At 37.5% G+C, this 72,089-nt stretch overlaps 1 protein-coding gene across 2 annotated transcripts; it reads right to left on the bottom strand.

The window, feature by feature from the left end:
• Positions 1-28,888: 28,888 nt before the first annotated feature.
• LOC149262426 (uncharacterized) lies at positions 28,889-51,917 on the bottom strand. Of its 2 annotated transcripts, XM_089424529.1 has the most exons (4): positions 51,543-51,916; positions 50,830-51,003; positions 29,547-30,884; positions 28,889-29,225 (listed from the first exon to the last, which is right to left on the bottom strand). In XM_089424529.1, exon 3 carries the CDS (start codon positions 30,869-30,871, stop codon positions 29,615-29,617), a length of 1,257 nt encoding a protein of 418 aa, XP_089280655.1. In that variant the 5' UTR covers positions 30,872-30,884; positions 50,830-51,003; positions 51,543-51,916; the 3' UTR covers positions 28,889-29,225; positions 29,547-29,614. The 2 variants fall into 2 exon arrangements, with proteins under 2 accessions (XP_089280655.1, XP_089280662.1); XM_089424536.1 differs by lacking the exon at positions 50,830-51,003 and having other exon boundaries at positions 51,543-51,917.
• Between the last annotated feature and the right edge of the window lie 20,172 nt (positions 51,918-72,089).

Genomic DNA, 72,089 nt, shown 5'->3' with positions numbered 1-72,089 from the left:
TTAGGTTATCTTGGCTATATTGTGACCCCGTAGACTCCTATATATAGAAAGGAGGTTTTGTCATTTGAATCATCCAAGAATTGTTCATTTGTGTAATGCAAAGGAGGTTTCCTCCTCAAAGAGTCTTATTCCTAAGGCGTTGATCTATCTTTTCTATCTTTTTGTGAGCTGGTTTCATAACATTTGGTATCAGAGCTTTGGATTCTAGGGTTTCGCTGCTCCAAATAGGTCATCGTGGAATTTTCGCTATAGATTTTTTTCTAGGACATTTCAGAAGATAAAAAAAAACATTTGAGAAGAAATCTTTCTGAAGCTCGGTTCCAAATTTCATAGCTTGTCTCACTTTATTTTCGGAGATATGATCTGAGGAAGTTAGGGTTTTTGCAAGCTCCAGAATTTCATCTAAAACAGGTCATCGTGGAAGTTTCACTATAACTTGTTCACTACAAAGTTTCAGAAGCTAAGAAAAAAACCCATTTGAGAAGAAAGCGGTCTAAATCTCGGGTCCAAATTCAGATCTTGTCTCACTATATTTCTGGAGATATAATCTGAGACATTTAGGGTTTCTGAAGGCTCCCGAATTACATCCTAAACAGGTGACCTTGGGAAAATCGTCATAACTTTCTTTCTAAGCATCAAATTGAAATTTCATAAGAAGTTTCAAAACGAGGACGGACTGTAGTTTTCTATGTATCAGTTTGAGGTACTAAGGTTGAAACAGTGACACGTGGCACGTCGTACAAGTTCGCTCTACTGAACTAGTCTATAATCAGGTCACCGTGGGAGATTTGGCATAACTCTTCCTTGGAGAATCCAATTTTGATCAGACTTGTGGCACTGGAAAGAGGACGTAGAGGGATAATGCAGGTCACGATTTCAGAACTGGGAGATCCAAAATTACAGAGGTACATCAAATTCAATATCGAGCTCCTACAAAGAAAAAAAAAGTGTATTTTTTTTAAATTTTTGCATAAGCTTGGTTTGAAAAATTAGTTTGAAGCAATTCAAGGGGCATAGTGAAGCATTATTATTCGTAATTAATGCCCCGAAGAAAAAAAATGGAAACACCTAGTACGCAACCTAAAAGCTCTGGCATGACTCATGAAGAAGAGGAAGAAATGCAACATGATATATCAATATTACGAAACCAAGTGCAACAAATTTCACTCGCACAAAAGGTAACAGAAAATAAGATGGATGGTTTAAAGAAAGACGTAGAATATAAGATGGATGGTTTAAAGAAAGGTGTAGAAGCTAAGATGAATGACTTGGAAGCTAAGATGGGCGGCGTGGAGGCTAAGATGGACGGCGTGGAAGCTAAGATGAATGGCATGGAAACTAAGATGGATGATTTAAAGAAAGGCATGGAAGTTTTGTAGACAAATTTGAAGACAAATTTGACAAAGTTTCTACAAGGAATACTTACTAATGGAGAAAAGGTAATAAAGGAAACTCAGGATGAGAACAAAATAAATGTTAATCATGATTTCATAGACTCTAATGTTGGATCGAAGAACAGCCATGTTCCAAATATCGATATGAGGAAGTTTGATGGCAAGGATCCCGGAACATGGATACTACAGATGGAGCAATTTTTCGATCTCCATAATGTGCAAAACACACAAAAGGTACGCATTGCAACTTTATATTTGGAACTAAATCAGTTTGTATGGTATCGATGGCTTTGCTCTTGTAAACAAATTGTCACTTGGGCTATTTTTACGGATGAAATGATAGCACATTATGAGGATACAAAAAGAAACACTTTTTTTAGCCAATTGATAAATCTCAAACAAAAGGGTTCAATGATGGAGCACACTGAGGACTTCCAAAAATTGAATATAAGGGTAAAAGATATTCCAGATGAGCATAGGATTATGTGTTCATATGGACTTTAAAAGATAACATCCAACATGAGGTTTTCCTTTGGGAACCAGATTCATTGGAGAAGGCATTCAGGTTGGCAAGAAAAATGGAAAGCAAAATTATGGCAACAAGGAAGCCTACCACTCACAATCATAAAGATGGAAGTGTTACTTCCCCTAGCCATCCACAACCTACAAGGTTGACATCACAACAATTGGAAGAAAAAAGAGCAAAAGGGATTTCTTACAGTTGTGATATAAAATACACTAAAGGTCATAAGTGTGCCGAGAAAAAATTATTTTACATAGATTGTGAAGAGGAGGAAGAAAAGGAACAAGAAACGTCAAAAGAAGAGGATATACATCAAGAACAAACCCTAGAAAAAGAAGAAATGAATCCGACCATATCTTGTAATGCATTGGCTGGAATTACCACTCCTCAAAATATCAAGATAGAAGGGCATATCAAGAAGAAAAAGGTAATAGTGTTGATTGATTCAGGGAGTACCCATAATTTTATTCATTGTAAGATAACCAAGGAATTAAATTTCTTCCTATATCTAGCACCAGAGTGTCAAGTGATGGTTGCAAGTGGAGGAACCATAAATTGCTCAGGAAAGTGCCATAATATAAGGCTATCCATGAAATGGAACTTGGTTATCGGGAGCGAGCGGGAGCTGTGCGGCGGCGATACTAGGGTTTCTCGGCTCTGGTAGCTGCCTGTGCCTGCGGCGGCAGGCCTTCTGCTGGTGGGGGTTCTGGTTGCCCTTCCGGCTGCCATCGACTGGTTTACGTGCTGCCAGTCATCGGATGTGGACGGGACTTTCCTCAGCGCTTTGAGCTTCGCGGCGGCGGCGTTTTCCTCTTGATCCTCGGAGGCCCTCTGCGCACCATCGACCTTCCGCCTTGGGGTTTCAGTTAGGGGCTTTGGCCTTTGGTTTTGTGCTGCGTTGCTGTGCAGGGACAAGGGTTTTGGGCTTCTGACTTTCTTCATGGGGGCGAGGTGGCTGCCCTAGCCGCCTCTGCCCCCGGAACCGACCCGCCTCAGCTCGTTACGGGACCTGTTGGCCTCCCTTGCTGATGCTGGTTTCTTTTTTGGTCCTCTGCTAGTTTACCAATGCAGCTATGGAGAGTGTTGAGGGATCTGAGGTGTGGAGTCTGTCTCTGCATCGATTCGTGCCGCTTTTCTATGGCTGTTGCTGGCTAGCTTCTTTTCTGGCTCCTCTGGTTTTATGGGTGGTTTTCTTCCACTGGCTTCGGGGTTTTTTGGTGGAGAGTTGAGGGGATGGGGGTGCTTCCATTTCGTGCCTCTCCCCTCTGACCTTTGGCAGCCATTTTGTATTATTACTGCTTTTCCACAGGAGCTTTCGTTTTTATTTCTGTTATTTATCAGCTTGTAAGGGTAGGCGTATACTCCTGTTGGGGTTTACATACCCTGTTTCTGGATGCCCTGTCTGAGGGCTTTATCTGCATACTTCCCTGAAGTATTGGTTTTTGTAAGTGGTTTACCCACACTACAGCATATGCGTTTCAACATCTACAACATGTAATTTTCTGAAATTAATGGAAATTACGCGCTCTATTTCTTCGGAAAAAAAATATAAGGCTATCCATGGGAGAATATGTGTTGAATAGCCCAATGCTTTCCATTCCAATGGGTGGTGTTGATGATGTACTAGAAGTCCAATGGCTACAATCCTTGGGTACAATAGCTTTTAATTTTCAATAACTTTTCATGAAATTCTCTTTAGAAGGAAAGGAAGTTGAATTAATGGGTATTGCAGGGAAATCGGGAAAGATAATCAGCTCTAACGGAATGACAAAGCTTATAAAGAAAGAACAACGAGGCATAATTGCACAATTATGTTCACTAGAGGTTCCCACATCGAAATCATCCATTTCTCTAGATCTCCAAAAAGTCTTGGACAATCATTCCAAGGTATTTGAGACTCCCAAGGGCCTCCCACCTATTCGTGATCATGATCATGCTATTAATTTAATTCCAAGAAGTGTTCCTCCAAACATCAGGCCTTACAGATATCCCTATGTCCAAAAGAGTGAAATTGAACGTATGGTTGCAGAAATGCTAGAGGCTAGTATAATTCAACCTAGTCAAAGTTCTTTCTCTGCTCCAGTAGTATTAGTTTACAATAAGGATGGATCATGGCGCATGTGTCCAGATTATAGGGAGCTCAACAAGCTCACTATTAAAGATAAATTTCCCATTCTTGTCATTGATGAATTATTGGATGAATTGCATGGATCAATTTACTTCACCAAGTTGGATCTTCGTTCAGGATATCATCAAATCAGAATGAAGACTGAAGACATTCCAAAAACAGCGTTTAGAACTCATGAGGGTCATTATGAATTTTTGGTCATGCCTTTTGGCCTTACTAATGCACCTTCTACATTTCAAGGTTTGATGAATTCCATTTTCAAACCCTTAGAAAATTTTTGTTAGTATTTTTTGATGATATACTAATCTACAGCAATTCTTGGAAGGATCATGTCCAACATGTTGACATGGTGCTCAAACTATTGGAGGAGAAACAACTATATGCAAAAATCTCCAAATGTTTCTTTGGAGTACAAGAGGTGGAATATCCAGGTCATATTGTATCTCACGAAGGTGTTAAGGTAGACCCTAGCAAAATTAAAACCATTAAGGAATGGAAAATCCCCACATCCATAAAGCATCTACGAGGGTTTCTCGGGTTGACAGGGTATTATCGCAAGTTTGTTAATATTTATGGGAGAATAGCAGCACTTCTAACAACATTATTGAATAAAGATGCATTTTCATGGACTCCAAAAGCATCGAAGGCCTTTGAACATCTTAAAGAGGCAATGTACCAAGCACCAGTCTTAGCTACACCAGACTTCACAAAAACCTTTTTTGTGGAATGTGATGCCTCAAGAAATGGACTTGGTGTTGTTTTAATGCAAGAAGAAATACCTATTTCTTTCGAAAGTCATCCAATCAAAGGAAAGTATTTACACAAAGCTATTTATGAGAAGGAAATGTTGGCAATACTACATGCACTTAATAATGGCGACCCTACCTAATGGGAAGACACTTCAAGGTAAAAACAGATCATGATAGTCTTAAATACTTTTTAGAACAAAGATTATCTTCAGAAGAGCAGCAAAAATGGATCACAAAGATGTTGGGTTATGACTTTGAAATAATCTACAAAAAAGGGAAGCAAAATGTTGTCGCAAATGCACTCTCAAGAAAGGATGAGGATGTGGAAGCATTTCTTTGTGCCATTTCTATTATCCAACCAGATTGGATAAACAAAGCAAGGGATGAATGGAAGAATGACGAGGAAGTGTGGGAACTCATTCAAAAGATACAACAAGATCCCAGTACATCTGATACATTTATCTAGAAAAATGATTCGTTATGGTACAAGGATCGGTTATACCTATGTAAGAATTCCCAACTCAAACAAAATATTCTTAGGGAATTGCACACCTCTCCCTTGGAAGGGCACTCGGGATTTCTAAAAACCTACCACAGGGTTAAGAAGGATTTTTTTTGGATGGCCTTAAATCAGATATTCAAAATTTTTGGCGGAATGTTTGGTTTGCCAACAAAATAAAGTTGAAACAATTAAGACTCCAGGACTATTACAACCTTTATCCATTCCAAGCCAACGTTGGGAGGAGTTTTCAATGGATTTTATCACAGGTTTACCCAAGTCCGAAGGAAGGAGTGTTATCATGGTGGTAGTGGTAAGACTTACCAAGTATGCACACTTTTGTGCATTATCTCATCCATTTAAAGCGAGTACAATTTCTATTGCATTTATGGAAACAATTCATAATCTACATGGAAATCCAAAGATTATTGTAAGTGACAAAGATCCCATTTTCACTGGAAATTTTTTGACAGAATTATTTTTTGTCTTGGTACTCAGTTAGCTCATAGCTCATCTTATCATCCTCAATCTGATGGGAAAAATAAGATAGTAAACAAATGTTTGGAAGGATATCTTCGTTGCTTTGTATCTGATAAACAGACACAATGGGTCAAATGGTTGCCTCTGGCTGAATGGTGGTATAACACTTCCTTCCATACTGCAACAAAAATGACCCCATTTATGGCACGTTATGGATATCATCCACCATCCATCACATCGTATTTAAGAGAAAATTCTAAGGTTCAAGCAGTGGAAGATCACATCGAGCATCAGCAAGAAGTTGTCCAACTCTTAAAGGATAACCTCACCTTGGCATAGAATAGAATGAAACAGCAGGCAGATCAACATCGCAGTGAAAGAAGTTTTGAGGTAAGTGATTGGGTATTCCTACACCTACAGCCATATAAACAAATGTCCCTCAAGCAAGCTAAGAAGGATAACAAATTATCACCAAAGTATTATGGTTTGTACAAGGTGTTGCAAAAGATAGGTACTATAGCATGCAAATTGGAGCTTCTTGCAGCTTCTCGAGTGCACCCAGTTTTCTATGTTTCATGCTTAAAGAAGGTTATAGGTGACAAGCTTCCAGTTCAGACAATATTACCAAAACTTGATGAGGAAGGAAAAATCATATTGGAACCTAAAGCAGTCAAAGAAACAAGAACTCGACAGCTACGGAATCGATCAATTTCAGAGTATCTCATCAAGTGGAAGAACTTACTTGTTGAATATTCCACATGGGAGGATGAGAATTTTATACAGAAGCATCCAGAACTACTCAAGCATTGAGGACAACACTTTTTTGAAGGAAATGGGCATGTTAGGTCCCTATAATATTAGTGATCCCCCATTACTATTGCCGTTGTATCCCTTATTGTTATTATTGTGCCCCTATTGTCCCCATATTGTCATTATTGTGCCCCATAGAATCCCTCTATTTTTATTTTTGTGCCTTTATATTATTATTGTTAGGTCGGCTTGGTTATATTGTGACCCCGTAGACTCCCATATATAGAAAGGAGGTTTTGTCATTTGAATCATCCAAGAATTGTTCATTTGTGTAATGTAAAGGAGGTTGCCCCCTCGAAGAGGCTTATTCCTAAGGCGTTGATCTATATTTTCTATCTTTTTGTGAGCTGGTTTCATAACAGAAATCTAGTCAATTATGAAGAATGATGTATGGGAATATGTTCCTAGACCAAGTGACAAATCAATATTCGCTTCAAATTGGATATATAAAATAAAGCATGTTATAGACAGGAGTATTGATAAATAAAAAGCAAGCTTTGTAGAAGGGGCTTCTCACATAAAGAAGGTATTGATTACAAAGAAACATTACTCCTACAGCTAGATATATAACAATCAGATCCCTTATCTCTTTGGTTGCTACAATGGGATGGAACATCCATCGAATGGATGTTAAGACCACTTTTCTGAATGGGACTATTGAGGAAGAGGTTTACATTGAATAGCCTCAAGGGTTTGAAATAAATCAAAGGGAGAATCATGTTTACAGACTGAAGAAAGCTCTATATGGCTTAAAGCAAGCACCCAGATCTTGGTATGCAAGAATGGGGGCATATATATTGAGCTTTGGTTTTTCCAAGACTTTTGCATATCCTAACCTCTACATCAAGATGGTCCAAGATGAACCGGTCATCATACTATTTTAAGTGGATGATCTACTTGTTACAAGTGTTGAACATCGAATTCATGGATACAAGAAGCAGTTAGAATCTGAGTTTGATATGAAGGATCTAAGGATTATGCATTATTACATGGGACTAGAATTTTGGCAGAATCCAAGTGAAATATATCTTGGTCAAGGAAAATATGTGATCAATATTATACAGAGATTTGGCTTGATGGACAGAAAGTCTATGACGACTCCTATGATTACCAATCTGAAGAAATGGAGTTTAGATTCTACTCCTGCGGATCCTACTTGCTACATACAGTTGATTGGGTCCTTGATGCATCTAGTAAATACTAGACCTGCCATTTGTTTTGCAGTAAATGTCCTTAGCCAGTTCCAGATGGAGCCAAAACCTGATCATTAGATTGTATCCAAACATATCACTGCCTTTGGTATAATGGTAATGAGATCCAACTCATGGGATATAATTCTAATTGGGGTGGCAGTGAGACAAATGGAAGAAGCACAAAAAGTGGATGCTTCAACTTAGAATCTTCCATGGTCTCAGGGATGAACAAAAATCAGGATACAGTTGCTTTAATTAGTGTTGAAGCTGAGTATGTTGCTACAAGTGAAGTTTGTCGGGAATTTGTTTGCCTCAGGAAGTTATTATCATATTTAATTGAAGGACCAGTTAGCCCTATTCGCATACATTGTGACAATGAAAGTTTCATAAGATTGACAGAAGACCCAGTGTTTCATACTAGGAAGAAGCATACAAATAATAAGTACCACTACATCAGAAGCGTGGTAAGAGATGGGGTCGTGGAGTTGCATTGTTTAAATACAAATGAACATGTACCATGTGTTCTCACTAAAGCATTACCAAACAAGAAGCTTGAGTATTTGAGAGACAAGCTTGGTTTGGTAGATATCTATTTCCTTATTGAGAGGGTGTGATGTTGGATAGTTCTTCTCCTTATATTTCATGCACTAGACCAAGACTAAAAGTTGTAAGTCTTAGTGAAGGCCATAAGGAAAGAATGCAGTCCGTAGGATTGGATAAGCATATAAGAATGGAATTTCTTATGGATTGAAGAATCCGAGAAAGAATTTGTACACTGATACTCTTTAAGGATGAGGTAGGGAAACCAAGATAAGAGTAGTCGAAGAGGACCGATATTCTTTGAGGATTCAAGATTGGAAATCCAAGATAAGAAAAGTGCTAAAAGGACATCCCGGTGAATGTCCAGATGGAGTGCCTTAGAGGTATTATGGCATCTCACGTAAATCCTTCAAGCATAATGCTCTTGAATGAAGTTGAGCTTGTATAATTAAGGCCTTCAATGACAGTGCTAGTTATGATATAGATGCTTGACAGATGACTTATCAATCTGACTCTTCTCATGAGAATGCTTCAAGATTGAGATTCTTTGTACTTTATGATGGGATTATGAATACCTCCCTAGTTAAGAGGGAGTGTTGGAAACTGTAACTAGGTTTGGTCTTCATAATGACCTTTGTAATCATGACATTGTATATTTTGTACAAAGAAAGAAAAGAAGTTTTAATTTATTCAAAGCATGTGTTTCATGCTCAAGTCTACTTCAAAATCATGTTCATCATTCTTCTACGTCTTTCTAGAACAAAGAATAATTTATGTCATGTATTATAGTCCCATTTGGACTCTTTGTAACAAAAGAAAATATTTATTTTGAGTCAATAAAATCCATTAATTACTCAAAGACCAAGTCGGCCTAGGAAAGATAAAGTCGGCCTAAAGGAGGGTTATTCGACACCGCAAGAAGGTTATAAATAGAAGGAGCTCTACTCATTTGAAGAACTAAGTCATCTCAAGTTAGATCTGGAATAGTGAAGAAGGAGAAAGAACTAGAAGGTGAAGGAAGGAAGAAGAATTCGAATTCTTTTGGGTTTCTATCTTTTTTTGTGCTCGTGTGTTAAGATCATAGGGTTTATGTGTAGCTGTCAGTTGCAGGACACCGAAATTGCATGGCTGAAATTTTGAAGTGTAGCTGCAAGGCCGAAATTCTAGAGTGAAGTTGCACAAGGTCGAAGTTTTGACGCTGACTTGAAGAAGATCTTGCTGGAGGGATGACTTGGTGCTTGGGAGGATTTTGAGCTTTGGTATTTGGCTCTTGGAAGTCTTATTGTAAGAAGAATTTATAAGAAGAGAATCTTTCTTTTTGGTTTTTCCCCTTGGAGGGGTTTTCCCCTAGCTTGGAGCTTATATCTTGGGTACTTCATCCCATTGTGATCTTCATTGTTTGGTAATTGCCTGGTGAAAAAGATATAATAAATAATAAGAAGACAACAAATATCACAAGTAATTATCAAGATAAGGAAAATCATCTATAATCTACAACTCTCTTGATTTTCCAACATGGTATCAGAGCTAAGGTGCAAGAAGGAGACTGAAGATCACATCATAGTTGACACTATGGAGAGGGTTATGGAGAATGGTTTCAAGTTTATTGGTAATCTCGTTATATCTATCAAGGGTTTCATATTTCATATCATCTCCAAGCTAGCAAAAGAAGTGAAGGATGGAAGTTTACTTTTTGTTTTGTCTAGTACTTTTAAGGGCGAGAATGTATGGGTTACTGAGAGTGGTGGTTTCAGACATATGACAGATGAATACAGTCAACTCTAGACTTTGTCAACAAGAACCTCCTCTCATTCGATCGAACTTGGAGACAAGAAGAGTTATCCAATGAAAGGGATTGGATATAATTCCTTGGAGCTAGAGTCTGATGGAGGTATTCACCTCAAAAATATTATATATGTTCCAGGCTTGAAGAAAAGATTCCTTTCTATTTCTTGTCTAGAGGATAAAGGTGACTGAATTGTTTTTGTTGATGGAAAGGTTTTCAATTGGGGAAAGGACTCTAGTATTGATAATGCTAGGGTAGTTAGGACTCACCAGGGAACATTATATAGACTTTTTACACCTATATATCAAGTCCTAGTTCACTTAGATGTGAGCCCTTTTGAACTATGGCATAGAAGGTATGGACACCTTCATCGCATAATTTTTCCATCTTTATATCAAATGGTCAATGCCATCCCTGAATTGAAGGAAGAACATGAAGGGACATACAAGGGTTGTGCTCTAAGAAAGAATGTGAAAAATCCATTTGCAAAAAGTGATACCATGTCTATAGAAGTTTTAGATCTCATACACTCAGATGTATGTGGTCCTATGGCAATAAAATCTCTTGGTGGGCATCAATATTATGTGACCTTCATTGATGATTTCTCAAGGAAGCATAGTTATATATCCTCAAAAACAAAAATGAGGTATTCGAGAAGCTTCAATAATTTAATGATGAAGTAGAGAATCTAACAGAAAGAAATATCAAGACTCTGAGGTCTGACAATGGTGGAGAATATACCTCCAAAGAACTTATAACATTTTTCAAGGAAATGGGGATTAAGAGGGAGTTAATCATTCCTTATAATCCTGAACAGAATGGCGTGGTTGAAAGGAAGAATTGGACAGTTGAAGAATGGGTCAGGGCCATGTTTTATGATCAAGATCTCCCTCGATTATTATGGGGAGAAGAATCTATAACAACTATTGCTTGCAGAATCGAAGTCCTCACAACATTATCGACAACATGACACCAGAAGAAGCAGTTACAGGAAATAAGTTATGTGTAGATCATCTTTGAATATTTGGATGTCATGTTTATATGCATATTCCAAAGGACAAAAGAAAGAAGTTGGATACTACCAGTCTTAAGGGCATCTTTGTTAGGTATAGTGCTTCATCTAAAGCATATAGAATCTACATTAAAGAGGATCGTCGTATTGAATTCGGGATGTCATCTTTGATTAAAATGTGGCTTACAAGAAATCAAAAGATGTTTCAGTTGATTTAGATGAAGAAGATGTACACATTTTTTATGGTATCTCTAGGGACAACAATGATCAAGATTCTACATAAAATCAAGAGATGTTGAAGGACCTAGTGAACCTAATCAACAAGTTGATGTTCCTAAAATCCATAAGAGACTTGCTTGGTTAGGGCAACTCTACAAGAAGCAGGACATACAACAAAAGGAACAATGTGAGAAAGTTAAAGACCTAAGAGGTTTTCTGGATATGTAGCATATATCACGAATCTCATTGAAGTTGAACCATCCTCCTATGAAGATGCAGCTAAACATTAAGAGTGGAAGAATGTAATGCAAGAAGAATACCAGACAATTATGAAGAATGATATCTGGGAAATTGTTCCTACACGAAGTGACAAATCAATAGTCACTTCAAAATAGATATATAAAATAAAGCATGTTGTAGATGGGTGCATTGATAGAAATATTTGTAACAAGGAGCTTCTCACAAAAAGAAGGTATTAATTACGAAGAAACCTTTGCTCCTATGACTAGATATACAACAATCATATCTTTTATCTGTTTCGCTGCTACAATGGAATGGAACATGCATCAAATGGATGTTAAGACAGGTTTTCTGAAGGGGTTTATTGATGAAAAGGTTTACATTGAACAGACTCAAGTGTTTGAAATCAATCATAGGGAGACTCATGTTTGCAGACTGAAGAAAACTCTATATGGCTTAAAGCAAGCACCTAGAGATCGGTATGCAAGAATGGATGCATATATGTTGAGACTTGATTTTGCAAAGGGTTTTGTAGATCCTAACCTCTACATCAAGATGGTCCAGGATGAACCAATCATCATACTATTATATCTGGATGATCTACTCGTTACAGGTGTAGAACATCGAATTCAAGAATGTAAGAAGCAATTAGTAGTTGAGTTGTAAATGAAGGATCTGGGGATTATTCATTATTACTTGGGACTAGAAGTTTGGTAGAAGCCAGGTGAAATATATCTTCATCAAGGAAAATATATGATCAAGATTATACAAAAAATTTGGCATGATTGACAACAAGTATATGACGACTCCTATGATTACCAATTTGAAGAAATTGAGGAGTTTAGATTCTAGTCCGATGGATCCTACTAGCTACATACAAATGATTGGGTCCTTGATGTATGTGGTAAATACTAGACCTCGCATTTGTTTTGCAATAAATGTCCTTAGTCAATTTCAGATGGAGCCAAAACATGATGTTTGGATTGTAGCCAAACATATCCTAATACATTTGCATGGAACCTTACATCACTGCATTCGGTATAATGATAATGAGATCCAACTCATGGGATATACATATTTTAATTGGGGTTTCAGTGAGACAGATGGAAGAAGCACAACAGGTGGATGCTTCAACATAGGATCTTCCATGGTATCATGGATGACCCGAAAGAAGGATATAGTTGTTTTAAGTAGTGTTGAAGTTGAGTATGTTGGTTGCAAGTGAAGTCTGTCGGGAAGTTGTTTGGCTCAGGAAGCTATTATCATATTTATTTGAAGAACCACTTAGCCCTACTCGCATACATTGTGACAATGGAAGCTACATAAGAATGACAGAAGACATGGTGTTTCATGCTAGGACAAAGTGTATAAATAAAAAGTACCACTACATCAAAATAATGGTATGAGATGGGGTCAAGGACCTGCACTATTTACCTATCGCTGAAAAGGTAGCAGATATTCTGACTAAAGCATTACCAAACAAGAAACTTGAGTATTTGAGATACAAGCTTGGTTTGGTAGACATATCTTCCCTTGTTGAGAGGGAGTGATGTTGGATAATTCTTCTCCTTATGTGTCATGCACTAGACCAAGACTAACAGTCGTAAATCTTAGTGAAGACCATAAGGAAAGAATGGAGTCCATATATTTGGATAAGAATCTAAGATTGTAACTTATTATCGATTGAAGAATCCAGGCATGAAGTTGTAGACCAATACTCTTTGAGAATGAGGTTGGGCATCCAAGTTAAGAGCACTCGAAGATGACCAATATTCATTGAGTACTCAAGATTGGAAATCAAAGATAAGAATAGACCTAAAAGGACATACCCGATGAAATTTTTCATGGGATAGGTGCCTTAGAGGTAGTGTAGCAACTCACCTAAACCCTTTTAGTGTAATGCTCTTGAATGAAGTTTAGCTTGTCTAGTTAAGACCTTCAATGACAGTGTTGGTTATGATATACATACTTGACAGATGGCTTAACAATCTGACTCTTCTTATGAGAATGCTTCAAGATTGAGATTCCTTGTGCTTTATGATGGGATTATGAATACCTCCCTACTTAAGAGGGAGTTTTGGAAATTGCAACTAGGTTCAGTCTTCATAATGAGCTTTGTAATCATGACATTGTATATTTTGTGCAAAGAAAGAAAAGAAATTTTATTTTACTCAAAGCATGTGTTTCATGCTTAAGTCTAGGTCAAAAGCATGTTCTCTGTGCTTCTAGGTCTTTCTAGGAAAAAGAAGAATTTGTGTCATGTATTATAGTCCCATTTGGACTCTTTGAAACAAAAGAAAATATTTATTTCAAGTCAAGAAAAGCCATTTATTCCTCTAAGACCAAGTCGGCCAAGGCATGATGAAGTTGGCCTATAGGAGGGCTATTCGACACCTCAAGAAGGCTATAAATAGGAGCTCGACTCATTTGAAGCACTCACTCATCACAAGGTCGATCCACCATAGTGAAGAAGGAGAAAGAGCTAGAAGGATGAAGGGAGATTAAGTCAAAATATTTTGGGTTTATATCTTTTTATGTCCACACGTGTGAATCTGCTATAGTTTCTGTGTAGCTTCCAGTTGCAGGAGGTCGAAATTGTAAGGCCGAAATTCTAGATCGAAATCGTAGAAGGTCGAAGTTTTGAAGTTGCCTTGAAGAAGATCTTGTTGGAGGGATTACTTCGTAATTGGGAGGAATTTGGTCTTTGGTCTTTTGGTCTTGGAAGTCGAGTTATAAGAAGAGAAGATTTCTTTATGCATTTTCCCCTTGGAGGGGTTTTGCCTTGGCTTTGACCCTATATCTTGTGTACTTTGTCTCGTTGTGATATTCATTGTTTGGTAATTGCTTGATGAAAAGGATATAATAAATAATAAGAAGCCAAGAAATATCACAAGTCATTATCAAGATAAGGAAAGTCATTTATAATATACAAGTCTCTTGATTTTCCAACATGGTATCAGAGCTAAGGTGCAAGAAGGAGACTAAAGATCACAACCTAGTTGGCACTGTGGAAAGGGTTATGGAGGAGGATTTCAAGTTTTTAGGGATCTCGCTATATCTATCAAGGGTTTCATATTTCAAATCATCTCCAAGCTAGCAAAAGAAGTGATGGATGGAAGTTTATTTTCCGCTTTATATGGGACTTTTAAGGACGAGAATGTATGGGTTATTATCAGTGGTGCTTCAATACATATGACAGGCAAATACAACCAACTCCAGACTTTGTCAAAAGGAACCTCCTCTCATTCGATCGAACTTGGAGGCAAGAAGAGCTATCAAGTGAAAGGGATTGGATCTACTTTGTTGGAGCTCGAGTTTGATGGATGTATTCACCTCAACAATATTCTATATGTTCTAGGTTTGAAGAAAAACTTACTTTCTATTTCTTGTTTAGAGGATAAGGGTGATAGAATTGCTTTTGTTGATGGCTAGGTTTTTGTTTAGGGTAAGGACTATAGTATTGATAATGCTAGGGTATTTGGGATTCGTGAGGAACATTATATAGACTTTTTACACCTATATCTCAATCCCTAGTTCACTTACATGTGAGCCTTTCCAATTATGGCATAGAAGATATGGACATCTTCATTACAGGAGTTTGCCATCTCTAAATTAAATGGTCAATGGCATCCCCGAATTGAAGGAAGAACATGAAGGGACCAACAAGGTTGTGCTCTAGGCAAGAATGTGAAAAAATAATTTGCAAAAAGTGATACCATAGCTAAGCAAGTTTTAGATCCTATACTCTCAGAAGTATGTGGTCCTATGGAAATAAAACCTCTTGGTGGACATCAATATTATGTGACCTTCATTGATGATTTCTCAAGGAAAATGTTGTTATATATCCTCAAGAACAAAAATGAGGTATTCGAGAAGCTTCAAGACTTTAGGAATGAAGTAGAGAATCTAACAGAAAAAAAGCTCAAGACTTTGAGGTTTGACAATGGTGGAGAATATACCTCCAAAGAACTTATAACATTTTGCAAGGAAGCAGGGATTAAGAGGGAGCTAATAATTCCTTACAATCTTGAACAAAATGGAGTGTTTGAAAGGAAGAATAGAACAATTGAAGAATGTGTCAAGGCCATGCTTCATGATCAACATCTCCCTCAATTATTATGGGGAGAAGCATGTGTAACAGGGGTCTACTTGCAAAACCGAATTCCTCACAAGATTCTCAACAACATGACACCAAAAGAAGCATTTGCAGGAAAGAAGTCGAGTGTGGATCATCATCGAATATTTGGATGTCTTGTTTATATGCATATTCCAAAGAACAAAAGGAAGAAGTTGGATCCTACCAATCTGAAGGGCATCTTTGTTGGGTATATTGCTTCATCTAAAGCATACAAAATCTACATTAAAGAGGATCATCGTATTGAAGTAAGTCAGGATGTAATCTTTGATGAAAATGTGGCTTACAAGAAATCAAAAGATGTTCCAATTAATTCTAATGAATAAGAGGTACCCATTTTTTAGGATACCTTTGGAGACAACAATGGTCAAGATTATGCATCAAATCAAGAAGATGTTGAAGGACCTAGTGAGCCTATTCAACAAGTTATGGTTCATGAAATTTGTAAGAGACCACCTTGGTTTAGGATAACTCTACAAGACGTAGAAGGACATATAGCAAAATGAACAGTGAGAGAAATTAGAAGACCTAAGACGAATATCATTGAAGTCGAATCGTCCTCCTATGAAGATGCAGTTGAACATCAGGAATGGAGGAATGCAATGTAAGAAGAATACCAATCAATTATGAAGAATGATGTTTGGGAAATTGTTCCTAAACCAAGTCGCAAATTGATGGTCACTTCAAAATGGATATATAAATAAAGCATGTTATAGAACAGGGCATGGATAAATACAAAGCAAGATTTGTAGCAAGAGGGTTCTCACATAAAAAAGGTATTGATTACAAAGAAACCTTTGCTCCTACAGCTAGATATACAACAATCAGGTATCTTTTATCTCTTTCGCTGCTACAATGGGATGGAACATCCATCAAATGGATTTTAAGACAGCTTTTCTAAATGGTACTATTGATGAAGAGTTTTAAATTGAACAGCCTCAAGGGTTTGAAATCAATAAGAGGGAGACTCGTGAATGTAGATTGAAAAAATATCTATATGGCTTAAAGCAAACACCTAGAGCTTGGTATGCAAGAACGGATGCATATATATTGAGACTTGGTTTTGCCAAGGGTTCCGCAGTTCCTAACCTTTACATCATGATGGTTCAAGATGAACCAATCACCATATTATAGTATGTGGATGATCTAATCTTTACAGGGGTAGAACATCGAATTCGGGAATGCAAGAAGCAGTTAACATTCGAGTTTGATATGAAGGATCTCGGGATTATGCATTATTACTTGGGCCTAGAAGTTTGGCACAATCCAGGTGATATATATCTTGGTCAAGGAAAATATGTGATCAAGATTTTACAGAAATTTGGCATGATGGACAGCAAGTTTATGACGAATCCAATGATTACCAATCTGAAGAAATTGAGGAGTTCATATTCTAGTCTGGTGGATCCTACTTGCTACAGACAGTTGATTGAGTCCTTGATGTATCTGGTAAATACTAGATCTGTCATTTGTTTTGTAGTAAATGTCCTTAGTCAGTGTTAGATGGAGCCAAAACATGATCATTTGATTGTAGCCAAATATATCCTAAGATATTTGCGTGGAACCTTACATAACTACCTTCAGTATAATGGTAATGAGATCTGACTCATGGGGTATACAGATTCTGATTGGGGTGGAAATGATACAAATGGAAGAAGCACAACAGGTGGATGTTTCAGCGTAGGATCTTCCATAGTCTCATAGATGAACAGAAAACAAGATACAGTGGCTTAAGTAGTGTTGAAATTGAGTATGTTGTTGCAAGTGAAGTTTCCCAGGAAGTTGTTTGGCCCGGGAGGTTATTATAAAATTTATTTAAGGACCACTTAACCCTACTCGCATACATTATGACAATGAAATTTGCATAAGATTGACAGAATACCAGGTGTTTCATGCTAGGACGAAGCATATAAATAATAAGTACCACTACATCAGAAACTTGGTACGAGATGGGTCGTGGAGTTGCACAATTTACCTACAGATGAACGGGTAGCAGATATTCTGACTAATGCATTACCAAATAAGAAGCTTGAATATTTGAAAGAAAAGCTTGGTTTGGCAGACATCTCATCCCTTATTGAGAGGGAGTGATGTTGGATGGTTATTCTCCTTATGTGTCATGCACTAGACCAAGAATAACAGTCGTAAGTCTTAGTGAAGGCCATAAGGAAATAATGGAGTCCAGAGGATTAGATAAGCATCTAAGATTAGAACTTCTTCTGGATTGAAGAATCCAGGAAAGAAGTTGAAGACCAACACTCTTTGAGGATGAGGTAGGAAATCCAAGATAAGAGTATTCGAAGAGGACCAAAATTCTTTGATATTTCAGGATTGGAAATCCAAGATAAGAATAGTCCTAAAAGGACATACTGGTGAACGTCCGAATGGGGTATGTACCTTAGAGGTAGTGTGGAAACTTTTGTAAAACTTCGCAACATTATGCTCTTGAATGAAGTTGAGCTTGTCTAGTTAAGGTCTTCAATGACAGTGTTGGTTATGACATAGATGATTGCTAGAGGGCTTATCAATCCAACTCTTCTTACGGGAATGCTTCACGATTGAGATTCCTTGTACTCCATGATGGGATTATGAATACCTCCCTTGTTAAGAGGGAGTGTTGGAAATTGTAACTAGGTTTGGTCTTTATAATGACCTTTGTAGTCTTGACATTGTATATTTGGTATTAAGAAAGAAAAGAAAAGAAAAATTATTCAAAACATGGGTTTCATGCTCAAGTCTAGGCCAAAAGCATGTTCTTTATGCTTCTAGGTCTTTCTAGGACAAAGAAGAATTTATGGCATGTATTATAGTCCCATTTGGACTCTTTGTAACAAAAGAAAATATTTATTTTGAGTCAAGAAAATTCATTTATTCCTCCAAGACCAAGTCGCCCAGGCAAGATGAAGTTGTCCTAAAGGAGGGTTATTACATTGCTCAAGTAGGCTATAAATAGAAGGAGTTCGACACATTTGAAGCACGCACTCATCTCAAGTTCGAGCTGAAATAGCAACGAAGGAGAAAGCACTGGAAGGACAAGGGAAGGAAGAAGAAGTCGAAGTCTTTTGGGTTTATATATTTTTTTGTCCACATGTATGAAGCTGCTAGGGTTTTTGTGTAGCTACTAGTTGCACTACGCTGAAATTTTAGAGCAAAGTTGCAGAAGGTCGAACTTTTGACGCTTCCTTGAAGAAGATCTTGTTGGAGCGTTGACTTGGTGCTTGGGTGGATTTTGGGCTTTGGTCCTTGGGTCTTGGAAGTCTCATTGTAAGAAGATTCTATAAGAAGAGAAGCTTTCTTTCTTGGTTTTCCCCTTGGAAGGGTTTTGCCCGCGCTTGGAGCTTATATCTTGTTTACTTTGTCTCGTTGTGATCTTCATTGTTTGGTATTTGTTTCATGAACAAGATATAATAAATAATGAGAAGCCAACAAATATCACAAGTAATTATCAAGATAAGGAAAATCATCTATAATCTATAAGTCTCTAGATTTTCCAATACAACATACACCGACATGGAGTGGAACGTATATGATCACAAGTGGCACAACGAAAAAGTCTCGCTAGGATACCTAGTGTATTACATTTGGCAACTTAGTAATGCAAGATCATGGTTATAAACCCTAGACAATGGTTTGGTTCCTTTGTTGGTGGTTTCAGGGTATGGGAGAACAAAAGGGTGTTGGATACATCGATGGGTATGCACAAGTTGTCAACTTGTGCATGCTCAATACTCTAGTTTTTCTGTGGGAAACTGTTGCACCGGTAAGGCACAACTCTCTAGGCGATTCCAAGGCAAAGTTGCGATGCCCAATTTGGGATCTGAGCACGAGTAAACGTTGGAACTCTCAACGTCTTGGGGCTACATAGTGATGCTGGAACTTGGCGTTTCAGGGATTCTCAATGGTGCTTATAGTGGACACTTCTTACTCTTGCACAATCCTTCGAGTAACTCTATTCCGGAAGTCTGGTTTCCCTTAGTTGTTGGTAACTTTGGTTTCATTTGTGAGTGCGGGTCTTTGGTAAGGATTTTCTTGTGTTTGCTAGTGGAGTGTGGTGAATAGGGGGATCCCTAGCTGAGGACCCCTTTTGCTTTTGACCTCTATAGGTGGCATGGGGAGTAGTGAATTTTCGATGCTAGTTGGGTTTGATCGAGACAAGGTAGGTTTCCCAGGGGAAGTTGGCCTAAGTTTAGTGCTAGACGAGAGGTGGCAAAGTTGGAGCCGCATTCTAAGTGACACGAGTCCTTGTGGCTGTTGATTTTTTAGCAGCTTGGGAAGTAGGCCAAGCCCTAGGGTTTAGGGTTTGGAGGGCAGAGCGCCACAAGAGTCACTTGTGGGCCTGGAACCCAATTTTGGGGTTTTGCACCCATCGGGATTTGGACCAAAACCATGAACAATTTGAGCATGAGATAGTTTGAAGTGATAGAGCTTGGCGTGCTAATTCCAATGCTCCAAAGATACTCAAATCAGAGCTCTAGATATGAAGTTATGAATTTTTGAAGTTGACAATTAATGTTTGGACAGTGAAAGTCATGTAGGCTTGAGGAATTCGTCCAATAGACATGTCTCTTCATCAATTCATGGAGCCCTTCATTTAGTGTATAAATAGTTCAAGGTGGAGAGGAGGCATTTGAGCATCCATTGTGCAACACATAAACAAGAGAATAGCTCATAGAGGAGAATTTTTTTCTGCGTTATCCGTAGCAAGGGAGAGACAGACTAGCGTGAGAGGAGGATTGTTGAAGGGTATTTCATGGCTCCGAAGAGTTGGTGTATAGGTCGTGGATATTTTCTAGGAGGTTGAGATCAAGGAGTTGTGTTGGAGGTCTATTGGAGGCAGAAAAGAGACAACGGAAGGTTGTTTTGGGTGGGCTGGAAGTGGTAACGCAGAGCTGTGGTAGGCCGCAGGCCTAGCCACCCCAAATCAAGGCAGGGTGGAGGTGTTAGGGGTTGTTAAGTGCCCAGAACAACAACCCATGTGGATAGGCTCCTTCCTTGCCTAGGCCACAAAAATTTAGGGTTGTTTGGTGACATTTTAAGGGTTGTTGCAGCGATCCAAGACTCTCTAACGAGTCACAGTTAGGAACAGAAAGAAGACAACATATTTGGAGCATCGTTAGATGTGTGTTGGGTCACAGTTTGTTGACCAGATTTGGATCAATTTACCTTACAACCTATGGGTGCCATTTGGAGGACTTTCCGTGGAGGTGAAAAGTCCATCCTAGGAGCAGAACCTACAGTGAAGAATTAGGCATCATTGGTCCGGTGGAGAGAAACGTGTTGATAGCCCAAAGTAGCCTTAGACGAGCTATCTTGAAGTGACAAAGAGGAGTTGAAGGTTGGGTGAAGTTTAGTGCCAAAGTGCACTACCTTGATGGACAGGTGACTGCTAGCCTGGCAGATTGGAGCTCGAGAATTAGGCCTACCCAGAGAGCAGATTGGATCAGCTCATGTACATGCAGTAGGAGTGACTTGCAGCAGTGTTAGGTGGCAACCCCCCTGAAGTCTCGATGTGTTTTCCTTTGAAGGACTAAGGGGCGGCTAGTGACCAATATGGAAATGAAAGACCAGCAGGACAAGATTCGACAGAGTCTACGCAAAGAAGTTTGTCATTATGTCTTGTATACCATAGACTGTTGCATCATTCAAATTGGTTTAATATAACGAAGATTAGGTTGTACATTATTGTACAATATTTGTTAAAAAATGTGTATACTTATATACATGTGATTTACTGCTTTATATTTTCTATTGTGCAAAGTAGTTCTTATTAAGATTCTTAGTTTGGTAGCGTCAAAGATTTTAAGATTCTAACCTAGACCCAAGATCGTGGAAATTCAACATGGTATCAAAGCATGTCTGAGCTACTTTGGAAGTCAATGAATCATAGTTGTGCACAGCAAAGTATAGCTTAAGAGGGAGTTGGTCACATTGTAGGTGACAATGTCGAAGTCGCAGGTTGGTATCCGGTATGAGGATAGGCTGGAGGGGTTGTCCAACTATAGTCCATAGAAGGAAAGGATCAAGTTTGTCTTGCAGGGCAACAAGGTCTGGGAGTTTGGCGAAAAAGCCATCAAGAAGCCAATGGACCCAAAGGAGCTGAAAGTATATGATGATTTGGATACGAGGGCGAAATTGATCATCGTAGATGGTGTGAAGTATGCCCTAATACCTCATTTGTCCAGGAAGAACATCGCACATGAGATGTGAATGGCTCTTCAGAATTTGTTACAGAATAAGAACGAACCGAGCACTGGTATTGGAGGATACGTTGAAGTCCACCAAGATGATAAAGGGTGAAGGTGTGACTTCGTATCTGACGAGATTGTCTCAGGTCAAAGATGAGTTTGTTGTCGTCGTTGTGACTATTTCAAATGGAGATATGTTAAGGATTGCTTTGAAAAGGTTCACAAAGGAACGGAAGCCATTCATCAATGGGATTGTTGCCAGAGAGAAGTTGCCACACTGGAATAAGTTGTGGGACGACTTCATTCAGGAAGAATTGCGAGATGAAGATCTTCATCCAAAGAAGAAGACTTTTGATGATGATGTGGCACTTGAAGCGCGAATGAAGGGTAAGCAAAAGAAGGACTTGAGAAAGGTCAAGTGTTTCAACTATGGCGAGATGGGTCATTTTTCGTCGAGATGTCTAATGAAGGAAAGCAAGTCATCAGTGTCACCACTTTTGCAGAGATAGATGATCTCACCAAGAGATTCGAGGAGGACTTTGCCATGATCTCTCATTACTCGTAGGGTACTATCAATAAGAATCGATGGTACGTGGACAGTGGTGCGATGAAGCATATGACAGGGTCACAGGAGATTTTTGAGACTCTAGTTGAATGGGACTCAAAGTTGCACATGGTGTAAGGAGACAAGAGTCAGTTGGAGATTCGAGGATTGGGAGTTATGCCATTCAAGATGGAGACAGGGTGTGTGATGTGGGTCCAAGATGTACTATTTGTACCGGGACTCAGATATAGCGTGATTTTCATCTCGATGATCGAGAGGAAGGGGTTTGAGGTCTTGTTCAAGGATTGGAAGGCAAGACTCAAGTCCAAATGCTCTAAGTCCGATGGGATTGTACTCAGAGTTAGAGAGCACGATCTTTACATGTTGACGGGCAAGCCTGTGGATCATGGAAAGAAGCAGGTGGAGCAAGTGCATGTCCCAGAGAAGCAAGAGCAAGTGCAGGGTTTCAAGGAGCAAGAATAGGTTCTCGAGAAGAAGGTCCAAATTCCAGAGACTCAAAGGGAGTCTAGTTTGAGAGGTAGCTTGCAGATTCAGAGGGAGACTTTGCAGCCCAAGAAGAGCGTGTTGTCAGTGGGGAGCAAGGGTGCTCCTACAACTGCCAAGAAGGAATCATGGATAGAGTGGAAGACAATACAGGAAAAAAAAAAGAAGGTTGCTTCCAAGAGTGACAGTGACACAACCGAGAGAGGTGTAGTTCACAGAACAAGGATTGTTGCAATTCTGAGCACCAACAGTTGGGCGAGTGTTGTGAGTAGAGATGGTGATGATGAGTTACTTCCTAGTTTTGGAAGTACCTCTCTCGCAAAGAGGGGGTGTTGATTTTTGAGTAGCTTGGGAGGTATTCCAAGCCCTAGGATTCAGGTTTTGGAAGGCAAAGCTCCACAAGAGTCACTTGTGGGCTTGGAACCCAAGGTTTGGCTTTTGCACCCATCGGAATTCGGGCCAAAACCATGAAGAATTTGAGCATGAGAAAGTTAGAGGTGATAGAGCTTGGCGGGTCGATTCCAACACTCCAAAGATCACTCAAATCGGAACTCTAGAAACGAAGTTATGAATTTTTGAAGTTGGCAATCAATGTTTGGATAGTCAAAGTCATGTAGGCTTGAGGAATTCGTCCAATAGACATGTCCCTTCATCAATTCATGGAGCCCTTCATTTAGTGTATAAATAGAAGGTGGACAAGGCATTTGAGCATCCATTGTGCAACACATAAACAAGAGAACAGCTCGTAAAGGAGGATGTTTTATGGGTTATCCGCAACAAGGGAGAGACAGACTAGAGTGAGAGGAGGGTTGTTTGAAGGGTATTTCAGGGGTTCGAAGAGTTGATGTGTAGGTCGTGGATCCTTATTAGGAGGCCGAGATCAAGGGGTTGTGTTGCAGTTTTGTTGGAAGCAAAAAAGAGACAACGAAAGGTTGTTTTGGGTGGGTTGGAAGTGGTAACGCAGAGATGTGGTAGGCCGTAGGCCTAGCCAACCCAAATCAGGGCAGCGTTGAGTTGTTAAGGGTTGTTAAGTGCCCAGAACAACAGCGCATGTGGAGAGGCTCCTTCCTTTCCTAGGCCATAGAAATTTAAGGGTTGTTTGGTCACTGTTTAGGGGATGTTGCAACAGTCCAAGTTGCCCTAAGCAATCACAATTAGGAACAACAAGAAGACAACAGATTTCAAGCAATGTTAGATGTGTGTTGGGTCATAGTTTATTGACTAGATTTGGATCAGTTTACCTTGAAACCTATGGGTGCCATTTGGAGGACTTTCCGTGGAGGTGAAAAGTCCATCCTAAGAGCGGAACCTACAGTGAATAACTGGGCATCATTGGTCTGGTGGAGGGCAGCATGTTGATAGCCCAAAGTAGCCCTAGACGAGCTATCTTGAAGTAACAAAAAGCAGTTGAAGGTTGGGTTAAGTTTGGAGCCGAATTGCAGTACCTTGATAGACAAGGGTGACTGCTAGCCAATCATGATAAATGAAACTAACTTTGGGTCAGTAAGAGTGATATGACTCACTCTCTTGAAACTGATCTGGGATCAGTAATTCCAATAAGTGTTCATGGAGTTATGAATTTATTTGTGTTATAAATAACACCCACATGTGCTCAACGTTTTAGTATAAAAGGAGATGACTTGAGAGTCATTTCACACACACTTCTCTTTTGATTTCTCTCCACTTGCTTTGGGTTTTAGTGGAAGAGAAATCTAGGAGTGGAAGCCCTAGACTTTGGAGGAAAGGAGGTTGCCCTAACCGCAACAAAGAAGACACGCCAACAAGGCTATGGAAGGGATCTATACGTTGACCTAAAGGAGCCCTTACCTTTGTCATGGATGAAGTTTAACGCAACTATGGAGGAGGCCTTGGCGAAGCCCTAGCCGCAGTCCTTAGCAAGCCCTAGCTGCAAGTCTTAAGCAAGCCCTAGCCGCAGTCCTTAAGCAAGCCCTAACCGTAGGTAGTCGCAACAAGAAGAGGCCAAGGCAACAAGGAGATCAGGGACTAGTTTGTGGGTTAAACAGGGCACCCAGTTGCTGAAAGGAAGGCCAAGTTGCTTGTTGGGAAGATCGAATTAGGAGACCTCTCTCGCAGGTATGTTTGGGCATTGTTTTGTGGACATAATTTTTGTATGGTGTTGGTCATATGCTACAGGTGGACTGTGTGTTAGGACACAGGCCATAGCACCACTGTTAGGGTTTGCATAATATGGATTAAGGGCTAGTATATGCCCATAACAACAGCGTATTAAGTGTGGAGTCTCATGAAGGTATGCCACAGTGTTTGAGGGTTGTATGTGGACTGTTAGATGTGTTTGTAAGGGTTGTTGCAGCATGACTAGATGCCCTGACCAGTGACAGTATAAACAACAGTGAAAGCAAACTTGGAACAACAGTGTTTAGGGTATGTTGGGTTGTTGTAGGTTACAATAGGACAGCAGCAAGCACGGTGCTGCAAACACAAATGGGATAGCAAGCAATCATAGGAGCAACAACCATTAGCAATGGGACAACAATGCTAAGAATGTGACAGCAAGGTGACCCATGAAGTTTGAATGTGTGATAGTGCAGTAAGATGCATGGGCAGCATGATAACAATGATGGCACGGTACAACAATGTTACAATGACACCGTGATAGTAGCAATGTTACAATGATGGCATTGTATAGCAATGTTACAACAATGTCATGGTACAGTAATGTAACAATGGGAAGCAACAAAGGCATGCTAACAATGAAACCGCAAAATGGTAAGCAAGGTACAATAAGCACATGGTGGCAAGCATGGTGCAGCAAGCACATGGGACAATATGGAAAACATGGTGCAACAAATGGCACACAATGGTACATGATGCAGTATAGTGATGGGTATTATCATGATTGGTGAAACATGATGCAATGCAACATAGTGATGATGGGTGCAGCATGACGCAGCACAATGAGGTGCAGCATGATGATGAGGAGCAGCGTAACGATAAGTGTGGCAAGGCGACGGAGTCACCTTGGAGAATCAATTGAAGTAGCATGTCTTCAACTGAGTTCAGCTACCTCATGTATCATCTTCTTAGAGATGATCTATGCTCTTATTTGGATAAGTTAAAGTGTCGACTTCTGTTGTAAATGTACTCTCTATCTCTCTCTGCTGAACTATTGAAGAACATATAAGAAGAATTGATCAAGGGTTTCCCCACATTGGGGCTTGTCCCTAGCTAGCGCCACATCTTGTGTCCTCTTGTCTTGGCTTGTCTTTTGCTATTTATGTTCATGTTCTATCTGCAATTTACTATTACGCTGATGTGATTGCTAATCTGAAAAGATATTGAGCTAACTGTGAAAATTGAAATAAATTGCTCTAAGCATAGAACATACCTAAAATTAACACCTACCCACTGAGAAAATTGGATAAACACGTACACGCAGCAGAAGTGATTTGCAGTGGTGTTAGGTGGCAGCGCTCCTAGAGTCTCGATGCGTTGTCCTTTCAAGGCCTAGGGGCAACTGTTGAGTCTACGCAAAGAAGTTTGTCATTGTATCTTGTATACCATAGATTGTTGTATTATTCAAATTGGTTTAATATAACGAAGATTGGATTGTACATTATTGTACAATATTTGTTAAAAATTGTGTATACTTGTGTACATGTGATTTACTGCTTTATATTTGCCATTGTGCAAAGCAGTTCTTATTAAGATTCTTGGTTTGGTAGTGTCAAAGATTTTAAGATTCTAACCTAGACCCAAGATCGTGGAAATTCAACAATAGCGAGGAGTGCCACTAACCCTATTGTTGGAGTCGGGTGTTTTAGGGCTATCCAGCACGAGGTCTACTCCTATGTTGTCGCGAGGTCTCTTTTTATGTGGTTTGTTGTGCCTGCAACGATGCTCAAGCAAGGGGCTAAGGCTCGACGAGGGGGATGAGTTGGACTTGATGGGGAATTGGCTCAACACTGAGACCTCTCCCCAGGCCCAATGGACCAACCTCCCACTCCGAAACAATTGGATTCTCAGATGATGTGTATTCTAGCAATAATATAGGTGATGCGACAGGGAAAGCACCATGATCGCAACGAAGTCATCTCCTTCTTGAACAACTTGCATCATAACCAATGGGACATCTTAGACCATTTGGGCTCCATATAAAGGAGCCAACGATGTACCAATGCTTGCCTAGACCAGATGGAGAGTTGTTTAGCACATCTAGAGTTTCACACTCATAGTGATCCTCGACCCCTGAATGTGCATGGAGTTGGTCATGGTCCTGATTTACCACCTGCCCCTTGATGGATATTGGTTTCTTCTAATCCTCTGTGTTTTTTGGACCTTAAGGTGTCTTTTCTGGTTGATATTTTGTAAAGCCTAGCAAGCTATTCTCAAACTTTGTTATGGTCTCTTCGCCAACAAATCCAGTCACAGTGAAGCCGGGAAAGCAAAGGCTATCATATACATATTTTGTAATATTTTGCTTACCTAATAAAACTCTTTTCATCAACAAAAAAAATAAAAAAGATTTTATACTATCATTGAGAATTAACCATAAAAGAGAATGAACCTTAAAAAAAAAAACAAATTGGGCCCAGAATAACATCATTATGTCACACTTGAATTTATGTCTAACATTTTAATTATCTAAAAAAAATCAAATAAAAGAAAGAAAAAACAAAATGATTTTTTAAAACGCTACTGATATTAAGACAAGAAAATATAATATAATGCACAAACCGCGCATGCCTAGAACATAAGTTTAATCGAAATTATTGTTTTTTCAGTTGTTCGCTTACTTCCACGTTTGAAGTTACAACTCAAAATTCACATAGGTCACCCTTTGCAGTTGTCGAGGTAATGTCTGCTTTTATACTAATGCGCTGCCAAGTCACAAGTGCTAATAAAGACAAACCATTAAGTTCATTCGTACGATTTTTGGTCTTTAATTAATCCAATGTACGTTCTGTGATTACCAAGTTATTTCTTGGCCGAGTCTAAACCCATAAAAATCACAAGCTATTTCTTGGCGAAGTCTAAACCCATAAAATAATAGAAATTACAGCGTTGATTTTGAGAAAATCTGGCAGATATTCTTGAAAATCTAGATTACAGCTGTCAAACTTCAAGATTTTGGGTGCCCTAAATTCTTGATGGTGCTGAATTCATTTCAGCTATGGAAAAAACAATTTAAACCTCCCAGAGTTGGATTTCTTGAAAATATTTTTGCCAAATTCCAGCAAGAAATTTGCCATCCAAGCAAAATGTAGCCTCCGCAGACAATGCCTATTAATTACTTTGATTAAATTCCAACCTACGTTATCATGCCTCAAGGATTTGAAGTGCATGTTGGGAATAAGCCCCGGGTTTTTTTCTTTCAAACAAAGGTTAAAAACTTGAAGTTTCATCACTCCAGCCAACATATTAGATCTTAGGATTTTTTGGGATACAGATAGCCATGAAGTATTAGTGACAGGATAAATGGCAAATTTGGGATAGTTGTTGTCTAGGTCTGGCTTATCTGGTTTAGTAACTCTCAAGATTATGAATAAGCCACTGGGGATAAATATGGGAACTTCTATCACTGAATTTGGAAAATGCATGTAAAGTTTGAGAACTAGTTTAGAATCTAGATTGTATTACTAGTATGTTTATCGTTGAGACCGATCTTTCGCTTTTTCTGACAACCACATCCACGCTGCAGGAGTAACGTCAAAAGTCAAAAAGTATTTATCAATTGGCAATTCATAATGATACATTTATAACCTTGCATCGTGATCATCCGGAGCACTCGTTTCAGCTGCCAACGAGAACAGATAGTGGAATGTGCAATTAACAATTTAACAACTTTGTTATTTGACTGCATGTAATAGACTGCAACTCTTTCAATTTGGATTCGTTTAGTACAGAGATTTATAAAATCCACTCTATATCCATATACCCGAGATTTCTATTAAAAAAAACCAACAGCAAGATGGAAGCTTTCATGAATAAATATAAAAATATAAGTAATCATGCAAAAGCACTAAAAGCTTTAAATCTACCATGGATCAGAAAAATATCTAATTACATAGCTGGCTTCCAAAATCTGATCCCAGAGCTGTTCGAACCTTCTGATTATGATGAGATTTGTTCAGGATATTTTAAAATATATTGACTTGAAACAAAATATGGTCGTAATATATTTGGGCAATAAGCATCCCAGCCTAAGGAGTATAATTTATAATGGCACTATGAAGTGGCATCTTCAAACATGTTAATAAGAGAGGATATCTCTTATGTTTGAGCTACTGACTGATATTCACGACCTACAAAAAACAACACCATAAATATTAACTTCGTATATCATGAAATTGAGATTAATTTCATATATTAACAAATATAAAAAGGGACAAATGAGTTAGTTCCCCACTGCTTCCCTGTCTAGAAAATCATATAAAACCATTTTGATTGGGCGAGCAAAATAAAATCATTGAATAAAACAGCTAGAGGCTATAGTTGAACTTTCACCAGATTAATATACAAGCATGATAAATATGTTTCTGGGCATCCAAGCATGTAAACTTAATGATCCATCTAGGCAACAGCTCCATAAATCTCTACGATTGAAAAATGGAAGCAAAACATACCCACTGATACATCAGTGCACGCCAGTAAAAGTTAAAAATTGACGCCCTGAAAAACATCGACTAAAATTTCACAGCATATCATCATCTAGTCTGAAACCATTTGAACGTCTTCTCCTAGATCCAGGAGCACTGTTAAATACTGAAGCGTTATCCAGCTCTTCGTCATCATTATCTACTCCGTTTTCTCCCCATAAAACAGATTGCCCAGAGAGTATTTCAGCGGTATTACGTTGCCTTCTAGGAGCTCTCCATCTTGCTGAGAATCGTCTACCATCAGTCAGAGCGGCAATGGGACCAAACATATGAAACAAAAAGAATCTAGTCCACCAGCTTCCAGAGGTAGTTGACAAGGTGTCACTGTCCTCATCCTGGTCAACATGAATTCCATCTTCATTATCAATAACATAATCCCCAAGCACAATTGCATTGGGCATAGCTGAACGAATAGTACTCAACATGTCCTCAAACTCACGAGATAGTTCTGAGTCTCGCCAAGCACGCTGGCGAGCTGGATCTACATCTGCTGGCCTCACTGTAGGATGAACACTTCTTGCATGTTTACGAAGATCTCTGTAGGCACCACTAAAAGAGCATGACTCGTAAGAACAACTTCTTGGCTTTGAATTAAGATATTTCCTAGCAGCCTCAGTAATCTGCCATCCTCTCACTTCTCCCCGACAAAGTGGGCATTTCAACTCCACTGAATCATTCACAAGTATCTCAGTAGTTCCACTTCTATCGTGCCTCAGGTTGATACTTGATGTTTCCCCTTCTGTAACAGCAATATCTCTCACCACATCTCTATTCCTGTCTGCTTGCAAATCTGACAAGCCATGCAAAGCCCTCCTATTATGTGATATAGCTGATTCTCCTGATCTTGATATCCATGATCCAGAAAGACTTCTTCCCATTCTTCTTGGCCCATCTAAATTTGCAACATCGAAGCTGGCACGTGCTCTTGAACCTGACACTTCAACCTGTCGATGATCCACATAGACTTCAATGCCTTCGGATGACATGTTTCTGCAGTTTGCCCTTGGTTTCCTGTATTGATCGAGGCAATTTGAATGTCGAGAACTTGTGTCACACATATATGGCCGGCATCCCTTGTCATAGGAACTACACAACAGCAGAACAGCATTGTGTGGGTGTTCCAAACAAATGAGGCACACAGCAGTATCCCACTCTTTCTTCTGAGCATCTAAGTCCACATCTTCTGAACTACCATCTAAGATTGTTTTCTCTGAATTATTATAAGGATGATGACAAGACCTCCTAGCCCTCCGTGAAATCTGATTATCACATGACTTCAGATCCTTTGGCATCTTGAAATATTGACTGAGCAAACACAAAAACACAAGCTAACAAGCTGTCAGCTTCAAATACTTGCATTAAACAAAAACAATTTAAAATATAAAAGCTATGTATTACGGTACAAATACTTGCATTGAACAAAAACAATTTAAAATATAAAAGCTATGTATTATGGTATGGAGTTGTCTTTAGTGCGACTTTTTGGAGTTTCCGGTGCCAGAATATGGCGTAAAAATTTGTGGTGAAATCATGATTTGTGTTATTTAAACTAGTTTTTTGACTCTATATATAGATTCAGCACCCTGGAAAACCCCTAGGGTACTTCTATTGTGCAGGGTTTACCCATCAAACTTGTGATTTCAATGAATTCCTGCCAGATTTTAAAGAAATTAAACCTTAAAAATCCACCGGAAAAGCTTCGAAAAAGTCGCACTAAAAACAACTCCTTACGGTATTACCAACTCTTTGGAGACAACATTATATAGTACAGAGGCAATACATTCCTATCCCAAAGGGCTATTATCCATGGAAAGAGAATTTAACGCACTGGTGCACTAAAGAAATAAAGAATCAACCGCCAGCTAAACAAAAGGACTTGCAAACTACTATTTGGAAATATCTGCAGGGCTTCAGAGTATGAGGACCCAGAAGAAATCAAGACCCAGAGGCAAGCATAAGCATCCAGTCAATACTGCTTCCACATGTGACAATAGTACATCCCTGTCCACGGTGTTGTGCAAAGATTCCATTTTGCAGAATTACAAAGACTATGCAGATATGAGAAAATAGGTATTTGTAGACTCGGACCTTAAACAGTGCTTTTGAGGAATCATACAACATAAATTTCCACTTAACAAACTTGCAAACGTAAACGATAGGAGAACAACCAAAAGAACACTAGTAGAATGAGAAGAATACCCAGGATCTCCTCATTTGCCTTGCATATTGTGTATTAGCCATTGAGATAGTATTTAACATATTTAGCAACTTTAATGGCTGCAATCATTAATTCTCTGCCGTGTCAAAGAGAATAGTTATTGAATAGAAAAGCTTAGAGCTATTACAATCGGGACATGTACCCTTCAAGTAAAGAGCAAGTAAACCATGTAACTAGTGTAGCCATATAAATTAAATGGTTGATAAAAGCATCAATCCATGAGAAACATCAGAACACTTAGATGATAGGCATCAATCCATGAGAAACATCAAAACACTTACTTTACGACACACCTCAATGCCAAGATTAAAATAAATCATAATAATTAACTAAATTATAACTTTATTATTATTATTATTATTATTATTATTATTATTATTATTTAAAAAAAATATAGATACAACTTAACATATATACATCTACAAAAACAAGAAACAAAATTCTTAACTATGGAGATTCTTAACCATGGGCCAATATCATGGCTTATCAATACCACATGCCCAAAAAACCATCTCATTTCATATGAGACTTGTTCATACAACATTTTTTTAATTAATCAATTTAATGCAAAGGGCAGAAAGGACATAACTACTTTTTAGATATATCTTAACCTTGCTTTGTGACTACTACTAAAAAAATTCAATGGAGCTTAAATTCTACCATACACCTAATAATTATTGATAATTAAATTGAAATTCTGGAAGCTCTATTCCAAAATAGACACGCCTATCAGCATAACAAGATCAAACACTTCTTCAATAACTAACTTTTTAATTCATATCCCACATGTGATTATCATTTTAAAGTAACTACGCATTCAAACATTGCAATTGCTAGTTATCTTTCCCCTGACTGCAAACTATTAAAGTGACAACACAAGCAAATAATCGATAAAGAATATATTGCAAACCTAGTGGGATATAACTGATAAACTTTCAGTGACATGACAAACAATTAATCAATAAAAAATACACTTCAAACATAATGGGGTATAACTTAGAACCTTTCAATCCCTTTTCACGATCCATTTCCATTCAGCATAATTCACAGGCCAGCACAAGTGTTTTCATGGAATTGCCATTCTTCTTTCAAACAAAGGGAAAGAGATTTCTTATTTATCAAAGACCTACACTTCTGTAAGGAAGAAATAAATCACTGAGTTGTAAGTAACAAGTGCAATTGTATTAAGCATGAAATTTTACTTTAGATATGTCTTGGACTGACATGAAGAAAACCTCAGACTTTACAAACAGAAGCATTTTTCCCACCTTGCCTCCTGTTTTATAAACTGCTCTGTCATACCCATACTTGTGACTGCAAGTACAGTGTCATTTGATAATTTATCTTCCAAAATTTGGTGTGTTTTGGAAAGGCACTGTATTATGAGGATTCGAATTTGATGTGAACCATTGTCCTACATTGATCATCATCTTTTGCTCTTTCAGACAGATATTCCGAGGTCATTTTAAGGTTATGACTGCAAATAACTCGACTTATTTTGGAATATTATTATATGGCTAATTGAAATATTCATCACTGAGTCACATTCCATCTGACTGAGTTCAATAAAATGGATATTTGATGAGAGTTGTTGCAGTACTTCTGCAATAATTGTCTGTTAAAATTGGCAACTAGAGCCAAACTCCACATGGGTCATCTCATTTATGACAGCTGATATTTTTCTTGGATTCCTCTCTCCGAGAGGTGTAGGATTGATCTAAAGATCATCCGATTCTGACATGTACAAATAAAGATATGAATTTGTTTATGTTATGGACAAATTGTCAAGGTCAGCCAGCAAACTCATGTAGGCACACAAACCCAACAGTCACATCTATTCATCCTCAACGTTAGACTATAAATACATGATGCCGCGTCCTCATTTGGACATCAATCATCTTCACACCTCTCTCTCCTCATTTGATTGGGTACGGATTTCTGGCCAAAATAATTATAATCTTATTTGCTCTTGATATGGCCAAAATAAGATTTTAGCTACAAACTTTATTTTTTTAATACAAAAGTTTTCTTTCATTGACATGGCATGACATATGCATTGATGTCGCATTAATATCCACATGCCAATATCTATGAATGCTATGTCACCATACGTGGTCTCCACATCACCTTCCCCATATTGTCATGGTTCTTTCATTTGCTATATATATATATATAGAGAGAGAGAGAGGGGTGGGGGGGGGGGGGGGGGGGGGGGGTTGTTGATGCTCAATCACATCAAGTGAGATTTAAGTGTTGTGTGGAAGAAACCAATTGTCCCACATTGTCATTTGGCATGCATGCTCACAATAGCAATCCACTTGCTCCAAATGGCAATGATCAACAAATTGCAAAGGTAGAACTCCACCAAACATTAACATTATCATTACCCTCCACAACTGGAAAACCACTCCAACACACGTCACTTTTTTATCCATTCCAGAGCCTGAGATGTGGTTCTAGAAGCCACTCTTTAGGGCTTGTTAACTACCAATTACCATCATTCCAATTCCATCCTTTACCATTATGGAGGCTCACATCACAATTTCCAAATCTACTTCTCCAACCTCCACAATACCACAAGGCAATGATCCAAAAGCCACCTTTCCTTCCCATCCACCATAGCACTTGCTTTCCACTTGACCCATATCCTATCAATCCACTTAAATCTCACTTGATGTGATTGAGGATAAACCTCTTTGTCCTTTGGCATGCATGCTCACACTTGCTCCACATGGCAATCATCAACAAATTCCACATGTTGAACTCAACAGAACATTAACATGATCATTACCCTCCACAATTGGAAAACCACTCCAACACGCATCATTTTATTATCCATTCCACAGCCTAGGATGTGGATCTAAAAGCCACTCTTTAGGGCTCATCAACTACCAATTACCATCATTCTAATTCCTTCCTTTACCATTATGGAGGCTCACTTCACAATTTCCAAACTACTTCTCCAACCTTCGTAGTACCACAAGGCACTAATCCAAAAGCCACCTTTCCTCCCCATCCACCATAGAATTTGCTTTCCACTTGACCCATCCTATCAGTCCACATCGTATGTTGAAGTCGGTTTCATATTTCCTAGGTCCACATCAAGTTTTGGGGATTTCTCTTCAAAAATCAACGCGTGTGTGTGTGTGTAGAGAGAGAGAGAAAGAGAGCGTGAGAGAGAGGGAGTTATGACCCCAAGAGAGGCATATAAGGGGTTAAACGTATATGATATGACCCCAAGGAGGAGCATATATGGGGTTAAATGTATAGGTAATCTGTAAATGCATAAGTAATAGGGTCGACCTAATAATGGATGGGCCACATAGGTAATGTGTGAATAGGTATATATAAAAATCATATAGATTATTAAAACATGTCTGAATGTATTTGGGTGTTTGGAGGAGGGTCTCCTATTCTTTAACGAGTTATATTGTAACTTATCTCTATTATTTATCTTAGAGTTGTGCTCCACGCTCACATTGTTGTACAAGGTGTGTACATCTAGGCTTTAAGTATTTGGATCATTACACTTGGTATCGGAGCTATTATCCTAGGATTTTTCTTCTTCAATCAAGACTTCATGGCATTTTCACAATAATGTTTTTTCTAGGAAGCTTTCGAATAGTGAAATTTGCAGGTGACTAAGGATAAATATTGTTGTACTTATGACCAAAATTTCAAGTTCTTATTTGTTACTTTCTACAATATACTATGTGGAAGTTAGGGTTTGTGCCTATTCCTGAATTCTATTTCAAACAAGCTATCACTAGAACTAATCTTGGGGAGAAACTTCAAACAGTCAAATTTTGAGAACTGAGGAGACATATCAAGATACAAGGAGTCAAAATTTCATATTTTGGTTCGTTATATTTTCGTTATACCAGTAGAAGTAAGGGTTTATGACTGGTCCTAAAATTAGTTTCAAATGAGTCATCTTGACTTTCGTTATAATTATTTTCCTAGGAGGATTCAGATCACAAAATTTTGAGGTTGTTAACGAGCAACATCATGGTACATGTGGTCAAAATTTCATATTCTAGTTTGTTATGATTTCGGAGATATAGCATATGGAAGTTAGGGTTTGTGACCAGTCTTAAAATCATCTTTTTAACAAGTCATCTTGGTAGGTTCATTGTAACCTTTTCCTAGAGAAATTTCAAACTATGAAATTTTCAAGGTTCTAAGGGGACATACTAAAGTACCTCAAGTGGAAATTTCAAAATCATATTTGAAAAATTGGATATGTGGCATGCTATACAAGTTTAGTCTTGGAAAGAGGCCAAAAATCAACAAGTTTTGGCAAAATTACTATAACTTTCACCATACAAATCAAATTTGGTCAAACCTGTGGAATTGTAGAGATACACTAGAAGAAAGGCCAATTAAAAGGACAAACTCCAAAGCAAAGTTTTAAAAGGTATGTTAACTTAAAACTATCATAACCTTTGATTGGGATGTCGGTTTGAAATGATTCTAAAGCAATTGGAAAAAGAAAACTTAGAAGAATATACTTGGAAAAGGATCATAATTATTTGAAACCATTAGTGTTAATATAGTTGTAAATTGAGGATTTGGGATAGACCTCACTAAAGAATCAATGGCAATAAGTGTATATATGGAGATGGGGATAAAGCTAAAATCATTGATAGGGAATGGTTGAGGATGGTAATAGAAGATGATTATAAAGAAAATTATTAAGCAAAATCTTTCGGTAGAAATCACATAAGAGAATTTTTGGCCAACATGTTTCGAACCAACAAGTGTGGTTCATCATCAAGACCAGATGAAGAGGCAGACCACGGCAGAGGATTAAATAGAGAGCAATGTAGAGACATAATTTCAAGTAACGGCTATATTTGAACAATAATATTTAAACTATGATATTAATTTATTAATATATTAAAAACAAATATTATTAAGTAACGGCTATATTAAACAACTAGTTTTTGAAAAATAACATTTAAATAATGATATTAATTTATATTTGAAAGGTGAAGCTTCGAAGTGGTGGATGATTCTTAAAGGTGATACTAGACAAAATATCTCATGGAAAAATTTTGAAGAACTCTTCTCAAATAAATGAATGAAAGACTCAAAAATAGAAGAGATGTATAGAATTGAACATGAATTAAATGAATCTAAAGAAGAAATTTCTAAATTACAAAAAGATAAGTAGGAATTAAAAGAAGATCTTAAGAATAAGGGTGATCAATTGTGTAAGTTGCAATCACTTAATGAATCACTAATCAAGGACATTAAGGACTCGAGAGAAAGAAAATCATAGCAAAAGAAAGTGGCGAAAGAATGATTTCAGGGAAGAATTGAAAATAAAAAGATGAAGAAATCAAAAGGTTACACAAGCATAATCAAGAACTTAACAATGTTATGAAGGTGAAGAGTCAATTACAAGAGTCAAAATCAACAAATAGGGATGAAGATATTACCACCAAATTTAAACAGGATAATCTCAAAAAACTAAAAGAAGATTGGAAAGAAAGTTGACGAATCCCTATATTATGAAGAGGTAAAATCAGAAATAAAATCCAAATTTGAAGAAGGACATTAAAATTTGATAGATGAGGTCACATTACAACTTCAAAAGGATAAAGAAGATGAAATTTAAGGTCACCAGATATACTTGAAGAAGTTGAACTCCATCAAGAGATGTGCACGTCAAATATGAAGGGATTATCTCCAAGGCTAAGGGAATCAAAGACCATCCAAATAGGATAGAAGAGGCCATTGTCTTTGAAAAGAAAATAGATGAAATGTGTTAGCCTCACTCTCTTAAAAATCAATAATAAATCCAATTATTAAATTAAATATATAAAATCATGAGAATTCCTCAAACTAAGGAGTCTAGTTTGGATGAGCAATTCCTCAAACTAGCTCTCCTAAATTAGTGTGTAAGTTGAGAAATTGTCTCAACCAAGTGAGCCTAAGATAGACGCACTATCTTAAGACCACTTACTCATGTATTTAAATGTATTATTAAATTTTTTGAATAATGTGAATTACATGAACATGAGAGACCACATGATGGCTCTCTGCCTTTTCCGCCAGTTTAATTTTTGTGTGTTAATTTGTTGTGATTCTTCTTCATGTGGTATTGGAGCTAGTATGCTGATTGGTAAAACCATCATATCATTGTGAAGGTAGTGTGAAGGATGTTTGAAATATTCGAACTCTCGTGGATAGTTTCTTGCCTAAGTGATCCTTACTGCTAAAAGAGCCGCAACCTGTTGTGACCAGCATGGATGCATTGAGTTGTTAATCAATTGGAAAGAAATCATGTACAACCTGTGAGGGTTCCGTTGGATTTTTCTTGTGGCTCTACTTGGAGGTTCGTGCCGAAAGAGAGGCACCGTGGCTCATCAAGGTTGCATAAATCTCATACGCTCAATGCAACAGTAACCGTTTATTGTTGCAACAAGGGCTGATAATGGTTAATTCTGGGATGCAAGACATTCATTTGATTCAGTTGCTATCAAGGACACCCTCGAATCTGAATCGGGCAGTAAGATGGATGCAGACTGAGACCATCCATTGTTGCATGTTTATAGCTCGGTGTTGCTTTCGAAGGGTGAGACATGCGCGACTAGATGCGTACTATAAAACTCTGTCAATGGTATCATTTAGAAAATCCTTCTCGCAAATTGTTACTCCTACAAGCTCTTTCACCACCTCTGTCATCATGCAACTTGCTACATTCAAAGAACTATTGGTGGCCAGACAACGATTGGCGTGATCAGTGCAGTTTCCAACTCCTCGACAGTAAACTCCACTTTTATGTTCAAAATTGGTCGAAAGACGTGAAAGAAGCTGAGAATCGAAGCCAACTCCCACATGTTTCGAAGGAGCCATCGGGCTTCTGGGTAGGAGGAGGAGGAGTCGTTAAAACAGTGACGAAATCTCGGTCTTCATTGCCACTGCTATTCCTACGGGGGCAGAGCGCTCGATGGCTGGATCGAGAGGCGCTAGCCGAGCTGGAGTCCGTGCAGTGCACGCGCGTGCTAGGCGACGTTTTCTGTTTTCCCCATGTTCCTAATCTAAGCTGCTTCCTCCTCTTTCCACCATCATTATCTATCAGATTGGATGTGCAGTTGTTCAAGAATACAAGGGATATGTGTTGGAAGAGATTCCAAGAGTCACCATCTACTACAGCACTACATGAACAAGGTGGATCATGAAAGATTGGAGCCTGCGTGAAGAAATAGCTACCTAGAAATCGTTGCCATTGCTGAAAGAGAGTGTGCCTGTTGCAGATCTTGTTGGGCATTTAAATTTCAAAGAATCGATTCTCTAACTTTTAGGAGTCAAAATATTATGAAGTATTGTTTCCACTAGTGGAATACTATGCTTGAAAGATCCTCACCAATAACATTCGAGTCATTGGCTCTGAGTTTGGTCAAAAGTATCTAAGCCTTTAGCTGCTAAATGAGCCTGGCATTTGCAGCTTCTACACCTTCTGAAACCTGCGTGGAGGAGGACTGGATTAAAGGTGTGCGTTTTTTTTAAAGGGAACTAGCACAAAATTTTAATTTTTGAAATCATTTCACTTGTATAAGTGACTTCATACACTTTATTTCACTTTTTAAAGTTACATCATAACGTGATTTTTTATATAAAGTGATATCAAGCCTTTGGAGAAATAAGTTATATTTTTTAAAAATTAAATGAGTGAATTTTGGGAGATATAAGGAGTGACATAAGAAAGAGGATTAGTGCATAAGGTGCATTAAATTTTTATTTTGGAGAGATAAGGAGTATTTGTAATTTTTTATGTAATGGAGTCATAAGTGCTTTTGTGGAGTCATAAGGTGCATATTTTGTAATTTTGGAGTGATAAGTGAAGATTTTTAAAAGGGAAGCTCATTGTTGTATTTTGAAGAAAGCTTTTTAGCAGAGTGTACTTTTATTTTTGAAGACAAGGGGCTGTGTGAGCGTGGCATTCTCATTGTTTGCGAAATTTCATTCACAATGTTGCGAAGGTGAAGGTTGATTTAATTCACTATTTAATAAAGACATATTTTTTGTGGTGTTTGTGTCCTAGATCGGCCCGAAATTGAATAAGGGGATCTTAAGTACACGGTGTGTAATGAATGCATGTGCATGCCTTGTGTTTAGATTATCAAAACACTATCTTTATAATGTGCTTAAACAACTACATGCACATAAGCAAGCTTACGTATAAGGTTAAATACACAAGCACAAAGCGTCACATCATCAACTTGATAAGAAGATCTTCCAAGCAAGCACATTTTACATCATGTAATCAAAGCAATCAAGTTAAAGACGCTACAAAATCAAGCATTTCAAGCCAAGACAACATCCACATCATCAACACTTTTTGTATCACATGCATTTTTTAACTAAATTGTCCGGGTGCATTTTCGGTTGTAACCAACACCCTCATTTGATTTGTTACAGTGCATACATTAAGTCAAATCAGTTGTCACTTGAACATTTATCATTTGGGTGCATTTTTGACAGTGTTCGACACCCATCATTTTTTTTAGCACATTAAGTGCATCACTAAGAGCAGTAATCACACAAGAGTTCAAGACAACAAGTATTTCAAGCAAGTACAATCAAGCAAGCGAGCATGTTCATAACAACAATCAAGCAAGCGAACGTGTTCATAAAACAATCAAGCAAGTTCAAGCACATAATCAAGCAAGCAATCATCTTCAAATGAGCGTGGACTCTAATCTTCAAGTAAGCATCAAAACAAGCATGTGTCTACAGCAAGCGCCCTAAGATCAAGCGAGCGTGTCAAGTAACCAAATCAAGTACAACAGTTCAACGCACAACAAGCGAGCCTGTGTAAAGTTCATTAAAGCATTCATAACGTTTCATTCAAGCAAAGCGATCGTCATCAAGCGAGCGTACAATCAACAGTTCAAGCAAGTGTTTAAAAGCATCAGCAATCAACAACAAGTACAAGCGAAGCATGTCATTTCAGTGATCGACTCAAGTGAGCAATTTTATCAAGCACGACTTCTACGACAAGCGAACCTGACTTCAAAGTAAGCAAGGCAACATGGCGACACCCATTCAGTTGTCCCAAATTATTAACAATTTAATGTTATCATCAGCCAGTGACATGGTGCACATCAACAAAACCACTCTTGCTGACATTCAAGTGCATATTCAACATGCATATGAAACAATTGAGTTCCTTCAACTGGGGTCACAACTGCAGAGAAATGAGTTGCAAGAGTAGCGTGTTGCTTCCAAGTCTTTGACCAACCCAGAGACAGTTGATCATTCGACTTCATTCATCCAACCAGCTTCAAGTGCTGAAGTTGTTCCAGTTCAACTTTCTTCCAAACCCATCATCAAGCCATGGGAAGAAATTCAAAGTAATCGAAATCGATGTGGCTTAGGATATGTCAAAGATAACGACAACTTACATATCCCTGATTATTCAAAGCCCATTCAATTCGTCAGTGTCAGATTACTTGAACAAATCACCTCAGCAAGTTCTCAACAACTTGCAGACCAACGTCAATGCACACAAACTGAAGTTGCAGACAAACAGAAATGCACACAAACTCAAGTTGCAGACAAACCAAAATGTTCTCATTGTCAAAGAACCAATCATCTGGAAAATCAATGTTTTGATCTCCATCCTTGTAGCCATTGCGACAAGTCAAATCATACATCAAAGAAATGTTGCAACCAACGACAGTCAGCCAGATTGAAGATAAATTATTCATGGATTGATCCCTGGGAATGGTCATCCACAGCCAGAAGATTGTCCAAGTTTTACAATCGGATTCACTCACACATATTGCAGCCAACAGTCAAATGAAGATGGTACTCTCGTGCAGTTGAACGAGGGAGTACACCAGTGAAATACTCCTCCACCTACAGGGGGGGAGTTCAGATATATTCTGGAAAAGATTGTCTCTCCTTTCAACTGACAAAGGGGGGAAATGTCAATGAAATTGACAAGTGGTTGTCAGAATGAAAGTCTCGACAACATCAGCGAAGCAGCCAATGGGCATCTCCATCAGCCAGTTGGCGATCATCATCAGCAAATATGCCAGTGGGCGTTCATCAAATTGTGTCAGTGGACACCAGATGTTGTTTTCCAGCAAAGGACAATTGGATCCTTTTGTGGCTTGGCACATGATGGAGTTGTCAAGCGACATTCAGAGATGAATCAGTCATAAAGTTGACTCATGGTCTCTTCATATTGTAGTTTCTTCAACATCCAGCTTTGGCGGTTTTTCAGGCACATGTTTTTTTGAGGATCAACTTGAGAACTCGGAAGATGGTTCCTTGTTCATTTTGGATTTATCATTGAGGGGGGAAATGTTAGCCTCACTCTCTTAAAAATCAATAATAAATCCAATTATTAAATTAAATAAATAAAATCGTAAGAATTCCTCAAACTAAGAAGTCTAGTTTGGATGAGAGATTCTCTCCAACTAGCTCTCCTAAATTAGTGTGTAAGTTGAGAAATTGTCTCAACCAAGTGAGTCTAAGATAGATGCACTATCTTAAGACCACTTACTCATGTATTTAAATGTATTATTAAATTTTTTGAATAATGTGAATTACATGAGCATGAGAGACCACATGATATACATTAAATAAAGAAAGTAGAAATAATTAAACCCATAACACGAAAAATAATTCAACATATCCAAACAAATCAAAAACACTTACCTTCTATACATTCTTCACCAATTGGCTACAGGAGAAGGATGTTCCACCCAACCATACACTTTATCACACTTAGTCACTCTATAACAAAAGTCACACCAGAGTTGAGGCTATGAATCCACAATAGCAAATTCTTATGGCTTGCCTCTATTTTTTCTCAAATAACATAATTCCCAAAATTCACAAGTAAATAAAGCCAACAATACAACTATCCCACTCAACCAACCCTCTTCCCCCTCTCATCCTATACCACACCAACAACAGGATCCCCTTCTTCGTTAACAGCCCCTCAGTATATCCCACTCTCCTGTAATGCTCCAACACAAACTAACTAGAGAATCTTTATTGTTGGGAACCTAGGGATTTCAGTTGTAACTAACTTCCTCTTTATTCCAATAGTCATATTTCTCCCATAATGTTTTGGGCAACAGTTTATTGTAGCCTAATTATGTAAAACAATAGCAACTTAAGCTTTGTGCAAAAAACTCAAGGAACATTGAATAATCATACTCACTTGCATGGCCAAAATTGTGAAAAATATTTGCATGCAAATCCCATGAATCTGTCTTTTAGCAATTAATCCCAAGGTTAAAGAACTTAGGATGATCATCAAGCAATGATTTAGTAGAGATAAGGTTAAAGAACATAGGGTAGCAATAAAATAATATTATCCTCACTTGGCACATTAAACCCCTTTTCTTTCCCCCCTCATGAACTCATGGCCCCCTTTTCTTCATCCTTCTTCTTCAATGAGCATTAAAGTATTTATATTAATAGTTCAATGTACATATTACAAATCACTTATGTTCAAGTTATAGCCATTTCATCATTACATATACATTAATATTATGAGGTCAAAAATTAGGTATTAAACCTATGATCAAGTTGATTGGGCCTTCATTTTGAAGATGTTAACCTGTTTAATTTTTGGACTAAAGTATCCTTCTCCCAAATGGTTCTAAGATGGTTAATAACCATTTTGCAAATGACCCCCTCCTCTCCATGAGTGTTAACTAGGGTTAATTGATGGGGCTTGTACATGCTTGGACACTTTCTATTCTACCTCAAGTATTGTCATCAATGAGAGCTATAAGACAAATTTTTGGTTGGTTGGGTTAGATTCTTTATTGTACTAGACCCCTATAGCTTGGACATATATTCACCCAATAATTTGGGTATCCCCTTCGACTCGAAGATGTCACTCGTATCTATGTGGGATTAGTGTTTACAGCATCTTCAAAACAAACACCCATTTCCTCCAAAGCATGTGATCATTGGTCACATTATTCAAGCCTCGCATGTCTCTTACATTTCCTATTGGTTTCCTAGCCAACCGAAGTTTCAACAACTTGAGCAAATCCTTTCATCCTATTTGTGGTCCAAGTATGGTGGAGAGCAAGGCCTTCCTTTGATACAATGGGATCTATTTATGATGCCCAAGGGCAAGTGGGGGCATAGTTTAATTGATGTAGCCACTCAAGGCGATATTCCTATAGTTAATTGGGTGGTTTAGTGTTTAGAGGGATTTGCTCCATAGCAAGCTTTCTTTCAACATCGAAGTATGATTACACAAAACTAGCACAATTCAAGGGCATTTAGTTTATGTGTTATTATATCCTCGCCTCGTTTGTTTCAAGTATCAGGATCACTCATCTACAAGAGCATTTCGTCAACTTGGAAAATGGTTGTAGGTTTGGTCCATTGGAATTGAGAGGGTAGTAAGGCAAGCTAGAATCTAGCATGCTACCTTATTTATAGTTAGAGCTTGCAAGGTTCATGCATTGTGGAGATTTCTTGCTTCCAAGGACAAGTTGAGTATGAAGGGCATTTTCTTTTAAGGGAACTTGTGGGATGCAACTTCACACACTTGGAAGGATTGGCACCCTTTGGCTCATGAGTATGGATTTGAGAGGGCTCATCTCAAAGACTAATATTCTCTAAACAAATGTCGAGATTCCTAGACCTTTTGGAGGGATTGGGGATGGATTTTTGGTCACCTTTTGTTGTAGTAAAATTCCAATGATACTCAATATTATGTCACCAACCCACTCTCCTATCCAAAATGCAAGATGGGTGTCGTGACTCATTTGTAATTCAAAGCACAAATAGATTCATCAACTTCAAAGTGGGTGATCCATTCAACTTTCTTATAAGCAGTGTGTTTTTGCTTGGTTGGTGTTGTATCAAGTAGTAAAGCACATATTCTCAAAGTGTTGGTTTGCTCAGAGTTGTTAGTAGTATTTGGAAGATCAGTATTCAAATTTGCTTTAGGGCAAGGTTTATTGGTTGCCTACCTTGTTGGGCAATTGTCGATCCTTGTTTCAATCTTACACTTATAGGGATATGGAACTACTCAAGTATTTCAACCTTACTCGTTCTTTCAAAACTCTCATGGGTGCTTTTACTAGTAACTTAGTGTCTATATTAAGGGTTTTACATATATTTGGCAAAAAATACAAGTTCCCCTCTCTTATTAATTTACCTGTGAAGGTCCACCACTATTTTCTCTTCCTTTGGCTCTTTACCTATGTTATTTTTAGCTTTTCATTTTAGTTACTTCATAGTTGTAGTAGTCATTGAATTTTGGGTACAAGAACATTACAACTTGTTATTAGAGCATTAGTCAATTTTCACTCTTGTTACACAATCGACGTCAAATCCGGATATGTGGCTATGAAAATGCTCAGTGAAAGCCCCACATATTTGCAAAGAAATGAGGCAATAGTTATGAACCCTAGGCAAGCGTACCATGAACCTAGAGGTAAATACCTCAATCAACGTCCCTAAAATCTAAAGGATGAAAAGATAAATCCTTGGGGACCACAAAGTAAAACCCCCAAATCACCATCCATGATGAAGTCTAGCAAACCCACCTTCCACCTATATATGATCCTGCGGCATGATTTTGGAGGCAAAGTGGAAATGCACAAGTTGTTGAGCAAGATCAAGTTAGCCATCAAGTTGTAATCCATTTAGATCCAAGATGATAAACTAAATACTACACTACAACATTAGACACGGCAACCCAAATCTCTAAAGATCCTAGAGAGAACTTTGGCAAGTTTGCAAATGTATTGACTTAAAGCATAGATCATCACTTTGGGACAAGCCCTATGATGTTTAACTCATGCTTCTATTCTTCAAAGGTTTGACAATCAAAGAATACATTGAGAGGTTCCAAGTCTTGGACTCAAAAGCCAGACATTCAACATACATTGTGCAAAAGATGTACATTGCAAATATATGGTTAAAAATCGTGATTAGACCCAACGATTGCATCAAGTAGTTTCGACTCTCAACACCTTCAAGACTTACAATTGAGAATACCTTATCAAAGCCCTACCACCTAAAATCACCCAAACTATTAATTCCAAACATATGTCAAAACTTTTAAAGATGGGCCATTTCAACTTCAATGCTCAATTTTTTAGTGTACAAAGAAGGGTCCTCAACAAACTAACAATCCATACCTCTCTATGTTACCCCAAAAATATAAGGTGGACTTCCAAAATATGCCTACAAACTTCCACTTGAAAAGTGTGTACAATATGTTATTAAGCTTGACCCAAGTAAAGGTTGCACAATGATTCACTCTTACCAATATGGTCACTTTCAAAAGTTTTCAATTGAAAGGCTTATAGAGGAACTCTTGAAGACTAGGATGTTCACTCCAAGTAAGGGCGCTTGTAGTGCCCCTATCATCTTGGCAATGAAAGGATATAGGTCTAACCACCCTTGTATTGCATTATAACTTGTTATTAGAGCATTAGTCAATTTTCACTCTTGTTACACAATCGACGTCAAATCCAGATATGTGACTATGACAATGCTCAGTGAAAGCCCCACAAATTTGCAAAGAAATGAGGCAATAGTTATGAACCCTAGGCAAGCGTACCATGAACCTAGAGGTAAATACCTCAATCAACGTCCCTAAAATCTAAGGATGAAAAGATAAATCCTTGGGGACCACAAAGTAAAAGCCCCAAATCACCATCCATGAGGAAGTCTAGCAAACCCACCTTCCACCTATATATGATCCCGCAGCATGATTTTGGAGGCAAAGTGGAAATGCACAAGTTGTTGAGCAAGATCAAGTTAGCCTTCAAGTTGTAATCCATTTAGATCCAAGATGATAAACTAAATACTACACTACAACATTAGACAGGCAACCCAGATCTCTAAAGATCCTAGAGAGAACTTTGGCAAGTTTGCAAATGTATTGACTCAAAGCATAGATCATCACTTTGGGACAAGCCCTATGATGTTTAACTCGTGCTTCTATTCTTCAAAGGTCTGACAATCAAAGAATACATTGAGAGGTTACAAGTCTTGGACTCAAAAGCCAGACATTCAACATATATTGTGCAAAAGATGTACACTGCAAATATATGGTTAAAAATCGTGATTGAACCCAACGATTGCATCAAGTAGTTTCGACTCTCAACACCTTCAAGACTTACAATTGAGAATACCTTATCAAAGCCCTACCACCTAAAATCACCCAAACTATTAATTCCAAACATATGTCAAAACTTTTGAAGATGGGCCATTTCATCTTCAATGCTCACTTTTTTAGTGTACAAAGAAGGGTCCTCAACAAACTAACAATCCATACCTCTCTATGTTACCCCAAAAATATAAGGTGGACTTCCAAAATATGCCTACAAACTTCCACTTGAAAAGGGTGTGCAACATGTTATTAAGCTTGACCCAAGTAAAGGTTGCACGATGATTCACTCTTACCAATATGGTCACTTTCAAAAGTTTTAAATTGAAAGGCTTATGGAGGAACTCTTGAAGACTAGGATGTTCACTCCAAGTAAGGGCACTTGTAGTGCCCCTATCATCTCGGCAATGAAAGGAGATAGGTCTTAGCACCCTTGTATTGCTTGTAGAGTACTTAATCTACTAGTCCCCCATGCCTTACATTGAATAGTTACTGGATGAAATACATGATGCTAGGACCTTTTTAAGATTAACCGTTCGGGCTATTATCACATTCCCATGTTACTCCAATACCACAAAAGAAGATAGCATTCATGACTCAAGGCCACTACCATTTCTAAGCAAGGACATTCAACTTATGTAATGCTCAAATTGCATTTTAAGACTAAGTAGAGTCACTAAAAGAGTTTTGTCACACAAAGAATGAATGTCAAAATTAATTCTCTAGGACCGATAGGTAAAATTTCTTGAAAGCACAAGGAACCAATAGCAAACATTCAAAAAAGGAAGATAGTTATTTGAAGACTCCACCCAAAGACCCATGTAACAACTATGTCATTAGAAAATAGTAAAATGTAAAAAATTAAACAAAAAATAATCAAAGGTGAGAAGTGTCACCAAAGGAAAGACTCTCACTCTTGAAATTATTAATTGCTTTGAACCCACTTTGATAAAATTTAGAGAGCAACAATTTCAAGGAAAGTGTTCAACCTGATGATAATTCACAATCTCAAACTAATAAATAGCAAAAGTAGAACCTCCATATAGTTGCTTTGGCACACAAATATTCATCTAAATCCCATGGAGCATAGTTACCATAGATGAATTTGGATTTGGATTTGATAATAAAAATCTAATTAAAGGTCAACTTGGCCAAACACCAAATCAGCATATGAGACCCCCTTGTTCATGGTACAAGGGACTCTGATATGCAGCAATTTCACTGCTTAGTCTATAGAGCCTAGAGGTGTACATAACCTGCCCCCTCCTTCAAACCTATATTCCAAGGAGGAAACATATGTTCTTCAGCATTAGGCACACTCCAGCTATATTGGAAAAGATTCAAAAATAAAAGTAAACTAAAAGTCCAATTCAAAACAAATATCGGAGTATATATCTCACTAATAGTAATAAAAATACAATTCGAATCAAATATGGAAGTTATACTAATAACGATAGATGGTGTTCCAAGCTTAAAACTTTGTGATGTGTATTCCTCAGAAACTGAAGCCTTTCTAATATTCCTTGCTCCAAAACCATAATTTCTTAGATGAGCACAGTTCTGATCTTTCTAAAGATTGAAGGGCTCATAAAATTCATTTTCTAATATTTGTAAAGATGAAGCCATGCTCCAAATTTTCCAAAGTTGACAATAAAAAGAATAATGCCAACGTCCACATAGTCCAGTTGATTGCAACCAAACAGACAAGGAACAGGAAGAGAAAAACCAGCAATGTGTGCAACAAAAACAACATAAAATCAAAATAGTTTCCAATAAAATTGGACCACGAAATGGCACCCATAAATTTTGTAGACAATGGACACACAACAAAAAGCACTTTCATCCTAACCATCACCAATGAAGTACTTATTGCTCAAGACTTTCAGTTTGTGAGATGAAGTTCTTATTACTTAATGAGACAGATCCTGCACAACTACATGTTGTTAAACTGAGAGAATTGCACGCACGACAGGGTAGGACACAAAGGAAAATGACCCAGGCTAGAGATACCGAGGGAGAACAACTTGGTAAATTGTGACGAAAATAAAAAAACCCAGAACCCAAAATATGACCAAATTGATTCCAAATTTAAAAAGAAATTCAGCCAACATTCCACACATGCTGAATTCTGCTACTGCTATGGAGAAACATGCAGTTGTTAGTGGATATAGAGAAAAATAAAAACATTCATTTTTGCTCAACTGTTTTGACATTCTAATGAATGTGAAAAACAAAATTCAAGAAGATTGGCAACCAAAACCCAGCCCAGCACAGGATGTAAGCAAGAACATCACTCAATGTAAGTTTAATTGTTCAATGTTATTGGGCAGGAGTTAGAACAATAGCCCAGCACAGGATGTAAGCAAGAACATCACTCAATGTAAGTTTAATTGTTCAATGTTATTGGGCAGGAGTTAGAACAATACTTCTGTCATTAGATGATTCATGGAAAGCATGGACAACAATAGCAATATACAGCATGAGACAATAAAGACTTCTGGATTTAAGACATCTGTGGTTTATATCTTTTAATTTAGTAACTGGAGAACCCACAGTAATAACCATTTTTCATCAACGTTTCAAATCCCAACAGGGATCCATCATTCAAGAATGTCCTGATGATGGATCCCTGTTGGGATTTGAAACGTTGATGAAAAATGGTTATTACTGTGGGTTCTCTGGTTACTAAATTAAAACAATAAATACTTACTGGAATGTGCACTCAAACAGGAATCTTGAAGGTATTACCAGAAAAACATTAATGCATTGCCAGCCAAACATTAAGGCATATAACCCATGAGATGACTTCGCAAGAAATGATAAAGCTAAAAGGATGCTGCCAGGGAAGCTAGATTTTGAAATAGCAGCAATTTGAAGAAACATAGAGGTACAAATGGTGTGTGCCAAAGCATCCACTGGCATTACAAACCTACAGCATATGCAAGCTCAATGGATTGGCCAGGAAATTAGGGACTACATCCCATATCCAGGAACAGGACAGATGCAAACTCCCTTGCCACTTTTCAAGAAGAGCCTGACAGACACATGGACCAAAAAAGCATCAAGAAGAACGCAAGGAAAATATTGAAGCAATGGATTGATTAATGGATAAAGTAATTCATATCTTGACTATGAAGGAAGAGCAATTCACACAACAAAGCCACCAGGAAAAAAATCACCGCATGGCAAAGAGCCCAATCCTCGCTAATCAGAGAGAATCAGGTATAGACATAAACTGAAACAGACATGAAATTCAGATAATAGATTAACTGGCTGCATAAACATCCAGTTTGTATAAAAACTAGATTCTTGTGTCAATACACAAATAAACTACCAGGGGATTCAAATTTGAGGTCTCCAATAAGACAAAGTGATTAGATTTTTGCTCATAGATAGATAATTCGCAGGGATCACTATATCAGGCTTTTAATTTTTAAATCCCTAGTTTTATTGTAGAACGAATCCTTAAGCTTAAGTTCATTAGTTATACCGAATAACACTGCAATGCCTTGTCCTCCACAATGTAACTCATGCCTTATCCTCCACAATCTATATGCAGCAAGTCTTTATATTATTCAAGAACAACAATTCAACAAATCCCAACCCTAATGATGAATTTAAGATCGGAAACAAAATTTAAATTTTTCTAGCTAAACCCAACTCAAGATCTATTGTGTAATCAATCCACCTCATTCTCTTCAAGGACTAGTCCCAGCTGAAATAGAATATAAAAGGATTCCAAAACCACTCACCGTAATAAACAAGTCAAAAACTGGAGATGGCCCTTTACAAGACCTCTTCAAACTTGAAAATACATTGAACTACTATCTTATAATCATTGTGGAAAATTCCAGCAAATTTCTTCGAGAGATAGTAAAAATAGAAAAAAAGTTAAAATCATTGCTTACCAGAAGAACAGAATAAATCTTTGTGCTATTCACTCCAGTTATGGGCCGCCGAACAAGAAGCCAAAATGGAGGTTGCAATCTTATATAATAGTCAGATACTCTTCAGGTCTTTCACCCCACAAAATATTGATTGTCTAAGACCTTACAACCAAGCACTTATGTATTGTATATCGTCTGCAAGTCCAGCCACGTCCAATTATGAGAACTTCATGACATAACTGCAACTATGCTCCACAGTTTAAAGATCCAGAAGTTGGGCATGTGAAAAAGGGCAAATATGGTGCCAGTACATATTATTGAATGAATTTAGATTCAAGTAATGCGCAAGTTTTTACAAACAGGGATCTGAAACCCTTATGACCAATGGGGTAGAAGCAAGTTTCTGGTTATCGATGGGTTTCTGCCACCGTTCTTGTTAAGCAGACAGAAGGCAACCCCACAACAAAGGAGGAGGGAATCAAGTAATAAAATAGTAACCCATAGCCTATGAGATCCCAAAGAGGGAAAATATGCAGCACACATAACCATGTCCATTCTTTTCAACCAATTAAAGTACAAATTATTTCCTAAACCCAGAAAAATAAAAACAAGGGATATAAGATTGAGTTAAGGGAAGGTGCCATAAGACCCAGGAATATCTCACCCTTGGATTAAGCAAACAAGGATTAAGCAAACAAACTTTCTATATGGACAAACAGGGTACGGCCCCTTACCCTTTCCTCCACGGGTTGTTTTCAAACCTCCTCCGATGTGCCTGTTCTTGAGTTTGGCCCTTGATGTTGTTGTTTCTCCTCCTCTGGATGACCTGCCCACCTGTCTGTTCGATTAAAACCTCTCATGTGATTGAGATAGAGGAAGAGGAGCAGACCTTTTTCAAATTGAAAATGTAAATACCCACACCGCAATATCTGAGACAATCCGGATTTAAATAGCTGTTGAGCAAATGATTGTGCACTATCGTTTGGAGTGGGCTTCAAGCTTATGCACATGGGATTGGAGGCTCATGCTCATTACCTCCCCTATCTCACACACGATGGGTAGTGGTTGAGAGTTTAAAGCGAAGAAGCACGCAGTCCTATGCACCATACACATGAGTTTTGAAATCAAGCCCCCCAAAGTTGACATGGCCTATATGGAGTCAAATGACATATGGTATATATTTCAATTTTAAATTATTGTTTTTAATAATTTATTGTTAAATTATAGCTTTTCTACACTTTAAATGGAAATATATATGTATGTATATATATATATTATTCATTTGCATTAATGCAATATGTTTTTCATCACGGATGAGTTTAAAAATAAAAATGGTATGAAAAGTTTCGAAAGTTAAATATAGCCATTGCTTAGAGTTTAATGTAATTATTTTTTTATACAAATTATATTTATTTGGTATATTATTTTTTGGAATTTAAGATAATATATATGTGGTGTAATATCATTTGTAATTTGTTTTTTAATATAAAATATATTTATTTATTTTATTGGGGTGAATTTATAATTTATTAAAGTAATATGGGTGAGATTAAATATTAAATTTAGTAGTGTTATATGTTACCAAGAGTATATCTAATAGCTTATAAGCCAAATATAATAGGAATTTATGACTTTGCAAGAGCCAAGATAATGTAGATAGGGTGTATTATACTTGTGACTTGTATATCTATTAGTGTCAAAACATAGCGTAAAGATTTGGAAATTTGTGTTAGCACAATATAAAGATGCAAAGAATAAATAGAGATGGAAATTTATTGGCCATATCAATGTAAGGTCTATGACCCTTTTGACAAAACTCATGGAATTATGAACATCTATGGGATGAACATGAACACCAAAAACTATGTCTTAGCCCTTACCATCTTCTCCATCTTTGCTAGTGAAGACATAGACCTTATCATTAAAGAATTATAATTTGGTTAACTTAATATTGACGAGGAGGTGTTGTAAGCATGGAAAGAAACTCTCCACTTTAAAATTGATTAGTCATAATGGTAGATTCAAATCAAGAGAATTATAGGGTAGGCAAATTAGCAATGACAAAAGTGTCAATATTCAAAACCTTAAACATTTGTGGATTTGAAACAGCATAAGTTGCCATTCTTAGAACTCATGCTCATGTTGTTCTAGAAAATTCAATTGTAGGTGCACCACTAATCTCCATTATATATTGATTGCTAGTTGATTTTAGAGCTATAATTTGTAGTTATATATCCTCAAATTTGTCTTCCTTTTAGTTCCTTCTATTAGTGGAGGTAATGTTTCCAGAGGAAAAAAATAGTAGTTTTATAAACAACAACCACATTCTACCTTCAACTTATATCTCCATTCTCTAGCAAGAGACTAAAGATAGAGGTTGTTGTGGTTTTTGTGCTTAGATTTTTCTCTCCTTTGTGGAATTGTTGGTGGTTGCATTGCCAAAATTTCATAAAAAAACATAATGAAGTTTCTCTGCTACATTATTCTAGAGTATACGATGGACATGGGGGTGCTTAGGTTAGATTTAAGTTTTATTTTGTCAATGCCATCATTCTATGCTTGTTCTTTGTATTACAACTAGATTGTGGTTGTGTCGTGCTAAGAAATCGCCCTCCTAAATCCTCTTTTAGGAATCAGGGTGGTGTGGTGCTCATGTATATAAGGGTTTTGCTTGTAGCTTGCACTTTTGTAAAATGTTGTGAATTAACTCTAATTTGGTTATGATCTTGGCTCTCATCAGTAATCTAGGATGAATGGTGTAATAGCAATTGAGCAAGTGAATTTCTCTTTGTTGAAAATGTGTTTTCCCTTTCTTTCCCATGTTCTAAACAAATCTAAGTTTATTTCTATTCAATATTATTACCAAGGGTTCATTTCAACTTTAAGCCATCATATTTCATTGTGGTTTTGGTTTTCACAGTAGCCTCTGATAAAAGTAAAGATACAAGAAATAGACTGTGTTTTGAGGGCTATGAAGTGGCACCCAATATGTTGGTTAATGGGATATTTGGCCTTAGGAAAGGGGTCAATTTTAATTTCCACAAAGGTGTGGTTTAATGCTAACCTAGTGAAAGCATTTCAAAACCAACTAAGGCGTTTTGAACCTTAAATTCAAAGGATTGTGTTGATTAGGACTTCATTTGTTGGACCTTATTTTTAGGAATCATGGTGAATCAGTAATTCATTAAAGTAATATGGGTGAGGCTAAATATCAAACCCATTGGTTGCTACTATACCACCAAAAGAACATCCAATAGCCTGTAAGCCAAACATACTAGGAATTTATGACTTTGCAAGAGTCAAGGCAATGCAGATAGGGTGTACTATACTTGTGACTTGTATATTGATCCAGATTGGATCATTATATTGTTTGTCATCCATCTCAATGCATTTGGAGTGGAAAAAGTGGAGGAATCGGTTCATGGGATCGTTTTTACTAGCGGGACCTAGTTTAGTGAAACGGAGTATGAAACCTTCCGAGATCATTTTGAGGCATCAAACAACATTTTTGTGGGTAAAACTTTGTCACTCTAATGCGCACATTTCCATGTTGTTCTACACATAGAGATCTTTCCAACGGTGCAAGAAGCGCGTCAATCAGAATCTGTATGCAAAAGTTATGCCACTTAGAAGTTGACCTTCCTATTTTCACACCTATAGTTCGGGAGGATGTCACAACAACCCCCATTATTCATGGAAAAGGGGCTAGCCACGTGTTTTTGATGTAAAATACTTTAGAAGAGTCTATGGTTTAACTCTAGTTAAGACCTGATGTAGTCAAACTTAACCACTAGTAGGCTCTCGGGTTGTGTTATAACCGGGCCACTAAGAGGAAGAGGCATTCCATTCTTTCGAGAGCATTTTGTTCCGTAGTTGAGAAAAGATAGCTAGGAGAGATAGGAGGTAGAGCACAAAGAGAGGATATGTGCATTGTAGCAGCCCACGAGCCACAGGCAATACTTCTTTGTATCTGCAGCCATATTTCTAGATAGAGAAAGAGAGCGAAGCGACCTCACATTCTAGTTGGGTTTTCTCTTGAAAGGGTTTCCCATAGAGCATATCTTGTGTCCTATGTGTGTGTGAGCTTATTTTGTCGTTCCCTACTTTTTTGCATAATTTCCATTCGCATGCATGCATTAATTACAGTAAATTCTACAAATCTAGAAATTTAATAAAACTGCAATAGTGTAGAAATTCAAAAAAATAATATAATATTATGAGGTTTGTTGTGACAAATTGTCAAGTGGAATATCCACGGCAGTTTACGGATCATATATCTATTAGTGCCATAACGTAGCATAAAGATTTGGAAATTTGTGCTAGTACAACATAAAGAGGCAAAGCATAATATAGAGATGGAAATTTATTGGCCATATCAATGTAAGGTCTTATCCCTTGCCATCTTCTCCATCTTTGCTAGTGAAGACATAGACCTTATCATTAAAGAATTATAATTTGGTTAACTTAAGCCATAATATTGACAAGGAGGTGTTGTCAGCATGGAAAGAAACTCGTCATTTTAAAATTTACTAGTGATAATGGTAGCTTCAATGCAAGAGAATTATATGGTTGGCAAATTAGCAATGACAAAAGTGTCAATAGTCAAAACCTTAAACATTTGTGGATTTGAAACAATGTAAGTTTCCATTCTTATAACTCCTGCTCATGTTGTTCTAGAAGATTCAATTGTAGGTGCACCATTAATCTCCATTGTTGATTACTAGTTGATTTTAGAGGTAGAATTTGTAGTTATAGATCCTCAAATGTGTCTTCCCTCTAGTTCCTTCTATTAGTGGACGTAATGTTTCCAAAGGAAAAAAATAATGGTTTTATAAACAACAACCACATTCTACCTTCAACCTATATCTCCATTCTCCAGCAACAGACTAAATATAGAGGTTGTTGTGGTTTTTGTGTTTAGATTTTTCTCTCCTATGTGGAATTTGTAGAAATTCCCATTGTAGATCACCTGATAATGTAATATAGTAAAGCAAAATATTTGATCTACTTCTACAAACAAACTTGCGGAAGCTTAATTGATTTTGAGCAAGATCAATTAGAACACATATAACAGAGAATGAGAAATCAATCACACATGAACACAGAAGAATGCTATGAAGAAAGCCTCAGCTAAAAACCCCGATCTCTGTATTATCATACAAGTGGAAATATCTCTGGATTACACAAAGCTTTAGCTCACAAGCTATCCAGCTCTCAGTACAATCCCTCACTACTGCTTATAGACAGAATAGACAACACATATGTCTTCCTTCAATCCTCCAAGCCTCCTATTTCCTTGCGCAGTTTTTCCTGGGTCCTCTGGCTGCCACCTGTGTGAATTCACCTCTCACACAACTCACCAAACTCAGAAATAACTATGCAATCTTGAAGGAGATAATTCCTTCTGCATGGATTAGTTTCCTATATAATAAAATTCCTCTAACTGATAGTACATTGTCCCTTCCTCTAATCTCAACTGGGTCTCTGACTCAACTGACATGCATGAGTTATTTATGAGAGAATATTCAGTTATCTGAAGTACACTAGTTACATGCATGCATGCATTAACTAACTGAACTCACAATCAGTTCAACAAACTGTTGGAACTAATCTAATTAGACTTAACTCAGTTAACTGAGCTAACTAATTACAACTCAAAGTACAACTCATCTTGATCACTTTAATCAAGGGATAACTTCCTCAATCAAAGGGAAAATTGTTGCATGTCTTCACATAGACTTCATGTTTGATTTTCTCCAACTAATTAACTCAAGATGAATTAATTAATTATTTTTCAAACAGATAGTGAGACTAAATTCAAATTTTAATTCAAGGACAAATCAAAATTGGAATATATCCTGAAATTCTATTTATAGCAATGTTATTTTTAACATTTCTATTTTTTGCTATTTCCAACAGAGTTGGAGTATATACTGAAACTCTATTTATAGCAATGCTATTGTTAGCATTTCTATTTTTAGCACTTCTTGTTGCTAATTTCAACACTCCCTCTCAACAAGAAAGTCATTCAACTCGAACCCGATCCTGAACCTTTGGAATGTTCTGCATGCAACACTTCTCTCAAGTGTTCTTGCTCCAGCAACTCCATAAACAAAAAATATCAAACTTGAAACAGAATGATGCCTCTGTCATCAAAGTCTCTGACTGTCATTGCCTCTGTCGACTGAAAACTATGCACCTATGTGCTCTTCAGTATCTAACTGCTCTAGCCTCTGTCAATTTGATCTCTAACTACATCAATCACACTGATTCCTCCTACTGCATCCGTGTTGTTACTGGTCCTATCTCCCAGCACTGCATCTGCACTGCACCTCCTCTCATCATGTTGCATCGTGCTGCCCATTGCTGCATTGCAACTCAGTTACTGAGAAGTAAGTAACTGATCTCTCGGCTGACCTCCCTATTGGGCTAGAAACACCCTCTGATGCTGAAGCTCCCTCTGTCGCTCCATCCGCATCTATCTCTACCCACTCAGCCAGTCCTGTTACTCCTCGTCGGGGCTCCCGTAGAAAGGTCTAATCAAAGAGGCTGGGTACCTCAAGGATCTTACCCCTATTTCAGCCTTCTTGGGACAATCACTTCACATCACCCCACCTCTCACCTGGAGGTATGGATGCATGTGATCCCTCAGCCCACTTGGCTCGAAATTTCCCCTACTCGAGGTCTTTGCATGAGTGGATGCCTCCACTCGGTCTCCTCTTTGCTTCCCCAGTTGTGGCTACTCCACAACCTCCTGAAGTTGCTTTACCAATTGTGGCTCCTCCACAATTGTTTAAGACTTCTTCTGGCGCTGCATGTTGAGAGGTAATGTACTCTCCCTCTCAACCACCATGTCTTCAACATTTGCCTTACTTCTCAAGGCTTTGCATGCATCTTGAACCTCAAGAGCATACAGGTTCTTGACTCGTGAACCAATCTGCTTCACCTGTCTCGTGGTGATGTGTCTAAGGAAAACCTTTCCCTTACTAAAGACTACATCATAGCCTTTGTCCTCCAGCATCGCGATCGATACCAAGTTCTTCAGCAGTCCTGGCACATACTTCACATTTGTCAAGGTGATGCGAGCTCCATGCTCCCTGTGAAAAGCAACCGTGCCCACTCCTGAAACACTATACTTTTCATCATTACCCATCTCTATGCGCATTTGGAGGTCCTTCTCCTCCAAGGTACTGAATAAACTCTTATCGCCAGTTATGTGGAATGAGGCTCCACTGTCAAGAAGCCAACCACAACCCATCATCGATGAAACCATGCATGCGATGAGGGTAAAATCCAATTCGAACTGAGAGGCAAATGCCTCACCTTCAGATCCTTCCGAGGATCCCTTCTTGGGTTTTTTCAATGGACAATTAGTTGCATAATGGCCCACCTCATGACAATTAAATCATCTCACTTTAGATTTGTCAGTCTTCTTCCCTCCATGAGAAGAACTCAATTTGGGATGAGAATCCTTCTCCTTCCCTTTCCTTGCCTTACTCGCTAAGGCACAATTTTCTTCATCCTCCTTGGATGAAGGGTGCTTCTCCTGATCTCCTCCTGCATCAGATTCGACCACAGTGATTCCCAATCCGGCAGTTTCTCTCTTCCGTTCACTGAGTCTTGGTAGTTATGCCAACTCTTAGGAAGACCGAGGAGAGCAAGACTCACCATGTCATCATCGGTTGTCGTGCTTCCTACACTTCCAAGCTCATCCCTGCAGGTGGTGAGCTTGTTCAGATATGTAGAGATCATGTCGCCCTTTTCACACTTGATTTTCCGAAGCTTGTCTTTCAGCGCTAGCTTCCTCTGATCGTTGTTGTTCTGATATAGATCCTTCAACGTCTTCCACATTGAAAATGGTGTCTCCTTCCCACGGAGACTCGAGACAATATGGTCTCAAACTCCCTCCAGAAGAATCCTCCTCGCTCTAGCCACACATTTCTTCCATTCCACCAATTCTTGGGCATTAGATCCTGAATTGGCTTCTCTTGATCTCCTCCTGCATCAGATCCGACCACAGTCATTCCCAATCTGGCAGTTTCTCCCTTCCGTTCACTAAGTCTTGGTAGCTATGCCATCTCCTAGGAAGACCGAGGAGAGCAAGACTCACCATGTCATCATCGGTTGTCGTGATTCCTACACTTCCAAGCTCATCCCTGCAGGTGGTGAGCTTGTTCAGATATGTAGAGATCATGTCGCCCTTTTCACACTTGATTTTCCGAAGCTTGTCTTTCAGCGCTAGCTTCCTCTGATCACTGTTGTTCTAATATATATCCTTCAACGTCTTCCACATTGAAAATGCTTTCTCCTTCCCATGGAGACTCGAGACAATATGGTCTCGAACTCCCTCCAGAATAATCCTCCTTGCTCTAGCCACACATTTCTTCCATTCCGCCAATTCTTGGGCATTAGCTATTGTTGGCTTGGGGACTTCTTGATCAATGAAGTCCTTCAAACCATTGTCCTCTAATGCTGCTTCCATGCGATCCTTCTAGGTTATATAATTCGAGCTGCAATCCAGGGCATACTCGAGTCTCAAACCATTGAACGCCATTGGTGAACTTTGAGATGTGATAAGAATTCGATTTCTATAATCAAGAACTTCAGCCTTCAAACTTCTCCCTTCTTTGTATACTATTCTCTGCTTTGATCAACTTAGCTCTGATACCATGTAGAAATTCCCACTGTAGATCACCTGATAATGCAATATACTAAAGCAAAATACTTGATCTACTTCTACAAACAAACGTGCGGTAGCTTAATCGATTTTGAGCAAGATCAATTAGAACACATATAACAGAGAATTAGAAATCAATCACACATGAACACAGAAGAATACTCCGGGGAAAGCCTCAGGTAAAAGCCCCGATCTTTGTATTATCATACAAGTGGAAATATCTCCGGATTACAGCTTTAGCTCACAAGCTATCCAGCTCTCAGTACAATCCCTCACTGCTACTCATAGACAAAATAGACAACACATATGCCTTCCTTCAGTCCTCCAAGCCTGCTATTTCCTTGCGCAATTTCTCCTAGGTCCTCTGGCTACCACATGTGTGAATTCACCTCTCGCACAACTCACCAAACTCAGAAATAACTGCGCAATCCTGAAGGAGATAATTCCTTCTGCATGGATGAGTTTCCTATGTAAGAAAATTCCTCCAACTGATAGTACATTGTCCCTTCCTCTGATCTTAACTGGGTCTCTGACTGAACTTACATGCATGATTTATTTACGAGAGAATATTCAGTTATCTGAAGTACACTAGTTACATGAATGCATGCATTAACTAACTGAACTCACAATCAGTTCCACAAACTGTTGGAACTAATCTAACTGGACTTAACTCAGTTAACTGAGCTAACTAATTACAACTCAAAGTACAACTCATCCTAATCACTTTAATTAACGGATAACTTCCTCAATTAAAGGGAAAACGGTTGCATGTCTTCACATAGACTTCATGTTTGATTTTCTCCAACTATTAACTCAAGATGAATTAATTAATTATTTTTCAAACAGCTAGTGAGACTAAATTCGAATTTTAATTCAAGGACAAATCAAAATTGGAATATATCCCGAAATGCTATTTATAGCAATGCTATTTTTAACATTTCTATTTTTTGTTATTTCCAACAGAGTTGGAGTATATCCTAAAATGCTATTTATAGCAATGCTATTTTTAGCATTTCTTCTTGTTATTTTCAACAGAATTGTTGGCAATTGCATTGCCAACAATTCATAAAAAAATAAAAAATTTAAAAAAAAATTAAAAAAATTAAAAATAAATAAATAAATAAATAAAAATGTAAGGAAGTTTCTCTGCTACAGTACTCTGGAGTATACAATGGACATGGGGGTGCTAAGGTTAGATTTAAGTTTTATTTTGTCAATGCAATCATTCTATGCTCCTTGTTTGTATTACAATTAGATTGTGTTTGTGTCGTGCTAAGAAATCGGCCTCCCAATTCCTCTTTGAAGAATCAGGGTGGCGTGGTGCTCATGTATATAAGGGTTTTAATTGTAGCTTACACTTTTGTAAAATGTTGTGAAATAACTCTAATTTGGTCATGATCTTGGCTCCCATGGGTAATCTAGGATGAATGGTGTAATAGCAATTGAGCAAGTGAATTTCTCTTCATTGAAAATGTGTTTTCCCTTTCATTCCTATGTTATAAACAAATATAAGTTGATTTATATTCAATATTATTACCAAGGGTTCATTTCAACTTTAAGCCATCATATTTCATTGTGGTTTTGGTTTTCATAGTAGCCTCTGATAAAAGTAATGATACAAGAAATAGACTATGTTTTGAGGTATATGAAGTGGCACCCAATATGTTGGTTAATGGAATATTTGGCCTTAGGAAAGGGGTCAATTTTGATTTCCACAAAGGTGTGGTTTAATACTAACCTAGTGAAAGCATTTCAAAACCAACTAAGGCCTTTTGAACCTTAAATTCAAAGGATTGGGTTTATTAGGACTTCAATTGTTGGACCTTATGTCTAGGACCTTTGATAAACGATTCATTTAGTTCATTGAGATCTTAATTTTTTGACCCTTTTTTAAGGACATTGGAACCTTACTTGGCTTTAGCTTTTGCCTTTTTTTTCAAGGTTATGGGTAATGGATGCCATCGATTGCAGAAACTAGGTGGAATGTCAATTTAGGCAAAAGTTGAAAAGAGGGATAATCATGTGCTTTTTCTTAATTTGGTGACAATCATTTTGTGATAGGTGTATACTTTTTTCTCATATCAATCCACAATATAGAGATTCCATAATTTAGTTAATCTAGGATTAAAAAAAACATGCACTTTTGTTTTCAATCCTGGTAAAAGTTTGATGCATAATGGGCTTAATTTGGATTTTGTTCACTACCTATGATGGTTAGAGAGCAAGTGAGCATGTCCATAAGTTGCATGCTTCCTCCTTATGGTTTTGAAGGTCGATCATTAGCTACTCACATGTTCATCATGGTTTGGAAACTTTGTTTTTATTTATTGTAGTTATTCCTATAAGGAGAAAGTAGAACAACTATAACTTTTATGAATGCCAATTTGAAGCCTAAAGAGGCTAAATTCATTAGTGGAAGTAAGGATTTCTTCACTACTAGGTAAGCTTCAGCTCCCGTGAAGATTGTTCTTGTAGCCATGTGACCACCTTGAGGTAGTGGTCAAATGTGTGGTTGCACTTGTAGACATTATATTGAATGACCTTGTGAACTATGCATGCACAAATGGATCAAATCCCACCCCCATGTCCTTCAAAAGAAAGTCAATTGGATCTAACTCAAGTTGTAGAGAGGATAAATTGTTAGCTTTCCTTCCTAGATTTAAATCCTTGTTATTACATGTTCACTCTTCATGAGTCAATTGTTGATTGGTGTTTTTTGTCAACTAATAGTTGATCGGGGCTAACAAGTACTAACAATCTCATTCTCACCTGCTGGTTAGAGGGTGGGAGCTTGGAAAAATGGAAAATAAAATTATATTTGAAAGGAATGAGTTTATCATATTTGAAAAATATATTTAAGTGATATGAGTTTCTACAACTAAATCTATAATTACAGTAAATAAAATAGACATTTTACTTTATAGGATCCACGCTTCACACCATATATGAAGTAGGACCTTATGTACATTGTGAATAGAAATAGTCCTTGGGGTTGAAGAAGACGTGCATGTTGAAGCATTAACAAACTTAAGTTTCCTGACTTTCAAAGTACATCATTCATGATTTAATCCTCATGGACTTTATAGTCTTCCATGCCAAAAGTTATGATACTAAACTTAACTATTTGGCCCTTGATTTGTAAGGCCAATTGACTGATAATAAAAGTTTCTAACATGCATATGGTTTGGGATCATTAATGCGCTGGAAACTCTTTGAGTATTTATTGAGCTGCTGCATTAGTTCACATTCCTTTGAAACTCATGGCATACAGATGCAAATCACAACAAGAATGTAAACTTTGGTGGTTGGTTTAACACAATCCTAAATAATTGTTCATACATGTTTGATTTGTTGAAGCTTTCATTGCCAAATGAAAGGAACATCTAAGTGGTGCTAGTTTAGGATAGGACTCTTATTGCATTTTATTAGTATGTTGAATACATATATCGTTGACGTGATTTTTATCTTTTATATGTATAAATGATCCAATTAGAATCAATCCAATTATGATTTTTGTTGCATATACATTAGTTCAAAGTAAGGATTGTATTTGGCTAATGTGGATGTTTTGAACCATGGCAAAAATAGAGATGTTTAAGTTTGAACCCTAAGGTTGACTCAATAGTTAAAAGAATGAACTTTTCTTTTTACTAGCTAGTCCAAATGGAACCAACAATCATAGTAAATGTTAATAATTCTTATTGAGTATAGATTGCATTAATATAGTCCCTGAGGGCAACTCAATTGGCAAGCACCATGAACAATGCTCTGTACCAAGAGATTCGAGGTTCAAATCTCCCCAACTTACCTGTGTTTGTGGAAGGGGCATATGTATGCACCAAGGAGTTATAGTAGTAGCAGTCGGAATTGACCATGTGTCACACGAGTCTGAAACCAACCGAGTTGCCTATTCCTCTAGTAAAAAAAAAAAGAAAAATGAAAAAGAGAAAAGAAAAAGAACAAATTGCATTAATCTAGGTATATTGTCTTGCACTTTAACTTTATGGATATCGTGCTACCTTGTGCAAGAATCACGTCATGGTTTAAATTTGTGTTTGGTTTACGCTTTGAATGACATTGAGATTTGAGCACTAAATCCACACATGTGATTGTATGCAACAAATCCCTTTGGATATCGATTATGAATTTGAAAGGCATTGAATCTACACTTTAGATAGTCAATCCAAAGGATAGAGTTTGATTTTGATTCTTTGATGAATTTGTTGTAGATTCTACCATGTGTTAGATCTTGTTCCACATACATTTTAGAATGCATTGCTTCCCTTGTCAATGAATTAAGAGTTCCTACACTTTGTAATTGGGGTTGGTGTCAGAGTTTAATTTTTTGTTCCTATACATCTGCTTTTGTTGTAAGCTTCGATGTTATTATTGGATTTTGGTGTTTTCATATGATTGTTGTTACTACACAAGATATCATATGGTTGAACCATGTGTGTATTTTTATGGTCAAATTTAGTTGGCCTTTTTAATGTTGGGATTTGTGCATTTTGAAATGCTTTTGGAGCTCTTTATGCTTCTATAATTTGATATTGAGTGTTTGCAAGTTCTTCTTATACAATATAGGCATTATTTGCTTATAAATGAGGCTTCATTAATGGAATCATTAACTTAAACTGTGCTTTTTCTCCTTGGATTTATTGGATAATGTGTTTTCTTGTATGCATGTTAATGGTTCCTGGTCTGGACTCGAAACGTCGATTGAAAATGATCAATGTGGATAAAAATTTGGAAGCAAATCCTTCAAAACCTTGAATAGTTTGTTATGCTTTTCAGAAGGGTCCAAAGATGGTAATTAACCACTCGGAATAACAAATTAAACACACAAATTATATTAGTGGTATGGATTTATTCTTGAATTATGGGATTATAGTTGGTCTTGTCATGTTGTATTTTCCTTTTTTTAATATTTAATAAATACATTTTTGACCTAATATCCCATTTCCTTCACATTATTACTGGGAAGATTACATTAATCATGTATGATACTAGCAAAATGCATGGTTAATATTGTATATGTAGTTAAATGTATCTTCAAACACAAGAATTTTATAATGCTTGTTATGTATTTGCTTTCTAATTAAGTTTTTTAGATCAATGTTGTTTAGATGATTTTGGGATTTAAATTATTTTTGAATAAAAGAGTTTTTTCTTAATATTTTAGGAATACATACATGAAAACTTTTATAACTAGGGTATTTATTTTGATCATGAAGTTGGGAATTTGAAGTTTCCACTAATTGATGGAAGGGTCAATGAGGTTGTTCTTACTACCAACAAAAGTTGCAACAATAAATGTTGTTCAAGCAATCATGTGCAAATGCTTCTCTTGTGATTGTTTGAGTACTTGACTTTCGTGAGGAGGGCATGCCAATGAAGCTTGCTAACATATTAAAGGAGAAAGGATTTTGGGTTAACTTTGATGACCATATATTTCCATACACAAGAAAAATCATTTGAGGATTAATGGCATTTCCATAAGGTGAAGGTAAAACCATTTTTTATCATACATAATTCAAGTGTTAGAGTAGTTTATTCAAAAGTGTGTCTCTAACAAATGCATCTTTATTAGATAGATAACTTTATTCATATAACACCCCATATTTTGTCCTTACGTAGTTAGAGCATTCATTTTTACTCATCTTAGTAATTCAATGCTTAACATCTATTTAGGCTTAGTTAGACCAAGACAATTGAGATGTGTACATTTGGACATGTTAATGTGTTGCGTGATATTATTTTTATTGTTATATGCCCACGATGATGATATTTATGTAATTCATTTAAACATGCAAATTGAAATCTGGAATCTCTATATGTAGATACTTGTTCAAAAGTATGTTGTGAATGCATAACAAATGTGAGCCATGATGTAAATAAATATATGTCAATGCGAATATTGATTCTCATGTGAAATTTGTGATGTATCTACATGGATATTGGTTATTGATGAGCTATTCTACAAGTTGAAGCTATGCAATAGCCAAATCATTGTAGTGTTAAGGTAAACTAGATGTCATAGACATTAGGAGGATAATGTATGCTATAAAATTTTACTTATGATTTGATTTATGATTTCAAAAATTGCTACGATTTGTGGCAAGCATGGTTTTGATAACACACCTAGTTTTCTTAGAGAGGTTGTTTAATTACGTGAATCTAAGAATAATAGGCGTGTAATATAGTTCAATATAGGGTACTAACCCTAATTTTATCAAGAAGGGTGCAGTTATTTCCTACTAAGTATCTCATTAACCAAAATATTGTAAGGAGGGGTGGAGGTATTTCCTATTGTATATCTTATTGACCAAAATATTATTAGGAGTTGTGTAGGCATTCCCACTATTTATTCTTTGAATCTTGGAGTTTTTGGGAGGATTATGTTAAGTCACACTTCCTTAAATCGTGTGATGGTGACTACTAGTTGCTTATTGGGGAAGCTTGGTCGAGATAGTTGACACTTCCGCTTGGAGGTTCTATTTGGAGCTAGGTCAATATAGTTGATGCTCCAACATAGTCCAATAGAGGAAATGATAAGGTGTGGAAGATGGAAGTAGGTTAGGATGAATGATGGTTTGAAGTTAGTTGGAAATGTTGCTGGGGGATTAAATGTGCCATTCTGATGAATTATTGTAATTTTTTTAGTTAAGATTATTGAATGATGCATTTACTTGATGTGTTATCTTTCATGCTTTGTTATGCCCATATAGGAACTATCCACTAGAGGTAGGGTTTATTTATGGACTCGTCTATGGAGGCGAAGGAATTGCCCAGACGGCCAAAAGTGGTCGGAATCCAGGCAAAAAAATTCAATTTTATTTATTTATTTATTTAATTTAATTAATTAATTAATTTATTTATTTATTTTTTGTAGAGGCAATGTTTGAATCATGTTTTTTATTGTGGAAATGGATTCAACACCATCAAAAACGTCCAAGGCACCTAAAATTTTTAAGTTGAACAACTGTAACTTGGATTTACAAAAATCTTTGTCGGATTTTCTCAAAATATGATCAGAATTTCCATGACTTTCAGGGCAAAAAGCAGTGTCATTAGACTACGACATTATTTATTGCCATTACTTGCACAAACTATGTTTAGGCTAGCTATGCATGCATAAATGCACATGTACATTAGTACAATTGTTTAATGTATTGTATACTAAACTAGTTTATTAGCTTTGTAATTAATGGTTTAATGGTTGTGTAAATTAAATTGCATATATAAGTATCTAATAGCATTAAATATTCTCATTAACTATGGCCATTGTTTGGCATGATGAATTAAATGGGAATGATGGGTTGTCATAAATTTTAGGAAAAATATCAAGTTGCATTTAAAAGCTAGCATGAAAAGGAATACTTTGCATTCTAGTTTATTGTTATTTTATGTAGTTCATTTAGTATTTTTACACATGCTAAAGCAAGGTTATATTGTTTTTGTTTTTAGTCAAAAAGGTTCGACTTGCAATTAGTTTTGAAATTTCTAAATAAATTTTATAAAATTCCTTCAAATTTTGAAAAAATTAAATAGTAAATTAAATATTTTGAAAATCAAAAATAATTTTTGAAATTTGAAGTCCTATTTTCTAGTTCATTTATATGACTAATTTCATGGGGTTTAAAATTATATTGTCAGGGAAAAAAATATTTAAAAAACAAAAAATCAAAAAAATCTTTTATGCAACCAAGTGTCATAACATTTAATAAAAAGTACACCTATCAAATCTAAATATTTATTACATTGTACATTAAATATTTTAAAATTATTAAAAAAAACCTAAAACTTAGTTTAGGTAAGATGAATATTGTACACATGTCGAGAAGGCAAGAACAAAAACATTTATAATGTGATGTGTGATATCTTTAAACATTTTATGTCGTGGAACACCCTTAATAAAACTAAATTGTCGTAATTCAATACAGTGCGCACATAACATAGTAATTTATGTATTTTTAAAATTAAATAATGTTAATTTCATATCGAATCACACCAATACAATTTAAACAAGTTTGATCGTTAAAATGTACAGTGCTTTAAATACATATTCTATATATTGTTTAACAGCATTGAATTAACAATGGATAAAGTTTTTTTTTTTTTTTTTTAAATAATATTAAGTTCATATGAATTCATTCTAAAAGATACTTTGTTCTATATTTTTTAAATAGATTAATAATTTTTTTTTTTTAACTGAAACGTTTATATGATTTTTATTTATCTGGAAGCAAATGGGACTTTTTCGAACTGTCCCCAAATACAATGTAGATTTCTGAACTCTGCCTCTTTTCCTCTATTACAAAATTCAGGGCATTTGAACAAAACTATTTTTGTTAACAAAAATAAGCCCTTTCATGATAGCACTGCCTTTGTTAGCCATTTGATCCGCTTCACTGTTTAAATTTCTGAGTATATGATAAAATTTGCAGCTGTCGAAGTATTGAAGGACTCTTTTCAGTCTTTCCAACGTTTTGTTGAGGCTAGGATTATTGAATCGATCCCCCATGTTTAAATTTTTTATTATTAGCTCTGAATCTCCGAAGACTTGCAGCTTTTTCACACCTTTGTCTCTTGCAATTTGGCATGCTTTGAGAAGCCCTAGAAGCTCTGCTTGATTGTTGGACTTCTGGCCTAATCCCCAATAGAAGATGTCTTTAGAGTAACCGTCCGGAGAGTAGATGACTCCCCCAGCTCCAGCTGTCCCTGGATTCCCTTTAGACTCCCCATCAAAGAAGACTGTGGGTATTTTTTGAGACATCCACCAGTTTTGAAAGTAATCCTCTTTATCTCTTAAGCGCCATTCCTGTTTGTCACTTTGTGGTTTAGGATAGTTTCTGCTCGGATAAGGCACTAGAGAGCCTAACCACATCTTTTCTTCTGGCATAAGCAAAGAGTCTTCTTTTATATACTGCTGCTGGGCTGCTTCCATCAGAAAGGCCTTAGCTTTTGCAGCTATTTGCAGCGGAGTGTGTCTCACCTCTTTAAATATCTGCTGGTTACATGCCAACCAAATCTGCTAGCAAACGTATTTGGGTATCGCTGCCCAAATTCTGCTCCAGAATGATTTTTGGGGAATATGATGGGGGTAATGGTGCCTCCAAGAGGCAAAAATATCTGCTGTAGAGTTAAAGGATGGGACAGGAGTCTGCAAGTCCATTAATATGAGCCCCCAAACTTCTTTTGCTACACTGCAATCCATAAATAGATGCTAGATTGTTTCTGAATTGTTATTGCACATAGCACACCTATGAGGTCCTGTTATATTTCGTTTCTCCAAATTATCTCCTGTGAGAATTTTGTTATGAATCAAGATCCAACAAAAGAAATTTACTTTTGGTGTGGCAAATGAGTCCCAAACGTTTTTCCAGAAAGTTGGAGGATGATTACTATTTCTTAAACCCTGCAGAGCGCTATAGCCAGCAGCTGTGGAGTAAACGCTAGATTGACCCCATCCCCAGCAATCTTTTGAGGCTCTATGTACAGGGGCAGCGTCCTCCAATCGATCTTCCAGCAGAGATTGTTGATAATTCAATCTGTTCGGGACTCCATGGAGATCCCAGCCCTCCCATTCCCCACGCTGGTTCCATTTCGACAGTTCATAGAGACTTTTGACTCCAGCTCGCTCCAACCAGGATCTTAGATCTGATATATCCGCATGATCTGCTAAGGGAGCGTTCCTCATGATACTGTCCGTCCACAGATTGATGTGTTTGCCGCTTCCAGGGATTCGATACAGTTGTTTTATGAAATGTTTACTGCTTTTACAACACAAACTCCAGAGTTGCGTGCTATTGGCTGTGGGCATGTGTATTACGTTGCTGAGATCTTTGCTGACTCCATACTTTGACCGCAATGTAATGCTGACAGGGTGAGTGGGATCGTGGATCAATTTCCACAGGATTTTTCCTCCCAAGGCCAAGTTAACGAGCTGGGGATCTCTTATCTGTAGTCCCCCCTCCTCCTTCGTTCTCTTTACAACATCCCAATTCACCAGATGTATTCTGTTTTCATTGCCTTTCCCTCCTTGCCACAAAAAATCTCTGAGTAGTTTGGAGATCTACTCCATAACATTTTGAGGAGCCAAAAGAAAAGCAGCCTGAAAGATTGGGAGCGCTGACAACACCGATTGATCAAGATAACTTTGCCACCCTTAGTCAACCAGTAACCTCCCCCAAGCTGCAATCTTGGTTTTCATTTTTGAGATTATTTCGCTCCATAAAGCTCTTTTATTGATTCCAGATATAATGGGCAGGCCAAGGTAATTGAATCTATCCCAAACTGTTTGTCCTTTGAACCCAAGAATAGAAGTTATGCCTGCAAGTTCTTGCTGATCAATATTCCAACTAAAAACTTCACTCTTGCTGTCATTAACTGCCGCTCTAGAGACTCTGCAGTAGTTTCTGAGGACAATGTCAAATGCTCGAGCAATTCTAGTGGAGGCTTCACCTAGGAGGAGAGAATCATCTGCAAAAAGTGCATGATTCGAAGGCTCAACTCCTATTGAAGTTTTGAGGCCCGGTAAGATACCTGCAACTTTTTCTGCATTGAGCTTTCGGCTTAATGAGTATGCCATAATAATGTACAGATAGGGGGAGAGAGGGCATCCCTGCCTTATGCCTCTCTTGGCTTGGAAGAAATTTGTTGGACGACCGTTGACAAGGGGAGCGATCCATGGATTGCCAATACAGGCTTTGATGAGATGAACAAAAAAGGGTGAGAAGCCAAATGTGAGAAGTACTTTGCTAAGGAAATTGCGGTTGACTCTATCAAACGCATTTGCCATGTCTAATTTTATCACCATTCCTTTCTCTTTCCGTTGTCTGCTGGAGTGGATTGTCTCCTGGACCTGGATTACATTATCCAGAATATGTCTACCTTCCACAAAACCACTTTGGGAGTTGGAGATCACCCTTTTTAAAAGTGGCTTAATTATGTTTGCTAACAGTTTGGCCAGAATTTTATAAGACGCATTACACAGCGAAATAGGTCTGAATCTGGAAAAAGTTTCAGGATTGGTGTCTTTGGGGATTAAAGCTAGGTAAGTGGAGTTGGTTCCTCCACCTATCTTGGCTTTTGTCATAAATCCTCTTATCATTTTCTGCAGATCTACCTTGATAATATGCCAACATGTTTTAAAGAAATGGATTGTGAATCCATCGGGCCCCGATGCCTTGTCTGCCTCCATGGCGGCCCCGGTGCCTTGTCTGCCTCCATGGCGGCCCCGGTGCCTTGTCTGACTCCATGGCCCATATAACATTTATGATTTCCTTCTCCGTTATGGGTCTGCAGAGGATTGCATTTTCTTCAGGGCTGATGAGATTGGGTATGTTTGAAAGAAATGCAGCAGTTTCCTCATCATTACTTTGAGCATCTGCACTGTTGAGGTTCTGGAAGTGAGCTTCAGCAGCTGCCTTGACTTGATTGTATCCTTTGCAGACTTGACCGTCTGCTGTTTTAATTTCTGCTATATAATTCCTTGACAGTCTTGCTCTATATTGCGTGTGGAAGAAAGATGTATTCCGATCCCCCGCCTTTAACCACAGACTTCTAGATTTAATTCTCCAATATTCTTCCTCCTTTCGGAATGACTGATATACTGATCGTTGTACTTGTGTTTCTGTTTCCAACAATTCTGTTGTGATATCTTTACTTTCCATGTCGGTTTGCAGGGTTTGCAATGAATGAACTGCCTCTTTTCTTTGTTCAGGAGGAGTATGGGTTGGTTTCTTGATCCAGTCTTTCAAGGCTTGTTTTGTAGCTTTTAATTTTTGCTCCCAAACATAACTAGTTGATCCATTGATGGGTTTGGACCAAGCTTCTTTCACCGTGTCTAAGAAACCCTCTCTCTCAATCCAAAGGGGACTGAAACGAAAAGGGATGGGACCAAGATCTTCTTCTTCTTCCAGGAGGAGCTGAATTGGCTTATGGTCAGATGTAAGTTTAGGTAAAAATTTTGTGATGATGATTTTTTTATTCATCATTATGGAGTTTTGCACAAGAAAGCCGTCAAGTCGTGCAGAGATGTGTTCCGGACCAGTTCGGTTATTGGACCAGGTATATATACCCCGAACTGGGTTAAAATCCAACAGATCCCAGCTTTGGGAGAGCTCCTCAACCATGGGCAGCATGGGATCCCTGCTGAAAATTCCCCCCCTCTTCTCTTTTGCTTTCATTATGATATTTAGATCACCTACTATAATGATATTGATGGGGAAAGATAGATCTAAAAAGGCAGAGAGGCTGTTCCAGCATTCTCTTTTTTCAGTATAAGAAACTGGTACATAAAGATTGAATAGAGAGATAGTTAACTTACTTGCTTTGTGTTTCAATTCCGTGAAGATCTAGTGCTGGGTTTCTTGGAAGTTATTCAGATGGAAAAGATCTTCAGACCAAAGGGTTGCCAAGCCCCCGGAGGTACCCCTTGCACTGACTGCTTTGCTTGCTTTTTTATTCCTAGATTAATAATTTTTTTAATGATGTTGTAAATATTTAATTTATATTTTTAGATTAGTTTTTATTTTACTAAATAATAATTTAAGTATATAATTTGAGAAAAGAATGAAGATATAATTAAAGTATTTTATTT

Source organism: Pinus tabuliformis, chromosome 6, assembly GCF_031772625.1.
Source record: "Pinus tabuliformis cultivar Carrire ecotype Pingquan chromosome 6, CPIR1, whole genome shotgun sequence".
Taxonomy (NCBI): Eukaryota; Viridiplantae; Streptophyta; class Pinopsida; order Pinales; family Pinaceae; genus Pinus; species Pinus tabuliformis.
The sequence above is the reverse complement of the archived record's forward strand: the minus strand, read 5'-3'. Positions and strand labels throughout refer to the sequence as shown.

Bases quoted from the DNA above. Each gene is read 5' to 3' on its own strand.
- LOC149262426 (XM_089424536.1), bottom strand. From the start codon at position 30,871: ATGCCAAAGGATCTGAAGTCATGTGATAATCAGATTTCACGGAGGGCT.